Raw genomic sequence first — 72,089 nt, 5'->3', positions numbered from 1 at the left:
TGATTGCGGTCGCCGGGTTTCTAATTATTTATAATGTTTTCTTACAGGAACATGCATTAAATAACTTACTGGCGAACTACTGATGTTCATTAATTTTATATAAATGTATCTTTAAAAAGCAGGAATCTCACGCGATGTGACAGTACAAAACAGTAAAGCTGCTTCAGGATATTTCAGACATATGGATACATATTGGATAAATAGAGCAAAGCCAAACCACACGCAACTTGATCTTCCATTGTTAAATGAATTTGATAAGAAGTGCACAACATTTTCACGCTAGAAACATGTTTTATGCAGGAATGTAACTGATATGCTGCAACGGCTCCTTTAAATACAAGATCAATGTAGCAAGTTTTGACGCTTTCGCCGCCAGAGCTGAAGGCAAACAGCGTTGTCGCCAGGGCGGTCAGAGCGACCTTGGACGTTCTCGCCGCTTTCGGTGTGAACGTATGATAACGCCCTATTCACACAGGGCATCAGCGCCAGCGCTTCCCATTCACTTTGAAGTCGGGACTTGCTCAACTTTTCAAGCGGCGAGGGAAGCATCAGCCAATCAGATTGCTGTATGCAAATACACCAGCTCAGACTGTAGCCTATTGCTGATTAATTTCATTGGCTTACGCTGCTATGACGATCGCGTCAGCCCCAACTTCAGACAGGCCCTCTGTCAAGCTTTGACGTTGAAGCCCCGTGTGAATGGAGCGTAAGGTGACAATATATCTATGTTATATTATTTGAGAAATATGTTGTATAACGCATCATTTTTTATTGTTTTTTTCCATTAAGTGTTTTTTTTCCCTCTCAATGCTCAATTAATGATGATTGTTGACCTGACCTTGTGTTCAATATATTATTTTTGTATTGTTTAGATATTCTAATGAGACCATGGCATTCAAAAGAAACCCCAGACTCACCTGATCACTGTTACCATGATGAAGGCAGTTGTTTTCCAAAACACACAATTTTAAGGAATAGCCATGTCAATAAAGACTTTTCAATATTTTTTCCTCATTTTTCAAGTGCCTTGGACTGGTTTTTGCTATCCCTTTAAATCTCATGGTGACTTTTAGAAGTTAGGCTGTCCAAAATAAATGAATAAACATTTGTCAACCCCTGCTCTAGGGCAATTATACCTGAATTGTTCTGCAAGTTGCTTTGAGCAAAAACATCTGTCAAATGGCCTTACTTTTCAGGGCGATCTGGGTGGCACACGGACCCTGCAGAAGAAGTGGACCACCTTCCAGAAAGCTCGGCTGATGTGCTCTTTCCCAGAGCGCCACATCACCTTTAATAACCTGCGGGCCGTCTTCACCCTGCCTGGGGCTGACTGGAGGACTACTAGTTTCTACGGCATATTCCATGCACAGTGGTGAGTTCCTCCTTTATGCCCTAAATACACAGATGAGTCATAACATTTTGACCACTTTACCTAATAACAAGTAGAATATACTTTGGCTTCAACACTGCCACCAGAAAGTAAGGCATTGGTTTACTGAGATAAGTCTACTGTTTCAGCATCAGGACCTTCAATTCCCATTTATTGTGGAGTTTTTCCAAGTTGAACCATAAAGGTGTAATTGAGTTCATGCCAGCTGAATTCTTAACCCTCAACACAATCTTAACCCTGGAGGGGGACTGTATTGAAATAGTAAACAGTTATAAATATTTGACGAACAAAGGTTTTAAGGGATTGGAACGATATGAGGGTAAATAATTTATGATTGGATTTTCCTTTTTGGGTGAACTAACCCTTCAACAAAAATTCTTCTTGCATGTTCCTTGAACCATTCTTGAGGATTCTGGCAGTCTGAAATGGTAAATTGTCCAGTTGTCATGAATGCGTGCACTTGGTCCGCGACAATATTCAGATTGACAGATGTCAGGGATTGTGCTGTTGGGATAACAACGCTTAATGTGTCCCAAGTAAACATTGCCCACGGCACAAAACTGCTGCTGCAAGCTTGTGTCACCCAACAGTTTATCCAGGTTATCGCCATATCAGCCTTCTGCTGTTGACATGATGCACCATGAATCTTGATCCTTCAGACCAATAGTTATTTAATAGTCCAACTTTAAACATCTTTGGCAATTTCATGCATTGTTGACAATGGTGTACAGTTATCATGTGGACATGGCTAGGTCATTGGCAGCACATTTTTTTACACAGTAAAAGTCTGTATGCTGTGACACCTTGGCCTGGTCACCGGTGTTGTAACTGCTGGGGATTTGTGGCACTGTGGCTCTGCAGTCGCTGTGAACAATCCAGTTTCCTCTTCCCTTCGGCATCAGTGACACATGACAGGATGATGGGTCATTGTCCTAACCATCTGTGCTCCACTTTTTAAGACCATGTGCTTATGATTGATCACAGCTGGTCCTGCATTAACTAACAAATTCTGATTCACCAATCAGATGATTTCTAACTTGCTATAAAAAACCAGAGTTTCTTACCTTGGTTATCTTCGCCTTGAAGAATTCCCCCTTCCACCCCTACTCCTCCACCTTTCCCTTTATAGGGTGGCACGGTGGTCCAGTGGTTAGCACTGTTGCCTCACAGCAAGAACGTCACTGATTCAAATTCTTAAGAGGCCACTTGTCATTTCTGTGCAGAGTTTACATGTTTTCCCTGTGGCTTTTTTTTAGACAGTAAGTCTCGTGTTTCTTTACACAGTAAAAGTCTGTTAGCTGTCACACCTTGGCCTGGTCACCACTGTTGTAACTGCTGGTGACTTGTTGCACTGTGGCCTTGCAGTCATTGTAAATAATCCACTATCCTCTTCCCTTTAGCATCAGTGACACATGACAGGATGATTGGTTATTGTCCTAACCATCTGTGCTCCACTTTTTAAGAGCATGTGCTTATGATTGATCACAGCTGGTCCTGCATTAACTAAATAATGATTCACCAATCAGATGATTTCTAACTCACTATTAATAACCAGAGTTTCTTACCTTAGTTATCTTCACCTTGAAGAATCCCCTCTTTCATCCCTACTCCTCCACCTTTCCCTTTTTAGGGCGGCATGGTGGCCCAATGGTTATCACTGTTGCCTTACAGCAAGAACGTCACCATTTCTAACAGGCCACTTGTCCTTTCTGTTTAGAGTTTACATGTTCTTCCTGGGCTTTTTTTTCACAGTAAGCCCCTTGTTCTTTACACCATAAAAGTCTGTTAGCTGTGACACCTTGGCCTGGTCACCACTGTTGTAACTGCTGGTGACTTGTTGCACTGTGGCCCTGCAGTCACTGTAAATAATCCACTATCCTCTTCCCTTTGGCATCAGTGACACATGACAAGATGATGGGTTATTCTACTTACCATCTGTGCTCCACTTTTTAAGAGCATGTGCTTATGATTGATCACAGCTGGTCCTGCATTAACTAAATAATGATTCACCAATCAGATGATTTCTAACTCACTATTAATAACCATAGTTTCTTACCTTAGTTATCTTCACCTTGAAGAATCCCCTCTTTCATCCCTACTCCTCCACCTTTCCCTTTTTAGGGCGGCATGGTGGCCCAATGGTTATCACTGTTGCCTTACAGCAAGAACGTCACCATTTCTAACAGGCCACTTGTCCTTTCTGTTTAGAGTTTACATGTTCTTCCTGGGCTTTTTTGTACACAGTAAGCCCCTTGTTTTTTGTACACCGTAAAAGTCTGTATGCTGTGACACCTTGGCCTGGTCACCACTGTTGTAACTGCTGGTGACTTGTTGCACTGTGGCCCTGCAGTCGCTGTGAACAATCCAGTATCCTCTTCCCTTTGGCATCAGTGACACATGGCAGGATGATGGGTCATTGTCCTGACCATCTGTGCTCCACTTTTCAAACATACTCACTTACAGCAGCCAATGGAAAACCTAGAATGTTTGCCGTTAATGAGATTGAAGTTTCGAGGTGCTGTGCATGCATCAGTTAGTCCATTCATCAAACTATATATATACTGGACCAGCGACGCTGTTTGGTTGCCAGACACACTCATTGCTCTAGACTGGGGGTGGTCATAGAGTTATTCTCGATCCGTTTATTTCTCTCTCTTCCTTTTCCCACATAGTTGTGAAAGTCGCTCTGTCCTCTGCTTATATTCAAGAGTCGCCGTGCCAAACATCCAGCCGTGTTCCTCAAGTGTAGAAAATGCTGCACTGTCATTATGTTGACAGTAAAGGCTATTACTGTAATAAACCAGCCAATGTAGTGCAGTCATTTAGTTCAGACTGACAAACTGCTTTCTCCACTTTCTCTCCCATTTTGTTTCTTCATCCTTTATTGTCTCTCAGGGGGGACGTGGATGTGTCTGCTGTGTGTCAGTACCAGATCGGGGAGGTGAAAAATGTGTTCGACGGGCCGTATAAAGAATACAGGGAGTCGTCTCAGCGATGGGGCCGTTACACTGGCACTGTGCCCAGTCCACGACCTGGAGCGGTGAGCAGAGCGGCCGTTCAGATGGGAGGCCAGCCGAGAGGGCAGCCGTGACTAAGCAGAAGGCTAAAAATAGCTCAAGATTTTTGTATATACAGTAATATTTCACTTCTAAAGCAGAACTTTAGAAGAGTATGATTAATAAGTGTCCTGTTAGATTACAGTGTTCTGAATTAAGGATACAAGTAAGATTATATCTAAGATGTTTTCAGTAAATGTTTTGAAATATATTTTAAAAATATTTATTTTTGTGTCATTTTGCACTCAAAAAATAACTTTTGCTGCTTGTTTAAAGTACTTATTTAAAATTTGAGTCAAAACAACACAGTTCTTAAAGCTTTTTGGGAAAATTTAATTTGTTTATGTTAAGTCCGCATAAATTAGCAAAAAATGATTGAGTTAACTTTGTGTTGAGGGAATTTTCACATTTTCTACAGTGTGGGAAATTATTTTAGTAATTACTTTGTGATGAAGAATGTATTGGGCAACTCAGAAGTGAATATAAAATGCATATCATTTTTTTATACTGTTAAAACATTTAGGGTTAGATTTACTTTTGAAGAAATTATTACTTATAATCATAAAGTATGCCTTAAAGGGTTAGTTTACCCAAAATAATCAATTCTGCTAATGATTACTGACCTGTTGCCATTCCGAGACTTTCGTTTATCTTCAGAACACATTCAAATATTTAAGATGACTTCTGAGTTCTGAGAGCTGACATAGGAGAGAAGACATAGGCAAATAAAGGCATTCGTTCATTTTTTTTTTTGGCTTAGTCCCTTTGTTGATCTTCAACTTATCCAGCATATGTTTTACGCAGCGGATGCCCTACCAGCCGCAACCCAGCACTGAGAAACGCCCATACACTCTTGCATTCACACACATACACAATTTAGCTAACCCAATTCACCTATACGCATGTCTTTGGACTGCGGGGGAAACCGGAGCACCCGGAGGAAACCCACGCATACACGGGGAGAACATGCAAACTCCACACAGAAATGCCAACTAGCCTAGCCTGGGCTTGAACCAGTGTCCTTCTTGCTGTGAGGCGATTATGCTACCCACTGCGCCAGAAAAAATTTTTTTGAAGCTTCGTACAATGACGAATTTGAACGTATGATTTTGACTTTGAACGTCTCGGGACTATTGCTATCTATGGAGGATGAGAGAGCTCTCAGACTGCATCTAAAATATCTTCATTAGTGTTTCGGAAGATAAACAAACGGTTATGTGATCGGACATCTCAGTTTTTACTAATTTCCAATTTAAATAATTGTCAAAATACATTTCAGTAAACATGTTTAGTTAATTAAAATTGAACAAAATTGTGTAATTATTCCCTTAAAGGTCCTGTAAAGTGCTTTGAAATGTCTATTTTTATTCAGTGTCATTATTTAGGGCCCACTACCCGCACCCTACACCCCTCCCCGCCTTTTCGCCTTTATCTACAATGCCCCCCACCCCCCTGACTCTTCGCTTTTATCTGCGACATAAGTTGAAGTAATGAGGTATTTAATTAACTCATTGCCTTCAACATTGAGTTTGAAAACTCTTTTCAAATGAGTAGAAATAACTTTCAGTACATTCTGAGTTAACTACACTCATTTCATTTGATAAACTTGACTGTTTTTACAGTGTAATAATACTGATACTAATATCTTAAAAACATTTTCATTTCATGGAACCTTTAAAGTTATTGATGTTAATCATTTATTAAATGAATTCTATTGTACAATAATAATAATAATATTTATTGTTAAAAATTCCTAAAGTTAAAGCTAACTTTTATTTTTTATTTTGACAGGCTGTCACGAAGACACTTATGTTCTTGATATTATAAATTTTCATATATTTGTCATATATTTGTTTCATATATTTGTCTAAAAAATGCCTATTTACTATTACCAGTACTATTTGATAAAATATCTCTTTTCTTCTGTAAATTAAAATTCACTCTTCATCCTAATATCCCAATTTTTTGATGATTATATATATATATATATATATATATATATATATATATATATATATATATATATATATATATATATATATATATATATATTTTTTTTTTTTTTTTTTTTTTTTTTTTTTTTTTTTTCAAATACAAGTCAGAATCCCCAATCAAACTTTCTGTTCTCGCTTTTTCCCCAGTGCATCACCAATTTTGACAGGGAAAATGGCTACAACAGTTCTCTCCAGCTGCCTGATGCCACGCTCAACTTTGCCAAGAAGCACCCGCTGATGGAACTCAGGGCTGAAGCTCGCCCTCTGCTGCTGACTAAAGGCATCAACTTCACCCGATTGGCTGTGGACCGAGTGAGCTCACTGGACCAGAGATCCTACAACATGCTCTTCATAGGCACAGGTATGTCAAACTCATAAGTAGACAACCATGCAAAGTGTTACATAGCTGATAAAAGCAGTGTTTCTTTGTCAAGTGGGTTATTTGACAGTTTCTCGCGTCATTCTTTTGGCTTCCGTGTCCTTTTGTGCGTAAATATGAGTAGAGCTGCCAAAGTAACCATTTTTATTAGCTATAATGTTATATCTAAGTGGGAATGTCACCTTCTCGAATTGATTCCCATCATGCAGGAAGGTTAGTCCTTGAAATAAAAATTGAAAAGATGTATTTGGCCTTGGCACTTTCACAAAAACACACTCACGCTCAAGGCTCAACTGTGATTGCCACTGCAATGTGTCTCTACAAAGCAAAGACTGCGACTTTGGAATTGTGACAGTTGCACTCAAAACACAACTATAAAAGTTGCCATTAAAAAATACAAAATATATCATTATTTTTCAGTTTAAGCATAATAAAGCACTATATTAAATACATTTTTGATGCAGACTACATTGATATATATATTATTTGTGATTTTTTTACAAGTTTTAACAAAACATTTTATACGCTCAAGGTTTTATTTTTTCCATAATAATCCTTGCCGCTGAAATAAATTAATTAAAAAAACATTTAGAGTAGTATACATTTGCAGTTAGACAATATCAATTGTAAAAATAATTCAAATAAATGAATACCTACATGGTAATACAAATCAATATTCTGACATGTTTATAGTGGTCTTCATACATTTGGAGTCAAACTATATTAGTGATCACATTTAAACATGTTTACACACATTTCTTTATATAGATCAGTTAAAGGAGAGAGTCTACATTTTTTCAAAGTATGTTATCATAGGTTACCATGTCTTGTAAAGTTTTTGGAGAAATCTTTATGGATCTAATTATTAATATAATTTTACTACAGGAAAAGGTTTACTTTAAAATATTTTGTACTTAAAAATGTGTTTTTTTAACATCATATAAACATTTAAATAGTCCAATGTTGTATATTTAGCACAACATTTAACTATTTAAAGTTACTACATAAAGCAAAGGCAAATTGAGCGTATTAATTAAGACTAGACTATGTGAGTATTATTATAAAACACATATTATAAAACAGGGTTTAATGACATACTGTTGTTGAAACACTACATAAGAAATAATATTCAAATTATTTATCTAAATTATTATATTAAAATACAAAAAAACTGTACTCAATTTATCATAATATAATATAATATAATATAATATAATATAATATAATATAATATAATATAAAACAATACCATATAAAATAATTTGATATAATATAATATAATAAAAACATAATATAATATAAATAACATAATATAATATGATTTCTGTTGTTGAAACACTACATAAGAATTAATATTCAAATTATTTATCTAAATTATTATATTAAGATACAAAAAACTACATAATTTATCATAATATAATATAAAACATAATGTAATATAATATATTAAAATATAATATAATAATATAAAATAAAATAATATAATATAATATAATAAAAAACATAATATAATATAATATAATATAATATAATATAATATAATATAATATAATATAATATAATAAAAACGTAACAAAATATCATAACAGAACAGAACATAACAAAACATATAACAGAATATAACAGAACATGATATAACGTAATATAATATAATATAATATAATATAATATAATATAATATAATATAATATAATATAATATAATATAATATAATATAATATAATATAATATTTAACCAGAATTTGTCATATATTCAGTTATAGTTGAACCATAGTTAAAGTGTTCTGAGTGCAGGCAGCACCTAAGGCAGGTTTGTGTGCACGTGTGTGTGTGTGCGGCAGACAGAATCAAGAGTCTTGGATTGTGGATTAAGAGTGTTCAGATACTCTGACATGAGCAAAAGTGTCAGGCTGGATTTGTAAAGCACACACCCTGTAGCTCTCCCACTGTCCTCCGTTATCCCTTTTCCGCACTCTCCCTTTTTTTTCCTGTGAGAGAGGGTTCGGTGGCACATTATCTGTGACAAGCACTGTGTGAGAGGACGGGATAAAGTACACACATAGAGTTATGATAGGTCACGACACCACCTGGGCTCTATTCAATTTTTGCCGCCGGTAATCGGCGTAACCTTGTTCCTAAAATCCAATGACGAAAAAATACGCCACGGCTTGATGATGCATTAATGGACTGTTTGTCTCTTCTCTCTTGCCTTTTCCCCCTCTCTCCGTCCTCATCCTATTATTTCTCCCCCTCTGAACACAATCCCGGTCTCCTTTGTTTGCCGTTCAGCGGACGGATGGCTCCAGCGTGTGGTGATTTTGGGTTCAGAGGCTCATGTGATAGAAGAGATCCAGCTGTTTGATCGACAGCAACCGGTGGACAGCCTCACCATCTCCCACAGCAAAGTAATTTCTGATCTGTTCTCTCGCTGAGCCAATCTCTTTGAACTTAGCTCTCCTGCATGCCTAGCATGAGCCGCTTTTGTTAGGAAAACAGATAACCGAAAATAACGTGTTTGTTTCCTCATTTATTCTCGATAGAAGTATTTGTACATTGGCTCCAGGTCTGAAGTTCTTCAGCTGCCCTTGGCAAACTGCAGCCGGTACCATTCACAGCCAGACTGCCTGCTGTCCAGAGACCCGTACTGTGCCTGGGACAGCGAGGGACGAGCTTGTGTCCGCATCGACCTCCATCGCGGGTAAATTCATCTATCTTTTCCGTGGTTCCATCCATGCTCTCCTCTTTTCGTTTTCCTCCTTTCGCATGGGCTTTCCACCCCCTCTGCTCTCCTCCACAGGTCCCTCTTTGTACTTTTAAGCTACATCCCCATAGCAGTGTGTCTAACAGCCTTCTGACACATCGTCAATATTTGTGCTCCCCCCTACAGCTCCACATCCACACTCTCGCAGGACCTCATGCTGGAGAGGTTCAACCGAGGAAAAGCCAAGTTTGATAAGCCTTTCTCCATCCCCAGTCCTGGTACGTCAGACTCGCGCTGCCCCCTGCAGGCACCCTTTTCACTTTAGGGGTCACACACACACACGCACTTTAAAAGCTTTATAAACTCTGTCTGGGCAAAAATATATATACAATTTGCAGTTGAAGCCAGAATTATTATCCACCCTGAATTATTATCCCCCCAGTATATTTTTCACCCAATTTCTGTTTAACCGAGACAAGATTTTGTTTCTAAACATAATAGTTTCAATAACTTTAAATAACTGATTTCTTTTATTTTTGCCTGGATGACTGTACTTTTATTTTACTAGATATTTTTTAAGACACTAGTTTTGAGTGCAATTTAAAGACTCAACTAGGTTAATTATTTCAATTAGGCAAGTTGGGGTAATTAAGCAAATCAGTGATAATAATTCTGACTTTAACTGTATATGTATGGTTGAATTTTTATTGTAGTGATTAATATGCTTCTGGCTTGTTGTATATATTGGCGACTATGTAGCATGTAGGTTTTTATTGCTTAAGCTGTGAGAAATAATGTTGAAACAAATGTTATAATGACTGCACCCTGTAATCAAAATACAGTCAAAGTAAATTCACTGTCTGATTCTGAGAAGAACCACTCTGTAAAGTCTACACTAGCATATTTCAAAAATGTTCAATCTGTCACTGGATTAGTATCCCTTAGCAATACGAAGAAATTAGCATTTACATTTTAAATAATATGATTAATGTGATGCACAATATTTATGATGCAAATGACCAAGAAAAATTGTAATCGAGATAAAATTTCAATAATATACACACACACACACACACACACACACACACAGGCCACTTTATTATGGACACCTGTCCATCTGCTCGTTAACGCAAAATTTTTAATCAGCCAATCTCATGGAAGCAGATCAATGCATTTAGACATGTAGACATGGTCAAGGCGTAGTTTAAACCAAGCATCATAATGGGGAAGAAAGGTGCTTTAAGTGACTTTGAAGGTGGCATGGTTGTTGGTGCCTGACAGGCTGGTCTGAGTATTTTAGAAACTGCTGATCTACTGGGATTTTTTTGGAACCATGTCCATGTCTTTTTGACAACGGTGTACCCATCTTCTGATGCAGGATAATGCGCCATGTCATGAAGTGTGAATCATCTGAGACTGGTTTCTTTAACATGACAATGAGTACACTGTACTCAAATAAAAATCCACAGTCACCGGATCTTAATCAAATATAGAGCACCTTTGGGATGTTGTGGAACGAGAGATTTGCATCATGGATCTGCAGCAACTGTGTGATGCTATCATGTCAATATGAACCAAAATCTCTGAGGAATATTTCCAGCACCTTGTTGAATCTATTCCACGAAAGATTAAGGCAGTTAGTTCTGAAGGTAAAAGAAGGTTCAACCTGGTACTGGGAAGGTGTACCTAATAAAGTGGCCGGTTAGTGTAGAAGTCAATAACGTCACTAAATTGAACAAATTGAGCTGTCTGTAAAAGTCTGTAAAAAAAAAACTAAATCTGACTATAGCCAAAAGGTTTACTATTATTATTTTAGTGATTTTTTTTATTTCATGATACTTTTTTATTTAATTATTTTGAAATCTGTACTTGCAAATGTATTAGAAATAATTTATTATGCAGCATTTTCAGTCCCACACTTTCATCAAGGATGTACAAAAACTGTTCAGAAATGTTCCAATATACATCCAATAATTGTTATTAAAAAAACAATAGCAAAGGATTTTAGAGAGAGACTTTTGACTTAACAATCTCTTTATTTACAACCACTTTTTTTAACACGTTAATGAATTAACACTGTTAATTCAGACAGGAAAGCATTGGAAGCAGAGAGAGGGAAAGGATTGGCAAAGAACCTCGAGCCAGGAATCAAACTCGGGTCGACGTGAGCACGTTGGTGCTATATGTCAGCATGCAGTACAAATAGGCATAATATGCATATTTTATTTTAATATAGGATTTAATAAGTTCCCTAAAAAACCAAAAACCATTAGTCATCCCCAGACCAGTCAGTTTCCTTTTCCGTGACAACCAAAAAGCAAATTTTGCTTGTCCATAAATAAAATTGAATAAAACATAGACTTGCATCTTGTTCCTGTTGTATTTAGGCCCATAAATAAAAAGACTGGGCGTAAAAACCTCTCCCAACATTTGACTGTATTCATTCAGCTGATAAAGGAACATTTGTAATCTAGAGCAATTTAAAAATAAGTAAAACACTGTTTCCCCCACCTTGCAGAAAGAAAGAAAGAGAGCGACACATACACACACACACAACTAGATGATTAGAAATGAATCATTGTAAATATACTGATTATTATTGTTTTTATTACTGTTTTATCCTAAAAAAGTACAGTTTATTCTAATCTATTTTTGTATTGATTTGTATAAACAATTAATGTAGAATAATAATATAATATATTTAATATAAATGTGATATATTGAATAATATGATGTATTGTTGATATTTTATTTAATTATTATATATAAATATCATCTTTTTTGCTACTACTACTACTACTACTACTATTTACTGTGTGTACTGTTTTTTTTTTATTATATATGTATATTACTATTTATGCAAACTGTATTACTGCTTTGGCAATACATTTGTAACAATTGTCATGCCAATAAAGCAATTATTGAATTGAATTGAGAGAGAGAGAGAGAGAGAGAGAGAGAGAGAAAGAGAGAGAGGGAGAGAGCAAAAATAAGTAAAAACATTCTGTATAAACCCTCTACAGCAAAACCTGTTTTGTTTTGTACTGTGTGCTGTAACTGATTTTTTTATATGCCTGATGAAAGTTCTGGAACTGAATCATACAAAAAAATGTACTGGTTTTAAAATAGTGACAGTAATCAGGATCTATTCAGTTTTGTCAAAATAGTTATGCTGCACACCTCTTGATTACCTGCAGGTGTGTGAAGTCAATTGAAAAAAGAAAAATGAATAATAATTTATCATTTGTTTTCTCCCCAGATCATTCAAGGTTAAGAAATGTGACAGTAGTCGTTGGCTCAGATCTGGTATTGCCCTGCAATCTTGTTTCTAACTTGGCCCAGCCTTTCTGGGAGCTCAACGAGCGAGAGCTTGCTCTGGTGGAAGGAGAAGCCATTGGGCCGCGATTCGACCGGGCGCTCCGTGCCCTCGTCATCCCTCAAGCCGGATCTCTTCAAGCAGGCCGTTACATCTGCTACTCGGAGGAGCAGGGCGTGAAGTTCCAGACTGAAAGATACCAGGTCGCAGTGGTAGCCAGCGCACCTGTCTTCATGGAGGCTCGAGCTCCAGACGGCAGCATGGGTTTATTCTGGGTGCTGGTGATCACCTTAGGTGCTGCTTGTCTGTTGCTGCTAATTGCATCTTTGTACCTTCGAAGAAGATTGAAGTTGGCATTGGGCAAGGGGGCGGAAATGAAGCCACTGGAGAGCACTCTGGTATACCCCATTACCTTGCCCAAAGAGCCTCCCAGCAGGCCATCCTTTGTGCCAAGCAGGATGGCAAACGATGAGGATCGCTTCTGGGAAACGGGAGCTAATTACTACTGCTCAGACGGCTCCCTAAAAATCGTTCCTGGCCACGCAATGTGCACCACTGGAAGTTCAGCATCTCCAAGTGCCATTCCGGGTCAGCCAATTCACTCGCCGAGCAGGCTGAGCCTCACCAACATTCGAAACTCAAGCACTAATGGATACATTCGCTTGAATCTGAGCACGGCCGGAGAGGAGAGAGCGAGTACGGGAGCAGGAATGGGCATGGGAAGCGGACTCGGATTGGGCAGCCGAGAGAACGATTACTCCAGTCCGTTCAAAGAGGAGCTCCGGAGAACTCTGCAACAGAGGAGTGTGCTTCCTGATGCCAATCCCGAGGAGTCTTCTGTGTAGATCTCACAGGAACCACAGGAAACCTCACCTACCTCCCTCCTGCTTGGGGAACTCTCTTCATTTTACTCAACAAACCCGCTTCTACTCTGTCAACTCTTGGCGAACATCTCCCGTGCCATAAGGCCACCGTGCTTCAAAACATTCCCTTTGGATTATTCCGGTTTTCTTGTGTACTCAACCGAGACTGAACACAACTCGCGAAGCTTTTGTAAATGTCTGTATTTAAAAGGACCAGACCGACAGGGCCTTGTGTTGATCTTGGCTAACAGGCGAACACAGGTACATCTCTGAGAGGAACCCAAATAGCCGAATGTAGCTGTCAGTTTGATCTGCGTAAGGCGGACATCTGGCAACCGATACTTATCATTTGGCAAGCTGGAGGATACAGAACCTATTTTTGACGTCCAGAGGTTGCTTGCCTCGGTTAAAGCAGGTGTTTGGACATTTTTTTTGTATGGGTAAAACGCATGAGAGGAGATGAAGAGGACATGAACTTAAAATCGCAAGATGACAATCACGCTCTACTCTCATGAGGATCCCAGAGGGAAATTATTCAAGAGGCGAGAGAGGGGAAAAACAATTGTGAGCTGTAAAACCGAAACAGGACTTGAATAATGAACAAATGCTTTGCCTTTCTTTCTTTACAACTCAATAACGTTTTTTTAAATGTTGTCTTTTTTTTCCTGAGAATGTGTCTTTGGGACTTGCAGCACTAATATATTGTGAGGTTTTTCATGTCTGTTTATTGCATCTGTCAAAGAAGGATTTCTTTTTGTTTTTCTTTTTTTTATGATTAATAGTTTCATCTTAAATGTGAAAGGGTTACCAGTGGTAGTAGCATGACGAAGGACAGAATGTTGTACTAAGACTGTGTTGGATGTGACAGCAAGTGCATTATTGTATATGTTTGGCTTGAACTGCCAAACGAAGTACAACCCCAGTGTTTGCCTACCTGTTGATGGAATGAAACATTTCTTCTGGAATGGTGTAGAAGACTCTGCTCATGTGTCGAAGCCGGATTCTTCTCCGTGAAGGAGATCCTTCAAAGATCATAAGAAGCTGGACCTGGTAATAAGTCCAGAAAGAGTGGAAGAGGCTACGGTGAATCAAACACATGTAAGACTACATCAGTTCATGCATAATAATCTTATTTAGGATGCTGACTTATTTTTTCAATGTATATGAAGATGCGAGATGTGTACACACTAGGGTTGTAACGGTATGAATTTTTTACGGTATGATAATCGTCTAAAACAATACCACGGTTTGACGGTTTCGCGGTATACGGTATTAAATAGTAATTCTCATAGCAAAGACCCTGAAAAGAATAAGAACATGTTTTCTGACTGAACAAAGGTTTTATTTCAACAAACTTTTGAAAGAACCATTTTAATAGAACTATAGAAGTCTTTTATAAAAATAAACTGAAAAATTTACCATTTTAATAAATTAAATTAGAAGAAATAAACAAGCAGGGTCTTTTAAGATTAGACAAAAATAAACTTAAACTGTCCTTCCTTATAAGCAGGATAAATGGGAGACCAAAAGTGCAATACCAAGTTTATGGCTGTAAACATGTATTTAAAGCGTTGTTTTTTTTTTTCAGTCTAGGTTGTGATGAAGAAATGTAAGCATGTTGAGATTTTCAGGACTTAATCTTGACCGCTGAGGTGAGAGAATGTGTCCACTTGTACAATGAACAAATAAAAAAATAAGAAAATAATAAATAATGTGTCAAAGTCCAAATAAACATGGTGCAAATCCTCAGTAAAAAATAGATATAAATATTTACTATACTATAAATAGTTACATAACGAAACTAGATTCAATATGGAACATCCTTAGGTTTTATGTGCCAGCATGGATATGGTTGTCTGTGGATATGGATATGGATATGGTTGTCTGCAATGCAGACAAACAGCTGCACCTTCATTTGCGTCTTTTGAAAACAGCAAGAGCAGCAGTTCGTCTTTGCTGTGTCACTGTTTTGTCATGTTTCTGTGCTGCTGTGCATGCAAAAGTACTTAGTATGAGAATTATTTCATGCAAAACTTTTTTTTTTTTTTTTTGCGTTTTATTTAGCCGCGCATAAATGTATGCCTATCTCTCATTCCGTGTTGTTCAAAAAGCTCATTGCTCCACAAACAAAAGCGAAACCTATGCTTATTGGTTGTGATATAGCGAGTTTGAACCAATCTGGGCATGGAGGAGGGACAATGCATCAATGGATCATGTCTGGTTTGTCCGGAGACACAGTGACGAGCGTTTCTTTGTCAAATCAGCATTGTCAAATTTTGATGACAAAACCGCACTGATTCCGGAGCCTCTGAAAGTCACGTTCAAATCGTGGTAGACCGTCATACCGGTATATTGTTACAACCCTAGTACACACACACAAAATTGGTATTTCAGAGGTTCTTTGTGGTAGTTGAGGTGCTATCTAGCACTGCTGAATATTATTTGGCTTAAAATTATATATGGGAAACAATTTCAGTGTTATGTTGCACCAGAAGTGGCTCTTTGTGGTAGTTACTCTGCAAAAAAAAATCCTTTTCTTACTTCTTACAACAATTTTTTGTCTTGTTTCTGGTCCAGGGGTGGGTCACACTTTATTTTGATGGTCTGTTTGTTGAATTTAAGTTGCATTGAATCTACATGTCAACTAATTTTCATTATATTAAGTAGACTGTTAGGTTGGGGTTAGGATTAGTGTAAGTTGACATGTACTTGCAAAGTTTCTTGTAGTCAGTTGAATGTCTGTTGAAAGAAAAGTATCGGCAGATATTAAGCAGAAAGTCTACTAATACTCAAGTGGACCATCAAAATAAAGTGTCCAAACTCCTGGAGGTCTGGTGTCCTGCAGATTTTAGCTCCGACTTGCCTCAACACACCTACAAGGATGTTTCTAGAAAGCCTAGTAAAAGCTTTGATTAGCTAGCCCAGGTGTGTCTGATTGGGATTGGAGCTAAACTTTGCAGGACACCGGCCCTCCAGGACCGAGTTTGCGCACCCCTGTTCTAGTCCAAAATGTCCAAAAATTCCTAAATCAAGATGCATTTTCTAGACAACCAAAACTTGTTGTCTTGTTTTAAGAATTGATATGTCCAAAATTAAGTGAGTTTGTCCTTAAAACAAGCTAAATAATCTGCCTTTTGTCAAAAAGGAAAAACTAGATCAGTGTTTCTTAACCACGTTTCAACACTGCATGCTTTGAACTGCATGCTTGTCTCCTTAAGGCTGGCTCACACTGTGCGAATTTTTATAATCCTGAACGATTGTAGCATGTTAGATTGCGCGAACATGATTCCATGTCACACTGTAAGATCTCAGCTGTCATAAAGTCAGACTGAACGACAATGAAAACAAACACGAAAGAAAACTCCTCCGGAGTTTGACGTCATCCACCCATGACACTTTCACTATCTTGTGTTCTGAAATGATTCCTCACAGCAAACGTCAATGATCTGTAGCAGCAATTTTGCACACGGCGTGTCTCAGTAATAAACCTCGTGGCCATTTGAATTATCGCATGGATTGTGTCATCAAGTTCAGAGCTCCTATTGGTTCTTGGTTTGATGCTCATCGCAGCTGTTGTCACTCTGCAGGAAAGTATCTGAAATCTTCTGACAGTGGCAGAATTTTATCGGAGGAAAAATCTGATCGCAAGGGACGCAAAGGGCTGTCAGTGAAGATGTCAAACCAACGATTAAAGATCCCCAATTTTAGCCTAGGATTTCAAAAATCTTTTAGGATTTCCCAAATTTGTCTCAGATGACAAAATCATGGTTGAAACCTCACAGTGCTTTAGTCTGTCACACCCATTACAGGTCTTTCAGTCTCTGCGACGAGCTGACGATCTGAATCAGGTGTGTTTGGTTAAGGAGACATGGAAAATGTGCAGAGCTGGTGGTCCTCCTGGAACGTGGTTGAGAAATACTGATCTAGATTATTTTGCTTACCCCATTGCCAAATTATTTTGTTTGTTTTGAGGAGAAACTCACTTCATTTTGGCAAATTATTTCCTAAAACATTACAGTATTTTTGCTTGCTTCTTGATTTAATTGTTTTTTGATATTTGGAATGGAAACAACAAAAAATCCAAGTAAAAAAGCTTTTTTTTTTGGAGTATGGGTGCTTCATATCACCATCTTTATATATATATATATATATATATATATATATATATATATATATATATATATATATATATATATATATATATATATATATATATATATATATATATATATAAAGTGGTTGCCCTATGATTATGAACCAAATACCCACTTATTAAATCATTTTTGTATATTTTGTTTGAAATTATCCATTATCCAAATTATCCGTCACTGCTGTCTCACAACAAGAAGGTCACTGGTTCGAGCCTTGGCTGGGTCAGTTGGCATTTCTGTGTGAAGTTTGCATGTTCTCCCCGTGGGTTTCCTCCGGGTGCTCCGGTTTCCTCCACAAGTCCAAAGACGTGTGTTTTAGGTAGATTGGGTAAGCTAAATTGTCTGTAGTGGATGCGTATGAATGAGAGTGTATGGGTGTTTCCCAGTGATGGGTTGCAGCTGGAAGGGCATCCTCTGTGTAAAACATATGCTAGATAAGATGGCGGTTCATTGCGCTATGGCGACCCCTGATTAATAAAGGGACTAAGCTGAAAAGAAAATGAATGAATGTTCAAAGGTTTGGAGAGTTATCTGCATATTAGTAGAGCCAGACAGAATCTGCGGACATTTTTTGCCACTTATGAGCAGAATTTTGTTAAAAATCTGCGGATTTATGTGGAATAATTTTGGGAGGGTCATAACTAAAACATTAATATATGAAGTAAAAAGTAATACCTTTTTAACTTTTACTTAATGTTTACAGTGCAAATCCAATTAGATCAACTTCATTTGGTAAACAAAGCAAATCTCTCGGATAATATATCCACTTAAAGACAGAAAATATTACTTTACAAACTGCATTGTGAATAAATCATTTAAATATTTTCATATTAGTTAATTGCATTACTTAAATACATTTTAAAACTAAATAAATTTAAGTCTACACACATTTACACAAGCAAAATAAACAGAATCAATGATGGGCTAAAAATCTGCAGAATTCTGCACGCGCAGATTCCGTGTGGGCCTACATATTACCAATAGCATTATACTATTTATTTTTCTTCGAATATTAATTTATTTGCTTTGTTTTTATTGATTGCTTTATTTATTATATGATTTTTTACTTGATTTTTTTTTTTCATTTAATAACGATAAACTAACCAGTTGTGTGTTTTTCTCTCTTTCAGTGTGGGCTTTGCATCTATTAAACAGAGACTCAATGTAAAACAGGGTGAAAACATTCAGAAGAGGACATTTCATTCCGTTGACCTTGATTGTGAAGACAAATGAAGGAGTTTTTGATTATTCGTGACCCTGTGGGTGGAGAGGCACTACAACGCTCATCACTAGTCCATTTTTTTTCTTTTCTTTTTTTTTTTTTGCATGGTGTTCTGCAAAGTATATCGTATAAGTCTCAACAACAAAAAGTCAGATACTTCACACACAAAAAAACAGTTTTAATACCTGTGCCTCTTCACCTTGGGTGAAGCCAAAGCAGACTGCAGATATGTTTCTTCTCTGTCTCCTTTTTTTTTAATCTCTATTTTATGTTCTGTAATTTGTCCATTGCACAGAACTCGAGTGTTGTCTAAAATCTTTCTTACTACTACTCTTGTTTTGGTGGAATGCTATTCTTTGTGGCATGAGAGCTTTACAATTTTCTCAAGCGGCTTTCCATTCTGTCATTCGCTCTTTTCTAGTTCTCAATCTAGTGCGTGACATGCAGCATAAGAGAGAGGTTTACACTTGTTAGAAAATATCTTTGTGCTAAAAAGTACACTGAGAAATGTCAGATTAACAAGGACTGAATCCTTTCTGCCGGGACTTCTCAGGGTGGGCTTCTGACTCTCTTGAAATAGTGAAATTTCACTGTTCTTAATTTCATTAATTGCTTTGATAACTACTGACTTGAAGTCAGACTTTAGTCAAAGACGTAATTTCACTGAGCGACCGCAAGTGTTGCATATGCTTGTTTGCATCATGCATGGCTTTTTTTGTACTGACCAGTATTCCCTGCTTGATTAAAAAATAAATATACGGTCATCTCAGTTCATTTTGATCACACATGGCTTTAAATCTGCTGTTTCTTTGTGAGTTTTTGTATTTCAGATTTTCTCTTTTCTTGCATTTAAAGATCTTTAAAATGTGGCTGTTGTTATTTTTTTCTCTCTCTCTTTTTTGGGGGGGTAATTATGTTAAGTAACTTATTTTGCTTGTACAAAAGTTGATATTTATTACCATTGTACATACGCCCTTATTTTTTATATATGTATATATCTACAGAAAATAAAAGTAGACATCAGTTCACTGTGGGTCTTGTGATTATATGAAGAACTGTTTGTTTGACTTTAAAATGCCACTGAAATGTCAGGTGCTATGTCTGTTTTAAAGGCAAAATATAGTGGTTTTCTTATTGCTTCTGCTAAAAATATTTCCAGACTGTTGTCCTTTTCACACTTTGCTTGTAAATTAAGCTACTATACCTAAAGATCATTCTTAGAGAAAATGACCTATTCAAACATATTAGTAAATAATTTGAGGCTTTTTTAGTATTGTAAAATTTGAATTATTACCGGTATGATGCCATAAAACTAATGGGATTACAGTTGAGCAAGCAGAAGGGCAGAACATTATGTCAATCAAGTCAGACTATTCATTTTCCCACTTTAAAGTGTATAGGTTTTCCCACTTTAAAGTTTTGCTCAGGTCATTGAACACTAACAAAAGGAAATTATAGTTCTCATTCTAGTTGGGAAGGAATATACTCGTTCAGCAAATAATATTTAATAGGAATCTAGGAGGTGTCTAAGGCTATTTCATGGATTCTGATTTCTTTTTACACTGCTAAAGCGTTTATTCTCTACACTGTAAAAAAAAAAAAAAATTGTAAATGTAAGATAACGGCCGCTAAATTACAGAAATTTACTGTAAAATAACAGAGGTTGAATTACAGAAATTTACCAGAAATTTCAACTTCAGGAAATTTCTGTAATTTAATGTCTGTTATTTTACAGTATACATTTCTGTAATTTAACAGCTGTTGTTTAACTTTTTTTCGGGCACCTCAGCTGCCGGTAATAAACCGTACAATTAAAACAATTTTTACAGTGTAAGTTGGATGTATGATGAGTAAATATGTACAAAACACTCCTTCAGGATTGTAGATTTTTGTGTTATATAGGAACTTCCATGCACTGAACTTGCTTGTGAAGGATTTTAGATTTAGTTTTTGACCATCAACAGTATTATTAAAAAAGTGTGGTTTATCTTCTTCCCAAAGAACCCAGGTTTTGGGAAGTGTGTGAATGCAGTTTGTTGTGGAAGTGCACACAAAAAAGATTACTGCTGCTTGTTCAAACTACCTGTTTAAAATGAACTGAAACAACACAATTCTTGTAATTTCTTTAGCCAACTTATTTGTTTTATGTTCAGTCTATTTACATTTGTAAACCATTAAGTTAGCATTTTGTTTTGGGACAACATAACAGAATTGTGTTGGAAACTTCCAACGACTGTAGTGTATGAGTGTGTGTGTGGATGTTTCCCAGTGATGGGTTGTGGCTGGAAGTAAAACATATGCTGGATAAGTTGGTGGTTCATTCCTCTGTGGCGACCCCAAATTAATAAAGGGACTAAGCAGAAAATAAAATCAATAAATGAATAAAAAATCTAAATAAAAAAAAAAAAAATTTTTTTTTCTCAATTTATTTTTGCTTTGTGATTTTTGGAGATGTGCATTTATTTGTTTTTGCTCAATACTTTTTGTTTGCAAAACTTTCTTTTATTTTGCAAGTATATATGACCATAGATTGACTCTATATTGATAAACAAGGCACATTTTGAGCTGGATTTGCAGATCGATTAAAATTGAAAGAGCAGAGATGTCCAAGCGATACAAAATGCCCTGTCATCAGACGGAACTGCATCTCTGGAATTGTAGGCTACGTCACTTCCCACAATGATTAAACTGAGGAAACACAGGTGATATGTCACGCCATACACACACACCGGTTTTTTTTTTTTTTAATGCACACACACACACACACACACACACACACACACACACACACACACACACACACACACACACACACATACCGTTCAATGTAGCGTTTTTTTCTCACTTACGTCATCATGATTTACACATCGTGACGGTTATAATATGTGTTTTGTGCTGTGTTAAACGTGTGGAAGCTGCTAAATCACCTAGAGAAAGACTTATTAAACTGTAACAGGTTAAATATTTTGACAAACGAACTTCAATAGTCTATTCTGCTTGATTTGTTTTGCTTAGTCTTTAGTGTTTTTTTTCCTGGTCTGACCGATTAGTACAGGCCAAAACATGACAACTATTAATCATTTTTAGACTTCATTTATGAACTATTACTGTATATTTGTGTTGTAATTTAGTATACTCCGTTGATAAACTCATCAATTACATGATATAGTTCTGATTCCAGCCAAATAAAAATTACAACATAGCCTACAGACTTTTCACAGAAAACGTATAAATCAGACTAAAATCCAGACCAATATATGCATTTCTGAAGGATAAATCTAGCAAAGACAGTGGAAATATAATGAAACAATTCTCAAAAAAGGCTGAAGTGAGTAACATACTTGTTTTGAATATGATGTTAGCCTGTGAAGCACATTCAAACGAAATTTTCCAAGCTGGTAGATGCACTGCATGCCTGATTGAAGCACTTGAACACGGACAAAGGTAAGATTTTAATGCTATATCAGCTTTAAAAACATCAGTAGGCTCCATCGTACCCTATGCTCTTTCACAATAAACTAATATTTTGTGCTGGCATTTACATTCTGTAAACTGTCATTCCTGACTACCTGATTGGTCACCATTTTGACAATGACATTTAGACAAAAACAAAATATCACTTTTAAACAGTTTTGTGTATTATAACATACAGAGCACTGTAAAACAGAAGAGCGCAAATTTATTATTAATTTTTTTTTGGAGACAATTTGTCAATGTCTATCCATTTTGAGGACTTTTCCCTCTAAATATTTATTGTAGTCGCAGCTGTGGATTTGCTTACCTCAATGCTAACCTCATCACCACTTGCATAGTCTCTACGGCTCAGCATCTATATTTTCCCCCTTCATGTTGTGCATCTAAACAAACCCTCACATGCACAGGTTACGGAGCAGCCACGTGCCGCACCGCAGACACAGCTGTGTGTGGATCAGCAGTCTAGATTGAGTGCATCATCAGTGTCTACACAGCTGGGTTTCTACTTCTGGAAGCATCTCTGAAGCATTATAGGTCACCAGTCAGAGCCGACTAGCAGAGGAGAGAGACCTGGAGGTAATCCTGTGTTAAACACAATTACTGACTTTCCAAACTTTTAATACATGAGCATAAATGGATTGGGAGTGGTGAAAAATTACCATTACTTATGTAACCCTGTTCAGTCCATTTATTCTGTGGAAAAAATAAATATTGCATATATGGTCTGGATATCTGGAAATGGTCAAATAGTTGGAAAATATCTGGTTTCAATTTCGTTGACTGTCTGTTCACCATTAGAGAAGTGTTACTGTTAGATGTATGGTGTTTTCAGTAGTGTTTAGAATAATATTAATAATATTTGATATTTACTTTTAACCAAATAATAACTGAAAAAGTGGAAAGAAAGTTTTACAAAAATACTATAACTCTTCAACATTGATAAGAAATTTTCATTCATTCATTCGTTCATTTATTTCCTTTGGCTTAGTCCCTTCATTAGGGGTCACCACAGTGGAATCAACCGGCATCTTTTCCAGCATATGTAGTACTGGGTTTGGACCACCTTTTGCCTTCAGAACTGCTTTAATCCTTCATGGCATAGATTCAACAAGGTAATGGAAATATTCCTCAGAGGTCCATATTGGCATGATAGCCTCACACCATTGCTTTCGATTTGTCGACTGCACATTCATAATGCAAATCTCCCGATCCACCACATCCCCAAGCTGCTCTATTGGATTGAGTTCTTGTGACTGTGGAGGCTATTTGAGTACAGTGATTGGCTGATTAGATGCGATTGATTATACTACTGCATCGACATGACCCATGGTGCATGCAATTCGTGTAGTCGTTCAGCATACGTGCTGTTTGTGTTGCTCTGCAATAACACTTCTGAAACGCTAGCTGGCAGTAGGTGTTTATGTTCCTCTATGTCGAGTTTCTTCGCTGTTGTTTTGTTTTTTCCGAACGTACTACCTTAATGTACAAGAAGTTCAAACTCGCTCATTTTGAGGTGGGAATCGGCGGATATACAACAACTTTACTCATAAGGTAAACACAAAACAGCAATTTCCATATAGAGCTACTTCACGGGACTTGTAAACACTCGCTCCAACGGGCTCGCGCAGCTCACACCTCCGCCCACGCTCGTCAGCGCTACCAAGCCAACCAATCACAGAGCTTGCACTACGTGTGGTTGGGACGTGTAGTTAAATTTTTTGAGAGGTGCGCGTCAGCGTCGATGACGACCGCGGTAGGCTTCACCGGTAGGCTCTGGCCACAGAGAAGTATAAATCAGCCTTTAGGACTAGACCTTTAAGAATGAATGATGCTGAAAGTTCATCTTTACTCTCACAGGAAAAAAATTACATTTGTAAATTTAATTAGAACATTTGTTTTAAAAGGGTAATGGTTTTGCCATATTTTTGATTGGATTAATCCAGCAGTTGTGATTAAATATGCAGTTGACGTCAAAATTATTAGCCCTCCTGTGAATTTGTTTATATATATATATATATATATATATATATATATATATATATATATATATATATATATATATATATATATCCCAAATTATGTTTAACAGAGCAAAAAAAGTATTTCCTAAAATATGTTTTCTTTTGGAGAGAGTCGTATTTGTTTTATTTCAGATAAAATAAAAGCAGTTTTTAATTTTTACGTTTAATATACAGTATATATATTATATTGTCTAAATAACAAACTATCATTATACAATGATTTGTCTAATTAACTTGTCTAATTAACCTACAAGCCTTTAAATTTCTCAATTGTTCTAAAAGAAGAGAGGACAGAGGTTTTTTTTGGTGGGTCCGTGGTTATAGAACACTGCCTCATGAGATTAAAATTCGTACGTTCGTAAAAAACAAAACTCCATCACTATCTATTTTTAAATCCCTCCTAAACTTAGCTTGGCTTTTAATATTATTTTAACAGTCTTTTCTATTGCTTCATTTTTTTAGATTATGCAGTTGTTTGTCTTGGTTTATTTTTATGTTTGTATAATCTGTCTCTGTATACTCTGTCTTATGTACAGCACTTTGGTCAGTCTTGTGGCTGCTTTTAAATATGCTTTATAAATAAATGAACTTGAAATGGGGCGAAGCAGTGGCGCAGTAGGTAGTGCTGTCGCCTCACAGCAAAAAGGTCACTGGGTTGCTGGTTCGAGCCTCGGCTCAGTTGGCGTTTCTGTGTGGAGTTTGCATGTTCTCTCTGCGTTCGCGTGGGTTTCCTCTGGGTGCTCCGGTTTCCCCCACAGTCCAAAGACATGTGGTATAGGTGAATTGGGTAGGCTAAATTGTCCGTAGTGTATGTGTGTGAATGTGTGTGTGGATGTTTTCCAGAGATGGGTTGCGGCGGGAAGGGCATCCGCTTCGTAAAAAAAAAAAAATCTAGCAAAATATTATGTACAATCATGGCAAAGATAACTAAGAAATTAGTTATTATAAATTACTTATTAAAACTATTATGTTTATAAATCTTCTTTCCATTAAACAAAATTGGGGAAAAAATATACAGAGGGCTAATAATTCAGTAGGTCTTCAACTCTGTTTCGACTGATCATTTTTATAGGACCGTTTTTTTTCAGTCAAACTGCTGTCCCCAAAAATGTATAATAAAAGGAAAGAATGTTCACCGAGTGACCCTGTAAAGTCATCTAACAAGCTCCCTGGACTGTTCTGGCTCTGCTACCTTGAATCATTTGATAGATTTCCATGGTGTGTGTCTGCAGAAAGTTCAGCCAAACACTTCTGGCTCGGACAGACTGACCTCACACCAAACCTGTGCCAAGCTCTCTGCAGACATGCATCGCTCCATAGGGAACAGAGCACTGAAATTTCCTCCAGGCCTGTTTCCTGAATGCACACTCTCTCACTGTTCCTCATTCAGAGCGCGTGCGGTACAGTAGCATCCGTCGGCTGCCAGGGTTGTTTTATAGGACTGACATTACAGCTTTCTATTGATGGGGCTAGCTAAAAATGATGATGATTGGTATTAACGTTTGCAGCTTTTTTTATGTGGTACAAACTACTCCAGCTTAAGCTGTCTTGCCAGCTTCAGATTCACCTGCGCTACTTTTATTTACCATGACTGTTGGTTGATGCAGCAGATACAGCATTAATCCACCTTCAAAATGTCTTCTGTTTTCAAGGACTGTCACAGCTTGCAAAGGCTTTTGCAGGCGAGATGCGTGGCGCTTTAAAAATAACACTGCTTGCTAGACTTTTTTTTTTTTTGAACACTTTCCATAAAAATAATTGCATTAACTTGCATTCTGGCTCTCTTTTTGTGTATGTGTGCGTGCATAGCAGAGGCGAGACCAACAGACTTCATTTGTGCATCTAATAAGTCTATCACAGCATGGATTTTATTTGAGCTTGAAACATTTGCATAGTGTACATTCAGATGAAGAAATATATTAACTTATTTTTTCATCACTCGGAATGGGTGCGAGAGCGTATTCACATATTCGCTCTTTATACTGACTTCAAGGCTTCCTGAATGTCGAGACTTTATTTCTGCAGTGCCCTGCTGGCATGAAGAATGCATACTGGATTCTTTTCTGTTCGTGCTCCGTTCATTTATTAATCAAAGAACAAGCTTCATAGGATATGCACAAAGTGGCATTAATTATAAAGAAATGGTCCATTCAGAAATGAAAATGCTGTCAGCTTTAACCAGCACTCGTGTTTGCAAATTCCTAGATGAAATGAGGGTAAAAACAAAAAAAAAAAGGGCTCTGAATGACAACATTTTGATTTTCAATTCGGAAGTCATCAGTACTAGTTTGCAGAATGAAGCAAAAAAATGATGAGCATAACATTCTTTTTGGCTTAGTTCCTTTATTAATCAGGGGTCGCCATAGTGGAATGAACTAACAACTTGTCCAGCATATGTTTTACTAGGGTTGCACGGTTTACTAGTGATAATATGGCTCCAAAATACTGGCGGTGCCAATGTAGTTTGTAAACAGTAGTATCATCATTAATGGTTTATCTACAATAGATAATATTGCATGTGGAAAAGTAACTTAACTGCTCGCACGTTTGTGCAAAAATAGACCATTTAATTCAATAGCCTGTGGAGCCCTTTAAGGTTGCAAAACTGTGTAGAATTTGCTCCTTATAAGCCTATTGCATGTTTTCTGACACTTCAGTTTGAACACACATCTGATTCGGTTCATTTGTGTTCCTGTTAGTATGATTTAGCAGCTACAACAACCGGAACAATCTCTTTAAAAGAACGACTCGCAGAGTAAAATTTTGAATTAATTTGGATTGCTACCTGATAAGTCTGAAAAAAAAAAACAATAGATGAAAAACCCAAAATAGCAACATTAAAACAATTTTTGAGCACTTCATATAGCCTAATTTTGTTGGGAAAATGTTCCTTTGTAACAAATTTCTTTTGATATAATTTGTATCTTTATTTTTATGTATTTTTGTTGGTCAGTTATCTACAAAATAAACAAAAAGAATGAATACATTTTAGGTGAAGTGAGGTGCAAATATTACTTTTTGGCCTTAAGGGAGTTATGAATTAAATTCAAGTAGGCTTATTATAACATAAAATATAGTATTTCTGACCATTTTCTTTCTGGGTTCATACGGTCATGGAAAACCTGGAAAAGTCATGGAATTTTGACATGGCATTTTCCAGGCCTGGAAAAGTTTTGGAAAAACAGAAAAACCCACAAGGTTTTGGAAAAGTCATGGAAATTACATTTATATTTAGTCATTTAGCAGACATTTTTCTCCAAAGCGACTTAAGCTGCGGTCACACTAGAGCTTGTGCTTGTAAAATTCTGTAGTAAAAGAAAAAATTTCAAACAAAGCTGATCCATGGGAAAAACAAATAATGGAGGCAGCCAGCTTTCTTAAAGATATGTTTGTACACTACCTGATAAAAGTCCTGTCATTGATGAAGTTGTAAGAGCAACAAATTATAACTTCTAGTTGATTGTTTAGAAAAGTGGCAGAAGGTAGATTTTCATACACAATATTAATTCTTTTTCAACTGCAGCATGACTTTATATTCTATACTGTACATTATTTCTGTTTAGTGAACTAAGCAAAGTCAGACCTTACTGCCCTAATGAAATAATTAAAAATCAAGGCATGATCATATTTTATTTTAGTAAAATAAGCGTAATCTAGGGGTATTTGCCTTTCATATAATCCACTACTTATATCAAATGATTAAATAGACATTTACATTTAGTCATTTAGCAGACGCTTTTATCCAAAGCGACTTACAAATGAGGACAAGGAAGCAATTTACACAACTATAAGAGCAACAATGAATAAGTGCTGTAGGCAAGTTTCAGGTCTGTAAAGTCTGGAAAGTATTAGTAATTTTTTGTTTGTTTTTTTAGTACAGTTAGTGGTATATCCAGAGAGGCAATTGCAGATTAGGAAGTGAAGTGTAGACTAAATAGTAGAATAATAAGACTTTTTGTCGGGTGTGTGTGTGTGTGTATATGGATGGATGGATGGATATATATATATATATATATATATATATATATATATATATATATATATATATATATATATATATATATATACACACACACATCCATCCATCCATCCATGTCTGTCTTTCCGTCTATCTATCTATCTATCTATCTATCTATCTATCTATCTATCTATCTATCTATCTATCTATCTATCTATCTATCTATCTATCTATCTATCTATCTATCTATCTATCTATCTCTCTCTCTCTCTCTCTCTCTCTCTCTCTCTCTCTATATATATATATATATATATATATATATATATATATATATATATATATATATATATATATTTGTGACCAACAAATGAGATTTTAAAGAAGAAAAGCTTTTAATTTTCAACAAAAATCGCAAAATACTGTTCAATCCTTTTATATTATCAGAAGAAATGGTTTGTCTGGTGTGTTTTCTGAAGGTGTTTCACTGTTTTAATGTCAAGGCAATGACTCATAGAGGAGTCTTTTGTCATTCTGTATTTTCTTGTTTTTGTTTTTTGGCCATGTGTTACAGCACATCTCCTGCCATCATTTGATAGACCGTGATTTTTCATCTGGCAGTTGCTTCTCCTGCTAGATTACTCATTGCTGCAAAATTTCCTCATATTGTAGGCACATTTACATTCATCCTTGTGTCCAAAAGCTTGCAGTGCACACAAGCAGTACATTCTAATCACTTAAAAAAAAAAATAAACTTTGACATTGAATTTGCTACGATTTAAAACCACATATAGTCATACTTTATTTTGATGGTGCGTTTGTTGAATTTAAGTTGCATTGCATCTACATGCCAACTAATTCTCATTAGATCATAAGTAGACTGTTAGGTTGGAGTTAGTGTGTTGACATGTACTTGCAAAGTTTCTTATAGTCAGTTAAATGTCTGTTGAAGGAGCAGTATCAGCAGAGAGTCGACTAATACTCAAATAGACCATCAAAATAAAGTGTTACCGCACATCCAAACCTCCCATGTCTGCCTACCTGCAAAACTGCTTAATGTACACTAGTCAATTAGCTTACTTAAATCTGTCAAAGTAAGGCAAGGTGGCAGTCAATCGTAGGCAGCAAACATGCGCATTCAAAGACACCAGACACTTTCTTCAGACATCCATCCTGTCTCTCATAAAGAACACCTCCAGTCAAACAGAGCGAGGGTTTTTTTCAAGATCACACGATTTATTTCCTTCGAGATTGAGGCTGTTTGCACTGCCTGCCGGAATATCTTAAGGAATAAATTATGACTGATCAGTTTCGTTTAAAGGAGCTTTTGATCTTGCACTCTGCAACTTCTAAACGGTGTCATTCTCTTGCACATAAACAGATAGCAAATGCAAATCTACTGTTTGGTGGAAGACTATAATTATGAAGTGTCTAAATAACAGAAAGGGGAAATAATGTGATTATCTGCTTAGCTTTAAAAACCCTGCTAACAAGACAAAATGTAGCTGCGCGTGTGTGCTAAAGTTAGAGGCAAACTGCTAATAAGAAATCAAAGAGTCGTTCTGCAGCCCAGATTAATGCACAGACATCAAAGAATCGATGTGGGGAGGAAAAAAAAACATACAAGTTTTCAACAATATTTGACAGAATTGGGCTGCGCGGCAAGAATGCGTCAAAGAGACGGTGAGTCAGCCATAGCTGTCACTGGAGCCAAATTAGTAGATATCAGCGACGCTTATGGTGAAAGTCGATGCTAAATCAATTCTCTAATTTCGCATGATGTGTGTCAAGCCTTCCTGCACCGCCTTCTGTCACATCAGTAACTCTTAGACAAGTCGTGTCAATAAGATGCGCTTTGGAAGTTTGCGTTTTAAATGGCAAGCTGTCATTATATCAGCTTGGCTGTCAGATACTGTAGAGTTGGAGGACAACAAACCCCAACTGACAGTGCAGAGTACAAGGAAAATAAGAAAAATACAGCAATCGAGTATCATTTAATTGGATACTTTTCTCTTACTTTATATTATTTTAAATTTTAAAAGTCAAAGCATTCATATTTTAATTTTCAAAAGTGCAATTTGATTTTAATATTTAAAGGGCCATGACACCCCCCACTTTCGGTTTAGGTCTACCTCAGAATTTTTTCAAAAGATGCATGATAATGGGCGTGGAGCTCCGCGAGCAAAGGGCAGGAGTGGGCATGGCCAGCAGAGCAGGGGAGAAAGAGAGGAGCAAGCTGTTGTCAGTCGGCTCACAAAATGAGACACAAACAGTGAGGAGACCCCTGATTTGATAGTTATGAAGTTAAAATGCAAAGAAATAAACAGTAATTTAATGTCCTGCTACATTTGTAGTAATTTCATTCACACAACCACAATTTTTTATATCATTATAAAGATAATCGTGTTCATATAAACACTATAAACAAGGGCTTTTCCTTCGATTACCGGGTCTGAATGCAGACTCAGTGCAGCGGGTCTCTTGCCCTGTCTATTTCAACCATTAGCCTTGCTGGTAATCTAGAAAATTTAGGCAAACACAGCAGCACGGCGATGTGTCTAAATGTGATCGAACTTCTGATAAAAGACAACATCCACCATTCTCCAATTCTCATACTGCTCTCTTGACAAAAATGCTTGCTGTACACACACAGCTTTGCTGTATCGACCCTGACAGCATCGCAGGGAAAACATGCAACAAACCCCCTGGATAATGGAAACAAACACATACGACCCTTCATGAACAGCTAAATGCTGTGTGCCGTGGGTCCGTGGATGCGGTCTCACCCAATCATCAACGTAGGATCTCACAGCTTGTCACAGGCAGGTCTGCCTTGCCTTCGGAATGCACGTGCAGTCATGAATAATTAAGAAGCCGGCTCTTCTCATAGGATAAGAAAACTAATGAAAAATTATGAGAAACCGACGCGTCATCTTTGCACTTGCAGTTCTGCAATACGTCGCCGATTTTGATCTGCCTCAAAAATCATTTTAAACACAGAAGCTGAAGTTAGCTGACAGAAGCTCCAAATTATCCAGTTTCCCCCACAATTTCAGCTAACAGGTGCTAACTTTGTCTTAACTGATGCTCAACACACACAAATCTGTTAAAATCTCAACAACAAGAAAAAGTACTCGAGTGTTTCTTGAACCTTTAAATGTGACCCTGGACCACAAATATTATGGACCCTTTTCACATTTCCGTTTTCCTCAGTAGCAGTAGGCATACTTAGAATTGGAGAGTACAACAGATAACTTTTTACAACTCTATTTGCTGAAATAATAAAAGAAAAACTCCACAATGGTGTTATCAGGACTTTCAGAAAAAGGAAAAAATTGTGTGAGACTGATAACCGCAGCCGGGGGAAAGAATAAAATCATATTTACTCTCAGCCCCATAGACGCTGCATTAGAAACACCTCACATAAGCGGTAAATCATTTTTCGAAATGTGACACAAAGATGATACAATACATTCATGAATGCATTTCAATGATCATACATTTAACAAAAATAAATAAATGTAAAAAACTTTCGAGGTTATCCGCTGCGTAAAAACTTGCTGGATAAGTTGGCGGTTCATTCCGTTGTGGCGACTTAGGATTAAAAAAGGGACTAAGCCGACAAGAAAATAAATGAATGAATGAATGAATGATCGAATGAATGAACTTTCAAGGATTTAAGAACATGATGAACATTAAACACGTCAAAACAGTTTTATGAAAAGGGTCCATTTTGTGGAGGTATATTTTTGGTAATTGAAATTAACTTATCCAAAAATACATTACTGGGAAAAAAGATCATGTGCCATGTTTTTTAAATTTCCTAAATTAAATTAAATTTCTTTGCTTTTTGTATTTTTGCTTTATGTTTAATCCACTCAAACTTTTAAAAATGAATAAGTTAACTTAATTCCTTCAAGTTGCCTCAACACAATCAATTGTGTGGAACCCAGCATTTTTACGTTGTAAATATTCCTGCTGCTTGTTCAAACTACTTATTTAAAGTTAGCTGAAACACAATTCTTGAAGTGATTATTGGGACAATTTATGTTTCATCCACTTGTATTTGAAAAACGTTTTACCTTAATAAGTTTTAACTTGTTTGTGTTGGGGCAACATCGATTGATTTTGCGTAACCCAAAATGTTTTACAGTGTACAGCAAATATATCAAAATTACTTTTTTTATTAGTAATGTGCATTGCTACTTCATTTCGAAGGCAATTTTTTTTTTTTCAGTATAGATTTTTTGCGGGATTTTCCAGTTATTCAAATAGCCCTAATTAAAATTTGCCCTATCCTAACAACACATACATCAATAGAAAGCTTATTTGTTCAGCTTTCATGAATGGATTATGTATGAATGAATGTCAGTTTAAAACAAATGTGACTGGTCACAAATATCTATTTGTCTGTGTAAAATATATAAATACAAATAAATCCTCTAGATTTGTTCATTTGAAAATGATTTTTATTTTGATTTTTACTGAAGTTCTATAATTTAATTTTTTTTTATTCAGTTTCATGTCTAAATTCAGGTTAAATAAATAAAAACCATTCAGTATATCTATCTGAAAGTAATCATGGTTTTATTTTTGATATACTCATTTGTAGAAGTCATTTCATGCTGATTAGTGCAGTTTAATTAAATGAATCTATTTACGTTCATGTTTATTTGTACATGCAGTTGCAGACAAAATGATTAGCTGTACTGTGAATACAATACTTTGTATTTTTTATATATTTCCCAAGTGCTGTTTTAACGATGAGAAAATGTTCAACACGTTAACAAAACAAAACACCATTGCTATAATAACTCATTTTAAATAACAAATTACTTATGTCTTTGCCATGACAACCTATTTAATTACTCGACTTGCTTAAGCTATACTGGTTAAGCTCTTGAAAATGCACTTAAAGCTAAATTCCATATCTTTGTAAAATATGGTAAAATGTCAAAATAATATTGTGTATTGTTAAAAGTCATTGGATAAAAGAGGTTTGTTCTGTAGCCAATTGAGAAAAATAGTTTCTTAATGGGGCTAATAATATCAAACTTTTTCAAAATTATTATATTTATTCCAGACAAACTGAAAAAAAATAACTTTCTGCAGAAGAAAAATGTAATAAATATTAAAAAATAAAAGTAACAATTTTAATTAACAAAAACATTACAATAAAAAATCATTATAAGTGACTCTCTAGTCTTGCAGTACAAAAGAAATCCAAATATTACACTTAATCTGTTTGCTTAAAAAATGTCTTGTGAAACCATGGACCACGAACCAAATATGAACCATAACAGTTTCCCAAAAGTACTTCAAAGAAGGCTTGTTTCTGCAATGATATGGACAAAGATATACAAGTATAGCTCAGCCCACTTTTTACCATTCCTTTATATAAATTACATTCAGAAATAAACTTTGAAATATAAGGATATTAATGAATTTCAACGACCATAAGAGGCCTCTTTATTTTGTTTACCTATTCCTAAATCTGTTTCATCTCTGCTATTCACTTTAAAGTCTCCTTTGACCTTTGCCTGTATTTGTTTATGCCACTTATTTTTAGCAGCAAAGAATTAGCTTTGATTTTTCATGGCAAAGATAATGACGTCGGGGATGCACAGCAAACAATGGTGCTGTTAAGTCAAAAAAAGGTCAAATGAATATGAAACAAAAAAAAGCTCTTATTAATTTTATATTTATGTCTGTAATAGCTCCTCGTTAGGAAATGTCAGTTCTCTAGAAAGCGTTTAAACTGACAGTGGTTTTGCCTGAAGCTGCCTCCTCCATGTCCTGAAACACCTGGACCCTGTTTGTGGCTTTCAGCTCTCCATTCGACACAATCACACCAGAATGTCAGTCCATCCACCTGTCAGAGCTCATATCCGTGAGTCCTGACAGACCCTCGGGGGGGTTTTCTGCTCCGCGATCACTAAATGCTCCACATCTGGTAAGAGCCTCCGGCAGCTGCTGAAATATGCAGATCACATCATATGAATTGGCATCATTGCTATCAATCATGTGTCCATATTAAGGCTGGGCGATATAACAGAAATCTTATATCACGATTTTAGTTGTAACATAACAATATATATCACAGTATAGCATTTTTTCTGTAAATTCAGTCAATTAATAGTTTGTATACAGTACTCGAAATGAGCTCGACCCATCATCACAGATCTCTCTTTAAATTAATATTGTCTATATGAACAATATTAGATGAGTAGCAGTGTGATATGGCTGTATATCAGCACTGGTGAGGGCCGTGCGTTAACACAAGGCCACAGGCCGAGGGCCTTAGTGTCCAACCAGTGATGATATTCAGCCATAACGCACTGCTACGAGTGTGATATTGTGTTTATACAACAGTTTATACAACTGAGCCTGGTATCTCTTGAGTTTTCCCCCTTCATGCTTACGTCATCAATGATGTGCTGTTCAGTTTAATAAGCGCTTAGCACAGTTAAGATTTCTTGATTATATTGTTTTGATCGTTTGGGATGCAGTGACACACAGTCAAATATTTCCCAAAAAGATCAGCCACTTTTGACGCTCATAAACAATCATCAATCAAAGTCCTCGTGCTGCAGGAATTAGGAGGTTTGCTGAAGGTGGAACTGTCGTGCAGTGAGGGGTTTGCGTCTTAAATAATCTACGACAGTTTGCTTTTATTGAACAAGCATGGCGTGTTTTGCTCTTGTTACGGGTCTCGGCCGCGGAACTCGTAGGCAGATTAAAGTGCCTGAATTATCAGGAGAAACAAAATCACAATGAAACTTTAGTGTCTTTCCCCAGGCGCAGCTTGGTAGCATCTGAAGTAAACACAACAAGTATCGCCATGGTAACCCAATCGCATGCTTTCTCAACTGTTGATGTTATTTTTCAAACCCAGTCATTAGTAGTGATAATACATAGATATATACACTAGATATCGCATAGGGACCCTGAGCATGCGTCAATAGTACCGCCACATTGGTACAGTTCTCTCAGGACAAATGTCCTTCAACCGCACTAGTCAAAACAGTGTTATTACGTGAAAATGCGGGACTTTAGCGCTGTCTACGGGTGTAGTAACAAAAAAACAAAAAGCACAAAGGCAGAACATTCCATAGGTAATAATAAGTTTTTTTTCTGTTTTTGTATGTTCTGAACTTTTGTGCTAATCAGGTAACGTTATTGATGATAACAGTCACTTACTGCATTCACCATACGGCAAAGTTTTGTTGAATAAAATTAGCAAGCAATGCAAAAGAAATATGACAACGAGAAGCTGCGCTGCTAGAAACTTGTATTATTGTCTAACGTTAGTGAAAGAATCGTTCGGGGAATTCATTCACAAACGAATCACTCCCTCCGTCAGTATGAGAAGTGAAAGCAGGAGAGAAAGTGTGTTTCAGGACACGGATTAGATTTAATTTAACAGGGAGGGTGAATAGTACATTTCTGTACACTCAAACACAAGCTTTTTGCCAGAAATGCCAGTGCGGTCACTGATCCATCAATGTAGAAAAGTGATGTAAAATTATAATTTTCGTAATTAGAAAAAAAAAATTACATAATAACATCCAGGAAAACTCCCGATCATAGATATATGTGTATATGTGTATATCTCTGGCTTTGGATGGCCACAGTCCGCCACTGTACCTTGGTCCCGCATTCCTTTTCAAAGGAGCGCTCCCCTGTAGCAAGATGGCGGCGCTATTGACGCATTACGTCCAATAGACAACAATAGGCCAGGAGACATCTAATGTATATATCTATGGTGATAATAAAGGACTTTTAACAGTATATACATAAATAAATAGATACATTAATGACAAAACAAAAATTACTACTGTGGATACTCACTCACACTACAAGCGTACGGTGCATGAGCCCAAGTGAACCGCACTATGGCACAACTCTTCCAACCATGCCATGGCCGGCCAAGTGAACCGTGCCTTAGCCCGATTCAGAGCACTCACACTTCTCAAATGAACCGGGAAAGGGCCTGTGCACGGCTCGCATAGCATAGTGTAAGTACACACTTAGTATCCCACGAGTAAAAATATTCAGCCATATTGCACTGCTATGAGTGTGATATTGCGTTTATGCAACAGTTCGATGTAGGGCTGCACGGTTTTGGCTAAAATGAGAATCGCAATTTTTATAATTTTTTTTTTTGATATCATGATTACAATTTTCTCATGATTCTGTAAATGTAAAATAAAGGTTAATATTAGTAAGCTTTTATTATTGTTATTTCTCAAAGATATGGTAAAACAACAGTAATAATATTAGGCCTATATGTGTGGGTCTACTGTTGGTTAAAATGCTAAATTTTTTATAGACTTGGATTGGTTGACTTGAACAGACTTTATATATGTCCTGTTTGTTAATTCACGGTAATGTGATGAGATCAGAATACAACTATTCATAATTCTGAGGTTGAATTATTTTGTTTGAGACAGATGCTTGTCATTTGTCATTGACAATATTATTAGACCCTTATTTCACTGGGAAACTTTGACATTTGGCATACTTCCCGCGCGGCTCTCAAACGATCACTCTGTGCAACAAACTGAACGTTATTTGCAACTTTATTACCTGTTATTCACAGCCTATGCTGGTTCTGTTCACTAAAGTAGGCATCATTGGCGTGCACATGTGCGTCCCCTCTGTAGTAAACAAAAAGGTTGTGGTTATTATATGTGATTCTGTGACTGCGTATATATCATTACATGAAGACAAAAATTATATTTTTAGGTAAATTATACTTTATAAATACAGCATGTGACACTTTTAATGCCATTTAGAGGTGTCCATGTTGCTGTGAAGACTTTTGTGTCTGCCTTCTTTCCTGACCTTGAAAATATAATTGGCTAAATCATAGAAAAGCAGTATTAAGAGATCTCCCAGTATTTCTTGGGAAAAAATTTTAACCCCGAAAAAGCCAAAGCAAAGAAACACTACTAGATTATATGGCATACATATTTTTAATTCAGCATTAAGCTAAACTTAATATTGCATTTAAATCTATTTTCTCTGGAGTAAATAATAGATGACTGTGACCAAAATTTAGATATAGCCTAATCAAATGACAGTAATTTGACAGTAGACTAAAATAAAGCCACTCACTATACTGTTGAGTTAAAAGCCATTAGAGGAGTCCTCAGTTTCCCCCACAGTCCAAAGACATGAGCTAGCTGAATTGGATAAGCAAAATTAGCCATAGTGTATCAGTATGAATGTGAGTGTAAGTGTTTTTCTCAGTACTGGTTGGCAGCTGGAAGAGCATCCACCGAGTAAAACGTATGAATAGTTGGTGATTCGTTCCCTTGTGGTGACCCCTGATAAATAAGAAACTAAGCTGGAAAAAAAATGAATAAATGAAATAGAGCATAATGAAATTATAGTCTATTCCGCTGTGGTGACCCTTGTTAAATAAGGGACTAAGCCGAAGGAAAATGTATAAATGAATGAAAGTTATAATTTTAGGGAACAGAATACTAATATTTTAACTTCATGTTTTAAATTGATTGTGATGTGATTTTCTAAATATGTTTTCCTAGTGGTCTTCTAATTTTACCCCATTAATATATCTCACATGGCGAGGCAGTGGCGCAGTAGGTAGTGCTGTTGCCTCATTGTAAGAAGGTCGCTGGGTCGCTGGTTCGAACCTCGGCTCAGTTGCCGTCTGTTTGGAGTTTGTATGTTCTCCCTGCCTTCGCGTGGATTTCCTCCGGGTGCCCCCACAGTCCAAAGACATGCGGTACAGGTGAATTGGGTAGAATAAATTGCCCTGTGCGTGTGCGTGTGCGTGTGCGTGTGCGTGTGTGTGTGTTACACCCAGAAATGGGTTTGTGGCTGGAAGGGCATCTGCTGCGTAAAAAAAAAAAAAAAAAAAGAAAAAACTTGCTGGATAAGTTGCCGGTTCATTCCGCTTTGGCGACCCCGGATTAATAAAGGGACTAAGCTGACAAGAAAATGAATGAATATGTCTCACATATATTTACATCTTACATATATTAGGGATGTAATTAAAATTAAATATTCAAACAATAATAAGTAAATTAGAAAAACAAGATGGCATGAGCTCCTTTAGTAATCTGAAGGCACAATGTAGTCTTCCAGAGACGTCTTTTTCCTTTTATTTACGTCTGAGATCTGAGACCGTGAGGAATAAATATTCCCACCATTAGAATTCACAGTACTTTGACATTACAAGTAAATACGAAAGGTCTAGTATCTGCTTTTTATCTATTATTTATTCATACAAACAACTACCAATTATAAACATTTGGCATAAAGATATGTGACACAAACTCTTCTACAAATACTGATGATCTATGTTGAGACTATGGACTAACTTTAAACTTACCTCAAATAATCCTATCATCAGCTAATTCATTACAAAATGATTCATATAGAATTGACCTCACTCCGAGCAAATGTCACTTAATGAAACTAACATCATCTCCCAATTGTAATTTCTGCTTAGGGGATGTCATAGGTACATACAAACATGTTTTGGGATTGCCTTGAAGTAATTCACTTTTGGCATAATGTGTTACTGACCCTAAAGGACATACTGGAATCATACATGTTGCCCTAAGCTTTTGCTTTTAAATGATGGTTCATCCTTTGACTTTTATTTCAGAAAAAAAGGATAATTTTCTGCTTTAACAGCAGCTAAAAAAATGTTAGCTTTACGTTGGCAGTCTCCACACTCCCGGGACCGGAAACATTGAATGTTCTTGGACATTACAAGTATGAAACTGTCTGTGGCAAGGATGCATGGCGCTTCTACAAAAACTATTACTTCATGAATATGTCCAATAACTAAAATATAAGATATGCTATAGTGATTTTTTTTCTTTGTATTTTATTTACCCTATGTGTAAAAGTCCAATGTATATAAAAGTGTTCTTAAGAATTAAAATGCAGGGGTTAATTTATTTATTTACGTATTTCTTAATTTAGGCATTCTACCCCTTTTTTATTTAATTTTATATATTATTTGTATTTTATTTTATTTACTTTCTCTTTTTGTTTTTTGCTCTGATTTTCTTTTTTGTTAATTATTATTTTCGCCAGCGGTGGGGTGGGTGGGGTGGGCAAAAAATAGAAAATGCTGTTGGTTGGTATTTTTGTCTGTAACTATGTATGCAAGATTATTTTCAGCTTTTCAATAAAAATTTCATCACAAAAAAGTAAATTAGAAAAACAAATATAGTTTAAAAGGTGTAAAAAAAATTAAACTGATTTTAAACAATTAATATTTTTTTAAACAGTTACCAAAAAACACGATTTAAATTCGTCTGAAAAATATATAAATCTGATTAAACACTGAGAAATATGCAAATTAGTTTAAAATTAATAATATAAAATTTCCTTAAATGTGTCAATAAATACTGATAATAAACCCAACACTATGCTTTCATAAAAGGGGGGAATAATTATAACTTTTAAAAGACTTTTTGGATGGTTGCTTGCACACGGATCATAATTGAAGGTCCATCCATGGCATCTAAAAACAACTGAAAACAACTGCTCCGCAAAATCATGCCGAACAGTACTAATTTGCTGTTATATTGCAAGAATGATGCTTGCCGTAAATGAAATATTTTCAGGACATCTGGTTACTTTTGAATGTGGATCAATGGGTAAACATGTTTTGGCCTGCATACTGATGTAATTATGGCATCTACCAGCAGGGGCTGAAGCACACCAGCCAAACCAATGTGCGATGTGCCACCAGCGTGCAATGTGCCAGCAGAAAACCCATTGAGTTTTTAATGAAAGCAGAAAAGAGAGATGTCTACTCTCTACTCTTTGACTGCTACAATAAGGCAGTATGCAGAGAAAATTGTTGCCTTCCATAATAAGACACTACAGCCAGAAAGACTGTTTATTATGCATTTTGGAGATTTTCCAACATTTGGCTTTTCATAAAGTGTTATTTCTTGTCTAATGTAAGGAAAACATCCACAATATACAATTAAGTTATGCTGTTTATTACTATATTATTATTTTGTCACTTTTTGTCACACTCAATTTGTTTTGAGTTTTTTTAAGTGTTCAGGTTAGGACTGCACAATATTGGAAAAATATTACATTGCGATATTTTGTTTTGCTGCGATATACATTCGCCTACAAATAATATCCTTATATTTTAATATTTCATAAATATCATCCAGCGATGTGACTATTGCAGATATACACATTGTAATAACGATGCTCATATGATATAATGTGCAGCCCTATTACAGGTACCTTTGTGTTGGTAGATTTATTATATATTTATATTCTAAAGGATTTGCTGATAGATTTGTTCATACAAAATTAGCATAATTAAGTATAGAAAATATATATTAAAAAAATTAATCTTTCTCGCTCTCTCTGGTGTATTTTCTGAATTACTGAGCAATACAAAAATAATAACTTTAAAAATTACTTTGCCTCATGTTCAGATTTTTATGCTATAGAAATATAGTTGAAATCAAAATTATTAAACGTTTGAATTTTTTTTTCCTTTTAAAATTTAAAAAAAGGAATTTTTCACAGTATGTCATGTTTTTTTTATACAGGAGAAAGTCTTATTTGTTTTACTTTGGCTTGAATAAAAGAAGTTTTGAATTTTTTAAAAACCATTTTAAGGTCAATATTATTAGCCCCATTAAGCAATTTTTTTCGATAGTCTACTGAACAAACTATAGTTATACAATAACTTGCCTAATTACCCTGCCTGGTTAACCTAATTAACCCAGTTTAGCCTTTAAAAGTCACTTGAAAAGTGTCTTGACAAATAGCTAGTGAAATATAATTTACTGTCATCATGGCAAAGATAAAATAAATCAGTTATTAGAGATGAGTTATTAAAACTGTTATGTTTAGAAATATGCCGAAAAAAATCTTCTCTCCAGAAATTGGGGAAAAATTAACTGACTTAACTGTATATTAGTGTATTGGAATAATGAGACATTTGCAGATATAAACAAAACATTTTAGAAAACCTGTTGCAAAAGCAATGTTTCCAATTTCTAAAGTAATCATTCAACCGTGGTGATAACCTTTTTCTTATCTTACTCTATACTTCATCTGGAAAAATTATATAAAATTTTTTTCAATGCATAAACATTTTTTCATGTTTATTGTTTTTTATTATTATTATTATTATTATTATTATTATTATTATTATTATTATTGCACAAACCTTCAGAAACAAACATACAACAACACAATATAAAAAGTGAACATAAAAAACTAATATAATAATAGTAAAAAATAAAATCCATCCACAAAGCATAATGTACAGCAGCATTTCTACATCCAATGATTTTAAGAATTAACAGGGGAATCAAAAAAACTATTTAAGTAATTGATACATATCTCAGATCAAATCAAAATGGATAAAAAAATAGTTAATGTGGGAGATTGTAGCAAATTTCTGTTTGTGTATGTGAAACAACAATATATTCAAGACTTTCGTTGGATTTGTTTTCATAATAAGAATAATATATTTTAATGTAAAATAAAAAGTTTTGTCATTTTATAAGTATATTTTGCTAGATCCTTCCAGAAACTGTTTACAACATTGCATTCCAAAAATAAATGACAAAGGCTGTCTTTATCTGCTTTACAGATGTCCTCCATTTCAATGTTCTTTGATGATAAAGATTTTACTAGGTAGGCCTAAATTGTATGTAGTATTTTAAAATGAGTTTCTTTAATTTTATAGTTAATAGATTATTTGAAGGGAGTTAGTTAGCCAGCCTCTTTTGCGAGCAATATTAACTATAATAGAGTTCCAGAAAAAATTGTCTTTAGGAGTAGGCCTACCTACATTTTGTATCTAAAATATTTTACGAATGTTTGTTATTATATATTTTTTATCAGTTAACTACTTCTATATGCAATTTTAGGTTTACAATAGACAGATAATTATAGCAAATATGATTTTTAACAAGTAGAAAAATTTAAACAGGGATAAATTTAATAACTAAATTAATTTCTCTAGACAGGGAAATTGTTGATAGACATGAACTGTTCTTATGATAGAATGTTCTGAAAAGTTTTAAAAGATGATTAATGTCTCTATTAAACCAATTAACGAAGGATAAAGGATTATTTGAAGAGGTTATGTTTCCATTATTTCAAGGGCTCCTTGTTGCACTTTATAACATCTCCATTGAAGTACACGTACGTGACAGTTTCCGTAAACTTAAATGTGATTGGCCGTTTTGAAGCACGTGACGCCTTTTCTTAAACCTCATTGGCTGATTCATATGTCCAAGGATATTTGCCAGATGGACTGGCAGATGCGTTAGAACTTGTAGTGCTATCTCGCGTCCTAGAAATATATAAACAAAACACACTTAAAATGCTGTAAAATATAGCTGTAAATGGCTTCAAGGTTAACAACTGTAAAAATAAGTCGTTTATTTTAAGTTACCAAGGTGTTGTCTGGTTCCTTCAAGGCGGAAGGATATTTGCGCCGTTTTAACGTGCGGTAAGGAGCGAAGTTTGAACATTTTAGCACAATACAAGCAAACGTTTATTTTTCACTCGTTAAATGAAACATAGCGCAGAGTTGTAGTTATGCTATCCCTTATACTGCTTTGTAAACCCGTTAGTTATTATTCGCTACTCTGCTTTGTAAACTAATAAACTAAGATTTCTTACTTGCATGTGGTACACATCGCTGGCCTGATGTTAGCAGATGTACATAACGTGTTACAGTAAAACTCTACTTTGCAGGATTGTAATATCTTGTGGTTTTTCTGCAGTGTATCATGCTCAATCTATTTGTTTTATTCAGATTTCATATGCACTGGAGTCGAGCATGAATGTTACTGAAGCCATGGACAGCAGACCAGCACTTGCAGACTTGTCTCCCTCTCAGCAGAACACTGAAGCTGCGGATGTGGATTTCTCCAAACTCACCCCTTTACAGTTTGGCATATCAACAGACAGTTTCTTGCCGTCCTCTAAAAGTAAAGGTTAGCAACATTAAAGTAGATATGATGTCTTGCCTCATGAACTATATCAAAAAAGGCTATATTCTAAACAAATGGCAAACAGAATGGGATCAGTGCTCGGAAAAAAAAACTTGAAATTCAGCCAGAAATAGGAAGAAAATCCTATAAATTTTTTTAAACTCAAGACATGATGAGTTTGTGTACAGAAGATGGCGCGTTGGACACAAGCCTCGCACATGAACATTTACTCTAAGGAGCAAAAAACCCAAAATGTCTATACTGCAACTGAAGCGAAACTGTTAAACATATTCTTGTGGAAAGCCCTATTTCTTATGTAATCAGACAATAATTTTTATCTGGAGAAACTATAAATTAAATATTTTTAAAATGTAAATCCTTCTAAAATTGTACAGATTTTATCAAAAGGAAACCCTACAAAACAGTTTTAGATTTGTATTATATATATTATCATTATTATTATATTTATGTATTTTACCTTGTTTATTATTTATTGCTGTAGATGACTTTTAATTGTTAGAATATTTTTATAATTATAGAAAAGTGGTATTTATAAAATGTGCTAAAGTTGATCTGTTTTTTTGTTTTGTTTTGTTTTTTAGCTATGACATAGCCATATAAGCTGAAATGGCAATAAAATTACAATTCTCTTTCTCTGAGCTAAATTAAAATGGCATATAGAGTTGGGCTGCATTATATTGGAAACATATAACATTGCAATATTTTGTTATTCTGTGATATGAATACAAATCCACCTGATTTGGGATGATTCTGCAATGGGAGTGCATCTGCATAGTATCAAATAAACAGTCTATGAATACATAAAGAAAAAATATACAATTGAAATGAACAATGTTTTTTGTTTTTGAAGTCTAACAGTATTCAAGTACAGTAATCAAATAATAAAGTTAATTAATTCGATAAATTTAATCATTAAAGTTACAATTTCTTATGTCTGGGTGCTTTTAAAATCATTATACAGTCACAGGCCGCAAAAACACATGCAACTGAAGAATTAAATCCCAAACTCAACATTACACATCCTGCGATGTATGTAACTATTGCTATTGATCACATTCACGATTCTTAAATGATAAATTGTGCAGCCCTAATATAGAGTTTTTACAGTGTAAATATTAAGGTTTTCATTTAGTCGTGGCATTTTATTATTGCTGTATAATTGCATTTTCTTTGCACTTTGTTATTCTGCATAATTTTAACGGTTTGCTTTTTTTGTCAGTGAAGCACATTAAATTAATTTAACAAAGCCTTGTTCATCTACTGTTTTATCTCCTCAGATAAGTCCAGAGTGGCTCAGCTGAAGGCTAGGAGGAGATCTACGATTGGGCTCCGGGGATCTCCAGAAACGAACTCGCTCATCTGCTTCAGAGCCAGACAAGCTGCAAAAACACCTCCCCGAACACCACAGGTAAATCCATAGGGTAGCACAGCTGCTTTTGCTTCAGGATCAGTGTTTTACATTATACATCAAATAGTGACTAAACACAGACATGTTAAATAAATGTAAAACAAAACACATTTAATAAAAATTGTCTTCTCGTGAATTTTGTAATCAATAAGAAGAGTAAGTCATATTACCAACTCTCGGATGTTTGTGAGAAAGTAAAACAGATTTGATTGGATGCATAGGCTTTAACATCATATAACGGATTAGGGTTGCACAATATATCGTTTCATCATCGATAACACAAGGTGGGCGTCCAAAATAGTCACATCGCAGGATCTGCAATGTAGTTGGGATTATAATTGACCAGACATAGTTAACAACATTGGAGTCATTTCAACTTTTAACCTTAGAATGAAAGTTTATTATTTGCATATGTTTTATTAAGGCATGAAACTGTGTAAGCATTTTAGGCTATTTTAAGCCATTTGGGCACTGCAAATTAAACATTTATAGATTGTAACTGTAGATTTATACAATTATTTTTTTGAAAGTGATACAATTTTGTTGTTATTATTATTAATATTATTCTTATTATTATTATACAGTGGTTATTTAATTTGTGTTGCTAAATATAGTTTGACTCTCCAGAAAATCATAAATTTTACATCTGTTGAATTTAGCATTGCTTGTAATTTTTTTTAATTATATTTACATTTTTAGCATTTAGCATTGCTTGTAATTTTTTTTTAAATTATATTTACATTTTTATTATATTTAATAATATTTTGCAGATATGTTCCCAGAATCATCTAAATTGGTCTAAGTTATGAATTAATTTTAAGATATTCAAGTCATCTGGTAAATTGCATTTATATCGCATTATTAATCGCTGTAAATGGAAAATATTGCAATGTCCGTTTTTTCCAAAATCGTCCAGCTCAAAATGCCTCAATTATATAATCATATACATATTTAGTTCATCTCTGAAAACAAAAAAAAGTTGATCACAAAAAAAACCTTAAACTCAATTATCTACATTTCAAATTGTGTATTGTAGGCCTCTTAAAATGAGTTTATAGCTTTTGCTTTCTTGGTATGCTTTGCAGCATCAGCTCTTTTCTCTTGTCCTACAGTCTCTAAACACCTTGTAAGAGTCAGACAGAAATAACAGCTGTAATCATTTTAGTTCCTGGGGAGTTTCTTAGCATTTGTTTATGCAGTGGTACAAACAGCACTGTTAATGTTGGTTTTATAGTGTTAATTGCCATGTCCTTGTCATTTGGAAGTGCGCAAAGTAGATTTGTTTATTCAGGATAGAAAATGTCGTAAATTCGACTTCTCATCATTTAGAAATTATCCGACAGGAGGTTTTGAATATCAGAAAATAGACTTTATTCTCCATAATAAAGCCGAGAAAGAGCAGAGCAGACCCCAGAGCATTCTGAAGTCTCTCCTGGACGATTCCTATCTCTGGTTCTCTCTTTCCAAAGTCTCTCCTGCTCCTTCTGAAGTCTGTGTTTTTTACAATCTTTTTACAGGTTATTTGACACACCCCTAGGTGTCTCATTTTAACTTTTAACCATTTTAGGATAGGTTTTTACTATAGGTGGCCCTGTTATTCTTGGCTCTCAATCTCAGCCCACTAGCTCATGTCAACAGAGATGTTACAGGTCTGTGTCAGCAACTGTTTTGACACCAGAGCATAGATGCAAAATAACAAAGTGTTTACATACATTGTCATGATAGGATAATAACTTGATAATATGTTACTCATTCTAACTTCTGACACATATAGCTTCATACAAGTATTTAACATATATAATTAGTGCTTTACATATTCAGTTATTCTACACAATCATTCTTCAGCTTCATAGCCTTCTCCTACTGTTGCTCCTGTGCAAGCATACTCATCTTACACAGACATATCACTGTATTTTTAACACAGGCTGGCATGTTTGCTGCAAACACTACATACATTTTGAGAAGAGAAAATTAACTGCTTTACACTTAAATACTTCATACTGAGAGAATAAAATCCTCTTCAAAAACAACATATTTTAGCAACAACACAATGGCATAATAGCACAAACCAAACATACAGTGCCTGTGTCCAAAATTGCCCACTAGTTGACTAGGTACTACGTTTGAATTTTAATCTATTAGAAAAGTGCATTCTATATTTTATGAATACGAGGAGCATGAATGGAATTTAAAGTTTACAACCACAAGTTGTCATGATCAACTGACCTAACTGCATCAGTTGCATACTGCTTTTAACATACTATAAAGTAGGCAAATATGTGATTTTGGACTCAGCCAATTTTTTTTGTGGGTGGGTCACAATAGACATTGGTTGCATACAGCCAACAAAAGCAAATTTGCCATTAATCTTATGTTTAAGTATTTGGACTGGGGTGGATAGTGACTTATTTTATTGTGCATCTCTGACACACCTGTTCACAAACAGCATTACAAACTCAATAAAAGGTGACATCTGAAAAAGTACTTTATTTAAACAAATTTACTTTGATTCTTCAGAATGCAGGGGTGATAGCGTTCCGGCACCACGCCGGATTTCCGGCGTACTGTGGCTGCGGGGAAAAAAAAATCAGGTTCACGGTTATTGATCTGTCATTTCTCTAGATTCGCAGAATTCACTCACTCCTGAAAGCGCTGGATTGGTTTTTATTAAGTGCCATTTTGTGTGCTCGTGAATCATCTTTTGAGTGTAGACGCCATGTAAATGAAAGATTAATTGTGTAATTTAGAGAGCTTTATAAATTATAACAGATCTTTGTGAGATCTCTATGAACTAAGATTAGTGACGCTTTTTAGTGATAATAAGAGAAGCGTGCTTTGCACTTTCCAGGCTATAATCCATTCAGAATTTGTATGAAACTTTCGTTTTCGGCACATATACGCTGATATGTTTTGGGAATGACATCTGCATATTTACGCTGGGTTTATTCTCGAAATAACGGTGAAGCAATAGACGGGACAAAAATATATTTCCCCCTTCTCCTTAAACAACTTAGTGTTTCAGCTATGAAATAGTTCAGTTTTGTATGTAGCCTAATGGCAAAGTGTTTATATTTAGTTTCGTTTTTTATTCAGCTTATTTAGAAATACGTTTGGAGCATTTTTTATTCGTTAAAAATAAGTTTTTTTTTAACGAACAGCGCCCAGCGGAAGACCATCATTGTCTGTTTGATCAGTTTGCCTTCTCAGATCATCACGACTTGCCTAAAATAAAAGATATAAAACAGTTCAAGTATAAAACAATGGTAGCTTAAACGTTAAAGAATGTGTGCTATTAGGCGCATAGTTTGCTTATAAAAAGCTTGCAGGACATCGAGGCGCCAGAGCAATCACTTGCATTTTTTCAGTGGGAGCAATTTAAAGTTATCCGTCATTTTTGCTCACAAAGTACGAGTAATACATCAAAAAACGTTACAGCGTTTTTATAAAATAGAGAAAACCAAAATTATGCGCTTTCTGTCGTCTGGTTTTTGAACAGGAGCGCTTAACAAAATGAAGCAAAATGTATATGCCTCACAGACATAATAAATATATTTATAGAAAGCTTTAAATTATTACTTAACGAAATAAAACAAATCGAAAACAAAAAAACTCCTTCATGTAGCCTAATCCGTAAAGATGAATTTCTAAAGGCGAGTCCAAGAGGAGATTGCCAGTCAGGATCTTTGCGACACTGACTCAGAATAAGTTTATTAATAAATAATTAAGATATGTCTTTGTTTTTGCCGGTGCTTGGGGCGAGTTTTAGCTTATTGTGTGCGCTTGAATGCGGATTCACAGTAGCAGTTTTAACATAGTGACACGACATCTGACGTACAGATGACACTGGCACATGCCACTGAGTGTAGTGACACTTCCGGTGGCACGTCCGGTTTTCCACTGTCATGTGTCACTCGCTAGTGGCATGTGTAGTGACCAATGTCATCGACACCCGGCGAAGCTTATGACATTAATTAACACGAGCAAAACCATATTTAATCATTACGCGACTTTTAACCTAATTTATCGCGTCGCAAGTTAGTTTATTTGCTGAGCTACTCCACGATGTTTTAATTTAAACGGATTTATTTTATGTATTCGTAGTCATACTTCCGTACGTAATATAGTCATTTGGCAGTACATGTCAGTCAAATTTATTGTGGCATGCTTATGTATGGGAGGGGTTACACTTATCTGTTGTACTGTATATTATTGCATCCTGGCAGTTCATTTGTTCCCTACAATATGGACTTCTCTATGTTTTTAATTCATTCATTTATTTTATTATTTAACTTAATTTCATTTTAAGGTATTTTAAATAATATCCTTTAAAAAGTTATAATAAAATGCATGTTGAAAACTCATAACATATATGCATGTAAGATAACAGGTGTCATTTGCCTAATGATTTTTAAATATTAAAGAGCCCATATTATACATGAAATAAGGTCATATCTTGGTTGTAAGGGTCTCCAACAACAGTCTAATATGCATGCAAGGTCAAAAAACACTTTCATGGTCTTATAATCTGCATTTATTTTTATCTAATTATCCCAGCGACTCCTGTATGAATCGTCCAGTGATTCATTTGTTCCCAAACCCCTCCTTAGCGCGGAGCTAATCTGCGCTGATTGGACCGATGACAGTCTGTCGCGATTGGTCGACTGCCTTCAGTCAGAGAGGGAAATGGCCAATAGCTAATCAGCAATTTAAAAAGTAATCACAGTTCATACACGCTCGATAGTGTAGGCGTGGACTTTAGCTGCCACACTATGGCGAGTGGATAGTGCCACGGATAACCGAACGAAGGAGACAGTCGTGTACTCGCCATACCACACACACACAAAAACACACACACACCTCCGGATGACAACGCTCCCGCTTCAGCCCGCACCCGCCAGGTTTTAGCCTGAGAACCCGCTCCGTTTTCTGCCCGCCGCGCCCGGTCCCGCTAGAGCGGAGAACACAACCAAATATCACCCAGTATACAGTCCAGACAGCCAAGCTGTCTGTACACACACAGCACAAAGTACACAGAGCTCGTTCGTTCGTTCGCTCTCTCTCTCGCTCTCTCTCTCTCTCTCTCTCTCTCTCTCTCTCTCTCTCTCTCTCTCTCTCCCCGCGCCAGATTTCTGCGGCGCGGGAATACATTTCCGAATAAATCGCGGGAGCAGAACTCTAGCACAGAGCTCCATAAACAAACAGCACGCGTCGCGTTTTTAACGTGACTTTGCACGCGATAAGATAATATATCCAGTTAACCTGATACAGTACACGCGGTTACAAGTAACAAATCACAACTAAATACATTTGCAAGCTAGAGTAAACGAGGCAACAACTTTAACCGCACGTACTTACACTTGAGAAATGTAGGAAGAAACCCATCCTGACGTCCATCAGTTACTCTTTACTGATCCTTCCTTTAACAAACTCAGATGAAGTATTCTTTGTAGCATGTAGCTTCCAGAAGTTTCCAACTGCTTGGTTATAATGCTGATGTTTCATCTTTGGGTAGAGACTCAATATATCCATCTGCAGTGTGACTTCAATCGACCGGCATGTTTGTGTGCGTGTGTTTGTGGGTGTGCGTGTGTTTGTGGGTGTGTGTGTGTGTGTGTGTCTGGGTTACTGCGTCAGAGGGCGGGGCCTCAGGTTTGAAATCTCCCGGGTTTGCGCGTGCACGTGAAAAACTTTGTTTCGTTCGTACGTCATGGCGAAACACCTAATGAGTCGGTATCAAGGCGACTCGTTTGAAGCACTATGATTCGACTCTTTTATAGATGAATCAACAGTTTTAAACACTGTATTCTTACAGATTTAAGCCTTAGCTGGATACTTCACTTCACTTAGAGCTGTGTTACACACTACATGGAGGGGAATTTTCAAAAACCCATAATATGGGCTCTTTAAAGCAAAGAGACTTATAAGATTAATGTGCTTATACTGACACCTACTGGCACATGTCACAAGATCACTGACACTGGCATGTGTCACTGACATTACTGGCATGTGTCTAAAAAGAGCCACTTGACAATAATGATGATCAGGGTTACACATAGGCTGTTAATATATTTGGGCCCAGGGGCCCACAAGTTATGTATTAAAAGTGCGTTGCATACATAGTACCCCCACCCCTACTCACCTCAGGGGCAAGGAAAAAAAGTTCAGGCTCAGGAATTTTTTCCACTATCAGCCCTGAGAATGCATGATTCTAAAATTAATTGCATTTTCATCACTCTTTTGACCCACCACATATTTTTAAGTGTGTACCGCATTGTTAATTCTCATTAATATCATGATGAAAGTTGTTGTTTGTGCTTTTCTGTCTTTATACACTGTAACCATGTGTTCTGTCCTCATGAAGCTTTTACAGGGGAGTCCTTTTCTTTCACGCTGTGACTCTCTGAAGAAAAAGATGGCTGCTTTCCAGTGTCTGATGGAGGACGATGAGGAGAAGGATGAATGGAAGAAAAATGAGGAGAATGAGAGTGCAAAAAGCACTTTGGCTAAGGATTCCCAGAACGGTCAGTCTCTCCTCAAGCTGCTGATTGTTGGCAACATAAAAACCGAATTCTTTAGGATGCATGCTTCTAGGACCAGATGGAATTATGAAGTAAATTAAAAGAACATTGCACTGTCATTGCTTGCCATTTCCAGCTAATAGAACCTATTCAGAATAGAAAGGCGCCGTAATAAATTTAATGCAATTTGATTTCTTCCATTGATCCCTGTTAGAGCGCAGCAGGATGATTTGCAGAATAAATCAAATTATGCTTATGAGCTTTTGAATAAATATGTTTACATTTCAAAAGGCTTTCAGTGTTAATAAAAATATTGGAAAAGATCATCCAGTCATCCAATCTTCCAGTCAAAATAATCTGTGATCCTTTCAGTTTTTGACGTTTTGACTATTTAAGTTTTTTAAAATGTAAACAAGACAATTAAAGCAAAGCATCAGGCTGTTTCATGCAAACTGCTAAATGCGATAGACTCAAGTGGACTACATGCGTGACAGGTGGGGAAGAGATACATTTACTGTAACCGTTTGTAAAAAAATAACATTTTGTCATTTTGATTCTCTCCGCCGCTTCACAACTTTACGAGTTGTGCGTGCGTGAGTCTGTGTTGCAAGCTATGTATGTGTGCTTAGCGTGAGCCTCCACTGAGTGTGTGCGCACAACCGAGAACTGTGAAGGCTTTTATACTTGACGCACTCTCCGTTGCACCATTATGCGAAAACATGAGCATTTCTCATGTGAGATTGCCAACTGTGCAGACGAATACCAAATATCGCAAATTAGAAAATGTTAGTCAGTTAAATTATGCTATTGTAAGTAATATTTATTCAGCAATGATTCTCCAGTACCGATAGCAGAACCCTTATTGTCGGAGCTTATCACTAATTCTGTGTTTTATAATGTATCACCGATACTGATAAAGTACCAAGTTTCGGTACCCATCCCTACACACAAATCTTGTTACAATGTTTTTGGGCTCCTCTAACACACTGTGCTGTTTTTGCTAATCTACTTGCAGCAAATGCGACAGGGTGCCCACTAAATCAGTAAATATGTTGCTGTATAAGGATTTTGAGTTACTGTACAAAATAAACCTGTCTACAAACTGGCACTTATGAAGCATCTTCGTTTATAGTTGTGTATACTATAGAGCTAAGGTAAAACCTGCAGAACATGAATTACGTAGTTCAAAAAAATAGTTTAAAATGAAAATACAAAGTGTACAACTTAATGCTTTTTGATGTGCAGTTGGATCACAGAGAGTTGGAACAGATCTTTTAATCCCAGTTTCTTTGCCAATCCTGTCTTGAGGACATGGTTACATGTGCCTGTCGATCAGTATCGGTGGGTGGGAAAAACCACAATGCTACATTATGTATCGGTGGGCCTCAAAATTGCTGGAATTTGGATCATATTTTAATATCACATTTATAAAAGGAGACTTGTTGTGTTCAAATATAATGTGTTCACAGTCATATTGGAGTAATATAAACACGTTTCTCTCCAAACAGCTTCCTAATGTTGATTTTTGAATGAAAGGTGGTTTTTAAATCACCAATGAGCTTGTTATTTGTGACTGGCACTAAACTTTCTCAGGTTCATTTTATGTGAAAGCACAATGAGTCTTTGCTTTTTCCACTCGGTGTATACATCCAGTTCCAGACAGCGTTTGAAGTCCTTTCTAAACATCACCTCTAATTATTGCAATTCATAATGTCAGTGTGGAAGGCTGGATGCTGGGCAATTTTATATATGAACTGGCATATTTCAAAGTTCATGAGCAGCTGTTTTTCTTTCGCTGTCTGTGTTAGAAGCAGGATTTAGTCTTTCATGCTGTGGGATCAATAACATGACTCAAATAATCAGTTCTGCTGAATTTCTCTCTTTTGCATTTTTATTCAGCTACCTTGAGAGCAGTTGCCAGTTTAAAATGAATATAGTAATTATTTTGCAAGTTGGGACGTGTGCCATTACTAATTTAATTACCATTTAAAGGGATAGTATGAGCCATAATTTGATATAATATCATTTATTATTAATGCTTAAATTAATGTATAGTTTACACATGTTGATCTATTTAGTTGTGTACATTTGTTGATTTCACGCCCACTCTTTTGTTTGTAATGGTTTGCTCCGCTTTTATTGTACTGTTTTAAGTTATATTACAAGATAGGAAAGTGAAAGAAAGATGGCAACACAGTTTTTTTTTTTTTTGACCGGACTTTATTGTTATGCTGCTTGAGAATTCAGTAAACATCATGAATTGAAAAGAAACCAGAGTCAATTTATTGCCAGATAGTTCACCTAAAAATCTAAATCTACTCGCTGTTTATTCATAGTCAAGTGACTCCAAACCTTTGAGTTTTTTCTTCTATTGAACACAAAATAAGATATTTTGAAGAAACCTGTAACCTTTTACTTCCATAATAGGAAAATTGCTACTGTGCTAGTCAATAGTTACAGGTTTCCAACATTTTTTAAAAGTATCTTCCTTTGTGTTTAACAGAAGAAATAACCTCATAAAGGTTTAAACCAAATAAATGATGAGAGATTAAAATGTTTTGGTGTGAACTATCCATTTTAAATAGAAATTTTGTAATTGATTAGTTTAGGCCTGTCACAATAATCAATATATTGACTTATTGTTCAATACTTAGGGATGACCTCATATAAAATAATGACATCAATATAAAAAAAAAACACTGAAAATAGTTTAAGTTTTAAACGTGCAAGTAATTTATTCTTGCTTTTTTTATAAGAAACAAAGTGACTGTTAGATTAACACAATGTGTGTTTTAAGTTCAGTTGTTCAACGTTGATGTTAAATGAATAATCATAGATAGTATATAGTGTGTGTTTCCTTTCATTGGAAAATCTCTCATGTAATACGTGCACATATTATACAAAACCTCTCAGTAAATGATGAGGGCAAAAAAGATTCATTAAATTGTTCATTAATAGTAATTGAGTTAATGTTCATTTAATCGAGATTTAGATTTTAGGCCAAATCGGCCAGCCATACTCATTATACCATTATATGCTGAGATTATGCAACCGTGTACTTGTCCATGTTACAAGTGCATAACATAAGGCAATATTTGATAAGAACCTGGACATGAACTGGCATTCACTTAAAGGAATTATATTCGTTAGTGTATTGATATAACTCATTGTCAAGTATTTGTTCAAAAGGTTACTTCTTGAATTCAGTATAAAATTTCTACTACTCTCCCTCTTACCTGCTAATGTAATAAGCTTACAGGCAATTACAGCTACACGATATTGGAAAAATCTAGCATTGCGATATTTTTTAATTTATTTCTGCAATATATATTGTGACATGCTTTAGGGCTGCTCGATTATTGGTAAAATCATAATCACAATTATTTTGGTCATAATTGTAATCACGATTGTTCAAAACAATAAACAGTGGAAGACAATTTTTCACCTTCTTGTACATTTTTTTTATATAAGTATTTCCCAAATGATGTTTAACAGAGCAAGGAATTTTTCACAGCATTTCCTATAATATTTTATCTTGAGAAAGTCTTATTTGTTTTATTTTGGCTAAAACAAAAGCAGGTTTAAATATTTATTATTATTTAAATATTTTTATGTTCAATATTATTAGCCCCCTTAAGCAATATTTGTTTTTGATTGCCTGCAGAACAAACCACTGTTATACAATGACTTGCCTAATTACCCTAATTAAGCCTTCAAATATCACATTAAGCTAAATGCTTGTATCTTGAAAAATAACTAGTCAAATATTATGTACTGTCATCAAAGCAAAGATAAATAAAACTATTATTAGAGATGAGTTATTAAGACTATAATGTTTAGAAAAATAAACTTTAATTTATCGCTACAAAAGTCCTTCAGTCAAGAGCAGTGATTGATTTTTCTCCTTTTGTAGTTTGATTAATAGTAAAAACAGGCTGCAGCGTATTGTGTGCTGTCACTTTAAGAGCAGTAAGGTTCTGATTATGGTTTCACTTTCACGTGTCTTTTGATTCTCAACTTGTTTATTACATAAATGAGGGTTAATATGAATAATCACTAAACGGCACAGTTTGACACAAATTTGTCAAACAAAAAATTAAAGATGACTTTAGATGTGTGTGCTCTGCTCGTCTCTGAGGCTGAGCGCATGCACACAACACCATGAGATCTCTTTCGCGCTTTTAAAAACATGAATGATTTGAATGTACATCAATGAAGGATGGAGATCCTGTGCTGCAAAGCTTACATTACAGTACATGCTTTTAGTCATTTTCACGTGAAACTGCTTTGCAGTGAAACAAATGTGCACAACTGGAAAAGGGCGGTATATGATGCAATAATCGTTTTTATCTTGATTAATTTTTTTTTTTTTTTCTTTAGAAGCCAAAATCAAAATTGAAACTGAATTTCGATTTATTGCACAGCCCTAATATGCATACAATTTCACCAGATAACTTGAATATCTCTATTTGGAAAGAATTTCTATCTCCATAAAATCATATAAACAATCTCTAATCTTTTTGGGGTGCCCTGACACATTTTTGTTGTGGTCTGTGCTATTTGCAGTGCGTTTCTGTATTTGCATGTGTTTAGTCAATGATTGATTAATTAATGTTAACTATTTTTATCTCCATAATGTCTAATAAACACTCCATAAACTTTTTGAGGTCCCCTGACACACATTAGTTGTAGTCTATGCTGTTTGCAGTGCATTTTCTATATTTGTGAGTATTTTCATGCATAGCAATCAATAAATACAATCAAGAAAAAGATACAATTTAAAAATGTGTTATTGTTTTCAAAGTCTAACCGTATTCAAGTGTGATAAAAGTAAAATTAATGTGAGTAAATTCGTTGTTGTTAAAGTTACAACTAACTCAATGTCTTATGCCTAAATGCTTTTACAGTCATTATACAATCACAGGCATCAGAAATACATGAAATGATGAATTAAATTATTAGCCCTACAAGCAATGGTTGATTTTTATATCCAGTTTAACAAAGCCTGCACAACTCTTTTTAAAAATAAATATACTACCTCATCTTGTCGTTTTTCAAATTTCTCTGAAACCACTTTGACTGGTGGAACAGACACTAAGGTAAAATATTGTGTTTTGCTCCATTCCTCACACTTTTAAAAAATATTAAATACAAAATTAACAATTTAATATGTAACATTCATGTGTTAATAATTAGATTGTATCGAAAATATCTTCCAAAAAAAGCAATTAACAAACTAGTATTTTTAGTGTTGACTAGCAGCAGTGATATTATTTAGTCAAGTGCTCTGCCACATCGCCAGCCCTACCAGCTTGACACATTTTCAAAGTATCATCTTGTGTAATTATGTAGTTAAGGTCGTGTCTTTCTGCTACTGCTGTTCTGCAGGGAAGGAAAACACACCGACAACACCTAGCCCACCCACTTCAATGACGCCTCCTGCCTCTAAGAAACGCTGCTGGGCCCCACCAGGGGAGTGTGAGGACAAGATTACCAAGACGCCACTCCCCAACCCCACCGCTACAACACAGCAGGACCAAGGGGTAATCCTCAGCATTTATTCTTCCATATTTGATATTCGATCCAGTTTATGATCTGTTAAATGGCCATTAGCAGACAATCAGGCACAGGTAAAAGTGCTTAGAAGGCAACTAATGGATGCTATGTTAACTCAAGCAGACTTTGCGGTCCACATTATTAGTCTGGTGGTGTATTTGCTGTCAGCACTGTGTTGTTTTGTTTTTCTGTGCATGAAGGTTAAATGTACCGGGTCTCAAAGCCACAGGCCTCTATCAGATGTGGATTCGGATGCAAAGAATGAGCTTCTTTCTTTACCCATGCTGTCAAAACCAGATATAAAGCCAGCAGGTAAGACAAATGTTTGAGTGCTTGAAAATATTTTAAAATGCTGTGTTTTTAGCATTATATCTTTAGTGTCTTTCAGGAATCATTGTAAGAGGCTGATTTGTCACTCAAGAAGTGTTTCTTGTTTTCAAAGCGGAAAACAAGATGTGCTGCTTGCTTTTTATGATTCCAGAGTAGCTCAAAGATGAACCGTTCATAAAACAGTGTTTGTTTGACAGTGTGTGTGTTTGTGTGTGTTTGTGTGTGTTTGTGTGTGTGTGTGTGTGTGTGTGTGTGTGTGTGTGTGTGTGTGTGTGTGTGTGTGTGTGTGTGTGTGTGTGTGTGTGTGTGTGTGTGTGTGTGTGTGTGTGTGTGTGCGTGTGTGTGTGCGTGTGTGTGTGTTCAAATTCCGCTCTGATAATTGATAATTTCCTCTCATGTTAAAGGAATTGTTCACCCAACCATGAAATTTTACTTTGTATTACTCACCCTAAAGTGGTTATAAACCTTTGAGTTTCTTTATTCTATTGAACACAAAAGATATTTTGAAGAAAGCTGAAAAGCTGTAACCATTGACAATTGTTGTAGCTTTTTAGCTTTCTTCAAAACATCTCCTTTTATGTTCAACAGAAGAAAGAAACTTCAACTGGTTTGAAGCAAGTGAAGTAAACGATGACTGATCTTTTTCCCTTTTTTGGTTAAGTATCCCTTTACCCACGAAAAACCTTGTCAAAATTTAGCTTTTCATTACAATGGGACTTTCATAGAGAGCTGGAATAAATAATAGACTATTAAAATTTGAAAAAGACATTGCACCTTCACAATCATGAGGGTGAGAGGTCTCTCCACACCACCACCAGTGAGCAGCATCCACTTAGATGATGTGACTGCAGCCACAGGACAATGATGCAGTGCGCTCACCACACACCAGCTATTGGGGGAGTGGAGAGACAATGATAGAGCCAATTTAGTGGATAGGGAAGATGGCTTCCCACGTGATGGAGGGAATTTGTGCAGGACACCTACTCTTTACGGCAAGTACGAAAGGGTCTTTATTGACCACAGAGAGTGAGGACCTTGGTTTAATGTCCCATCTGAAAGACGGCGCTCACTGACAGTATAGTGAACCATTTACTTTACTGGGGCATTAGGACTCGGATTGCAGTGTCAATACCACTTGCAACAGCAACCTAGTTTTCCTATGTGTTCTCTCATCCAGGTACTGACCAGGTTCAGCCCTGCTTAGCTTCAGTATGTAACCTGTCTTGGGCTGCAGGGTGATAATATCAAATATGGTTTGACAAATCCCAATCACAAAAGACACATTGAGAGACTCATTGACATAAGACACACAAAGAGGCACATTCACACACAAAGAGACACATTGACATAATACATCACCAAACTTTGTTGCTTCCATGATTTACACCATGTCTTAATTACACGCGACATAGCACCACGACACATGATAAAAGGTATGTTAAAATGGATTTTTGTCCTAACCATCTGCAACGATGCCACGCAAAATTAATATTTTAGAAATGCTTTTTATTTCCACTAGGGCTGCACAATATATCATTTCAGCATGGATATCGCAATGCTCAACCGCAGTAGTCACATCGCAAAGATATGCAATGTCCAGTCTGAATTATAGTTGACCAGGAGCTACAGAATTATATTTAATCACTGCATTTATATGGACTTTATATGATTCATGCAAAACATGCAAAAAACATTTATTTCTTAGAATTTATGTCTTGTTTCTAGTCCAAATGTCTAGATTACATAGCGAATATAAGATGATTTCACTTACCCCGCTGGCACAAAATTTCCTTAAAACAAGCAAAATCTTAAAATTTTTACTGATTTCTTCTGATGGTGAAAACAAAACAATATTTTTACTTGGTCTAAGATTTTTTTTATATATTTTTAGACTAGAAACCAGACAAAACAAAGTAAGAAACGCATTATTTTTTGCATTGTGATTATTCAATTTCTGTGTCCGAATACTGTCAGACTCCCCAGAAAACCATCAAATAGAGCTATTCAACCCATCTTCTGAAATTGTTTTCATACCACAATATTTATCGCAGAAGAATAAAACATCTAAACATGCAGCCCCAATATCCACAGAACAACAACGTATACTACTATGACAGATCACCTCAGGTAGATTATGTGATTTATTCAGTATTAAATGCTATCGCTGTGAGTTTAAATACCATTTTATATGACATTTATTACACACAGTTCCAGATAGTTCACCTCAGAGCTTGAAAATAAAGTAACTAACTGCAGACGGTTTGAAAATGAAAGTCTGAACTGAGATTCAATGCAAACCAACAACATCAGTCACTCCGTAGTCTATTTATAATGATAATGGTTTAATATGTATTAAATAAATTAAAAGCCTTTACTGTTTTGTTGGGAGTGCAGTAGCTGTTATGTAAATGTTTCTGTCATGTTGATATGATCTTTTAAACCATTTATGTATTGTTCATTTTCTTACATATTCTGAAGTCATACTTTTTATTTATATATATTTATTTTTAATAGATGAAAATGTGGTCTCCTCTGTATGCAAGAAGAAGCGTGTGCGTTTTGGGGCTCCACTATCTCCAGAGTTTTTTGACAAAGCTCTCCCTCCCAGTACACCACTGCAGAAAGGAGGCACCCCGAGGTGTCCTCCATCATCTACTGGTCCTAAACGCTCTCTGCTGAAGACACCTCAAAGATGTGAGCCCTCTCTTCCCCAACCTGACTTCAACAGCCCGCAAAGCAATGGAGCCTCTCCTGTCTTGGTTATTGACAGACGCAGCACCGGCCTTCTGTACAGCGATGAAGTATTTGAAGAGATTGAAAAGGTTTGACACTCACCAGCTTCTCCAAATTAACTATTCTGTTGAATTGTACATCTTGCTCAGGGTGTTAGTGTTCCTTAAAACGTCTAAAATCCCATAGTATAAAAGTAAGCCCTTAATTAGTCTTAATGTCTTAAATTCGTGTTTCAGAGCTCTTAAAATGCAATCCCCAAAAAGGAAGATTTGGTTTCTTTTTTGAAGTCTGCATAAATCTCTTCGTCTATCACCACACAGAACAACATGGGTGGAACCGAATTCCATTTATAGTCTTTGGCGTAACCTAATAAAATACACGTTCACAGGATTCTGGTTACTTAATTAACGTTTGCTGGAATTTTGCATATATAAAAACAGAGTTTGTGGGGATTTCGCTCTATTATAGATTGTAACAGCTGCATCAACCCGTAAAATAACAAATGAAGAACTAGAGATGCATCAGTTGACCAGCCAAGGAATGGAATCCACCGATATTTCTCATTTATTTATTTTATTTTTATTTTTTTCTCGCATAACAAGCTTGACCGATTACCAGCGCGCAGAGACACCCACAGACACTCACAGCCACATATAATGTGTCATTGGTGCTAAACTTTTTCCACAATGTAATAGTGGCACTATGTTATTATTAATATGATCAGTTAAACAGCTTAATGTCACCTTAAGCCATATTAAAAGTTGTTGTTTTGTCTTTCAAGCTATATTTAAAATGTTTGCTACATGATTAAAAAAATTCTGGTTTACATTAGTCTTCATTGTGTAAGTTGAGAAAATATCATGTCGAAGTTTTCAGGTAATGCTTTACCAAAACAAGTATCTATACAGGGTGTCCGCTGGGTCTTAAAATCTTAATGTCTTAAATTTCAAAAACTACATTTTAGGCCTTAAAAAGTCTTACATTCAACACAATACTTTAGTGAATGTCTTAAATTCTTTTAAACCAGTCTTAATTTAGCTTTTTGTTAAAAAAAAGCTACTCAGTCAGGCCAACATCAGTGTTGAAAGATATAGCTGACTTTTCCCAGCCCAGAAGTAGTCTAAAACGTACAAAAGATGCCCAATAAATAATAATAATGAATAATGAATAATAATGAATAAATATTTAATTTAATTTTAATTTATTTAAATTCTAAATGAACTATGATTCCTCATGATAAAACCAGGACTTCAGAAAAAAAAAAATTACATTCTTAATGGCCTTCAAAAGTCTTAAATTTGACTTGATAAAACCTGCAGAAATCCTGAATAAAACAGTAATAAAAAGCTATACATAAATGTACATTTAATAATGGGCATAAGTTATTGCAAATATGTTTTGTTAGTGTTGTTAATGCAGTCTAGGGGGAACTTTTTATTATGTATTATTTTTTATTATTGTTGTTATTTTAATACTAATAATAATGTTTTGAGTTTTTTCACACTTTGTGTATATGTGTGAAGCATGTGTAATGTTTTTTAGCATTTTTTTAGCAATTCTGTGCTATAATGTGCTATTAAAAAGTCTTAAATATAACTCTTATAAACCTGTAGATGCCATGCTTGCTGTATTTCACTTTAGTTCACCACCACCTTTATTTTAAAACACTTCTTTTTTGTAGTTGATTGTGATTTTTCTGCCTTTTCCCCTTTGTCTGTATCTTTTTAGATCAGTTTTCCCATCATGGAAGAAGAGTCTCCCTCAAACCAGCTTCCAGGAAAATGGAAAGGTGAGATGTGAAACGATTTTGAGCAGAAGAAAGTTTTGGAGAAAGTTTCTCTTCTGTTTGAGTTCTAATCATGTATCTAAAACTGTAGATGCACTCTTTGCTGAGGACACATGGAAGCCCCAGGCTGAAGAAACTGAAGTTATGAACGCTGCTTTTCAAGAGGAAGAGGATGTACCAGCAAATGTACAGACAGGGGATGAGCTGCCATGTACCACTGATGATCAGCCACTGGCTCTCTCTGGTGAGTTGAACTTATTTTCTTCCCTCTTTTTTTCATGATTTTTCAGCTTTAGTAAATAGATGCAGTTTTATTTCTGTTTTCAGCTTATGTAAGTCTAAGCTGCTTTTAATACATTTGCAACACACATTTTTAAGCAAAATCTATAAAAATAAAACTGAGCATGATGATCAGCCAGATGTCTACTGATTGGATACCCGAAACATTATTATTATTTTTTTTTTTTTACAAAAATCAGCCAACTCCAAATATACAGTCCCAAATCAAAAAAGGTTAGGACAGTGTGGAAAACGCAAATAAATCAAAGTAGAGAATTCTAAATTTACTTTCTTGTATTTCAGTGCAGACAATACAACAAACATTAAATAATGTTTCTCATGATTTTTTTTTTTTTCCAAAAATAAAGACATATCAATTTTGTTTTTTCCAACACAAGAGAAGCAGTTTAGTTCTAGTAATCAGGTAAATTGGTTAAATAATGATGTGATTTAAAACACTGAATCAAGAATCATCATTCATGTATAAGCTATACATAGTTACATCCACAAATGCCAGTGAAAACTTACTGTGCCAAAAGGAAGCCCTATGTTAACAGTGTCTTTGTACTTACTTTTCTATTTACTTTGTACCAATGTGTACCTTTTTTTTCTGAGATTGTACTATAAATTTGTTGCACATAAACACTGTCTAGTGTAAATATAATATTTAAAGCACTCTGTCTGTTAGGGTTAAAGTCCCCAAGAAATCAAAACTAACCATGATTTTATTTGCTCACATTGATAGTTTTGTGGTGAACAATTATTCTGTGCATGTCTTTAAGAAAAAAAAAAAGTTTGCCCTTGTAATCTTTAATTGAAATCTGAAAATACACATCCTGTGTGTATTTGAATATAATAGATTTTTTATAATAGTTTTTTTGAGCACACTTTGTTGTTTGCAACAAGAATCCCTTACCCAAAGAGCACCGACCATACATTTGAACTTACCCCAGAGCGCTTTTTGTTTTGTTTTTTCTGAAGTACACTTTGTTGTTTATTTATTCGTTTGCTTGAAATCAGAAATCAATTTAGAAATAGATTTTAAACAAATCTTTGTGCTTGATAAAATTAATTATATAGACTAATGTCTGTTCGTACAACACATTCCCTTATCCACGAAAGAGAGTAAATTGTGTAAATTTGTAAAGTGAAAGTAAAGGCTGATTGGAGGAGGCTCATTCTTTATCCTTTCCCTGCAGATGCTGTTTAACTGTTTTCTCGCTAGTGAAGCATTCAGTTTTTAAACTTACAAAGTCCGCCATGTAAATTAAAAACGCAAATGACTATTTAAGGGAATGGGAGATGAGTCTCTTATTGGTTTATTTTCACAACACACCCATAACTCATTAAGAAAATAAGCACAACCCTGTCCGACTATGCGCTGTGCTGAGTGTATTTTTCCTTCCTTAAAATAGCAAAAGTGTATTCGGACACACCCTTAATGCTTCTGCGCCCTGCGCTTCAGACTTTGTGCCTAGATTGTCAAAATAGAGCTCTTGGTCTTGTTGTGTTCAAGTAAATCTATATTATGTTAAAAAAAATGCAATTTGTTCACAATTATAAATGTCTGATTCTGAAGATAATTTAAAATGTGATTGTTGAACTAATTTTATTACTTAGCTGTATGACTCTTAAATATTAATTAAAGGTGTATGGAAATAGAAGATCATGTCAGTTTGTTTAGCTATTCAATATATAATTGCTTTAGCTTGTAATGTATGACTCATGTTTCTTATTTAGCAGTAGAGGCTGCAATCTCAGAAAAGACACTTTCATCCAACTCCAGCACTGAAGCAACTCGCTCTCGCGGTAGAAAAAGAAAGGTGAGCTCTCATATCTGTACATCACTACTTTCAAACTCTTCCTTTTGATGGATTCAGTTATTACTGTTTTATACAATCCTACACAGACACGCGCGCACACACACATACAGGCAGATAGATAGATGGATGGATGGATGGATGGATGGATGGATGGATGGATGGATGGATGGATGGATGGATATTTTAAGAGAATTTACCATTAGAAGATCCTTAAAGTGCTAGCTAATCCGAAAATTTTAATTCTGTAATCATTTACTCTCAATTGTTCTAAACATTTGAGATTTTTATTTTGATCAAAACAAAAGAAGATAAAATGATGATAACCTGTACCATTAACTGTAGGTTGTGTGCAATCACATGGTTCTGGTGACACACAAAATTGATTTACACCATATTTTAAAGGAGATCTAGATAAAAAAAAATAACCACATATGTTGTGCATGATTCTTATATCATGAAGAGGTCTGAGTTTTCTTCTGAACTAAAATATATTTGCCTGTCATCGAGTTGGTAGATACTGTAAAAGCTGTCACATGAAAAAATACTATAGAAAATACTAAAGTGTTTGAAAGCATATACTATAGATAATTACTTGAATTAAACTGTCGTAGTTATTATATTGTTGCTGTGGTACAACACAACTGTAGTAATAAACAAATTATTTCGCAGGCTTCAGTTTTCTATGCTATAATGCTACACTAATGTGAGGCACAACAGTTTACACTAACATTACAGTATTTATTATTCATATATTTATACATTCATTAACAAAGAGTTGTACAGATTAATCACTGTTCTATGTGGTTCAAAAACATGTTTATTATAAATTACTTGTTTTTTTTTTACATGCGGATATCTTCCAGACATCACGAAATAACAGATAAAAACATTCAAGTGTGGATGCATAGTCTACATTATTATTTTTGTAATAACATTTCTTTTTTGTTCGGTCGATGAACTTATTATCAACAAACATTCACCGCTGCTGCACATCTCGATGTTAAGGTTGTTTATTCTTCCGAAACAACAATAAAGACTTTGATTATTGCGAAACGAGACAGAGCAGCGATTGCATGACAGGGTACGTTAAATTCTCCTGAATTTTGTATAAGTGTGGTGGTGTATGTATGATTTTTTTATATAACACATTAACATATGATTCACGTAGCTAGACCTGTATATATTCTTTATTAGTGCTGTCAAATGAATTATCGCGTTCAAAAAATTTTTGTACACATAAATGTATTGAATAAAGGTTTATTTATTATATGTCAGACAGATTTTTTCAACTCTTTATGAGCAAAAACTATTGAAAGTCTATAAAAGCTGTTCAGCATTTATTTTGGCTGATTTAAACAATTACAAACAACACAAAACAAACATTTTGATGTTCTGATAGTGATTTCTATGTTGAAGAATCTGCCCTCCATCTGAATTTCGAGCGTCATCGATGACAACATGTGAAAACCTATAGTATTTTTTTTTTTTTATGAGAGTCAATGGGAGTCTATCTTTTTGTGTGTGTTCAAAACCATAAACTTACTCTTAAAGTATTGGAAACACTTAAGGGAGAGTAAATAGTGAGTTTCCCAAGTTCATTTATGAGGGAAATATTCTTTAAGCCATGTATTTTTTATTTTCTTTTTTTTATCTGGCATTCAAACAATTTGTTGTAACATTGTTATTTCAAATAGTATCATCAAAATATTTTACCTTTATTTGACCAAACTTCCTTTTTAACATCCTAAAACTGTATCCATGTGTGAAATTGTAAGATTTTCAGTGTGCCTTCAAGGCTTGAAAAAAAAAGCATCGAAAGGATATAATTTCAGTCATCCAGCTCAATTCTGTTCTTCTGTTTCAGCAACCAGCCGAGAGTGAGCCTGAGAAAAGGAGAAGCTCACGTACAGCAGCAGTTTCTGCTTCAGGAAAGATGAAGGTATGAAGCTTAAGAAGTGGATTTATACTTTTTAAGTCAAGCTGACGTGTGATGAGTCTTGGTGAACGGGAGCTTTTTAAGCTCTGATTATTAACGCTCGAATCAAACTGACACTGAGCCTGAAATAAAAACACTAATGTGGCTTGGACTTAGCATTTAATATAAAAATAGCATCAGGCATGATTTCAGATGTCTGGAGCGTTTTTGTGTTCGTGTTCATCACTACAGCTTTTTGACTTTCAGAAAACGACAGGAGCAAAGAGAAAATTTGGAAATAAAGAGGTGGATCGTTCTCTCTATGGGAAAAGAGACTATGCCTCAAAAAACCCTCTGCTCAGCCCCATATTTGAGACAGCGTCTACCAGTTTCAACCTCACACCAACACAAAACCAATCAGGAAAAATAACAGGTATGCTTGTCTTGAAGGCCCAGTGAATTTTTTTGATGTTAGTTTTAAGGATATCTATTTGCTGGTGTGCTCCATAACTGTGGCAAATTCAATTCAATTCAGCTTTATTTGTATAGCGCTTTTACAATGGTGATTGTGTCAAAGCAGCTTCACATAAATGGTCATAGTAACTGGAACAGTGTGGTTCAGGTTTTAGTGTTTAAGTTCAGTTCAGTTCAGTTTAGCTCAGTTCAGTGTGATTTAATCATTACTGAGAGTTCAAACACTGAAGAGCAAATTCATCGATGCGTAGCTCTACCAGTCCTGAACCATGCGAGGCAGTGGCGACAGCGGAGAGGGAAAAAAAAACTTCACCTGATGGAAGTGAAGAAAAAAAACCTTGAGAGAACCAGACTCAGTTGGGCACGACCATTTTAATTTCTCCGCTGGCCAAAAGTCTTGTGCAGAGCTTCAGTCAAATCTGTGGTTATAAAATATAAAACTGATATAAACATCCAGAGCTTAGATTTTCACTGAGTGGATCAAAGATTATTTATTTATTTTTTAAGTCACCCTATGGCTGGGCAAAAAAAAAACGTATCGGTAATTATTAACAGTACACCACTGTCAATAATAATTTGTAAACAAAAGTTCGGTATGAAGGCTATAGTTTTATTAAAATGTGTCTGCTGAGCGCACACCTTGGAAGCAATGCCAATAAGTTTAGCGTGTAAGTTTGTCATTTCCAATGAAGGCACATGACTTCCACAGCGTGCACATGCCCATGTGACGCACACACATTTTCCAGGTAAACCTAGTTAAAAAACATCTAAACTTTTCGAATGCCTTGAGCATACCACAGTTCATGTAAGTAGAACTAATCAATCAGCTTCATATTTTGTTTGGAATATTCACATTTCAGTAATAACGGTAGACTAATTACCTCAGACAAACACACTGCATCCAAACACTGCAGTGCTTTTTACTTTTCTCCATAAACTTGTATTGAAACTGCAGCAGTGGGTTGTCTGTTTGCCATCTTCTGAGACAATGGTTTGCCTAGTAGAAAGAAGTCAGGGGAGCACAAGTGCAAAGCGTATTGAATATGAAAGAAGCCACATGCTTGCACTTTTCAAGTCTAAGTTTTGGGTTGCGCCATTTTTACTGTCAAAATAAAAACACATGTGAAAATGAGTGCCATATAGTAGCAGTTAAGAGATTTTTAATAAAAAAAGGATGTCGCCAGAGTGGCTTTTTGGTTTCTTTTCTTGTGCACATTAGCCACTAGCGCCCCATCTGAAAGATTTTTTAGCATAGTGGGTAATATAGTCATCCAACTTCACAATTTTTAATGTTGCAGTATGTATTTAAATAATCATGGCTGGTTCCTTTACTTGAAAGCTCAGATTTGATTATTATAATTTCTTTTGTTTACAGAGTTTGAGGTTTACTGTATCATTATTATTTACACCATACAGATGGTAATCTACCTTTACCATTGCACACACTTTGTAACATTTATTTATCAAGTTTAAGAGTCTCTTTAACACTTAGGGTTTTTTGTTATTTATTTTATAAATCATTTATTAAGAGATCAGATATTTTGTTTAAATATTTTGCCAGATAGATTGTTTAAAATATTCAAAAATTATGGATACCAAATGACATAAAACAAATCTTTGTTAAGAAATTTGCAATATCGCCCAGCCCTACGTCACCTCATACTTCAGTATCTCATCCAATCTTGACCAATTAAATACTAGATCTGACATGCCCTGTCCCCTTCAAGACTCTTCTCTTTTGCTTTTCATTTTTTTAGCTTGAGCTTGAGCTTAATCAGTCTCACTGGCAGAGTAGTGATAAAAACTAAACGCTATTGGCAGTGGGAGGAGCTGTCCCACCCTATCTTTCAGTTGAGAGTACACAAAACATTGAATAAAAGATGCACTTCATGGCACCTTTACATGAATAATTTATGTTCTTGATTTGATCTTAAAGAATTGGCCTGATGAAGATTGTATTTTCATTTTTCAATCCAGTGCAAAAGAATGCAGCTATTATAGCAAACAGCTGGATTATTTTAGTGGTCTAAACCACCGGATGTGAAAGTTTTCTTCTCTTTGCACAGATGGAGACCAAAATGGGATTCAGAAACCCAGTGTTCCCCAAAGTAAGACACTTCGTCCCGTGGTAGGTCTGGGAACTGCCAGTACATGGACCAATGAGTCACCAAGCTCCATTATGACAGACTCGGATATAAATGTGACTTGTTTGGAACACCAGGATCTTGCAGAAAGACAAAACTCTAGGTCAAAAACCTCTAAAACTAAACGAGACTCAGGGAGACCAGTCCGCCAGCGTCGTAGCTCAGGTGCAGCCAAGATAAAAAAGCTTGACAATCCAACCATTGACTCAACTACTGAATCAGATGCTGAAACTGTGGAGCAAGACACAGAGAGCCAAAAGTCCGCTGAATCAGCAGGTATGAGCTCAATGTACCATCATGAGTGCTCTGAGAAGAGGGAAACTGCGGAATTAATGAGCTGTGAGGAAGCAATTGAAGACTCTGTGAGCACTGAGAGGCTAGAACAGAAGACACCCAGCAATAAAAGACCTGGACAGGGTCAAAAGGTGCAGAAAAGTCCTCATGTAATGATCGATGTTGTAAAAGTAGACGAGATGGCTCTATCTGAGGGCATTGCATTAGAGAGCAACACTGGACCCGCAGAGTCTGATTTGGCACCCTGGCAGCAGGCCGACTTCAACATTGATGACATCCTTAAGCCTGTGGGGAAGAGTCGAGGTTCTGTGCGGCGCAGCTTGAGAAACCGAAGGAGCATGGACCTGCAGGCTGTGGGTCTGGCCTGGGTGGATCACACCTCACCAGAGCTGGTTAAAGCAAGTCGAAGGAGGACACGCGGAAGACTCAGTGGTGTTTCTGAACCATTCATCCCTCAACCCTCTGAAGAACTAACAACAAACTTGGGAGAGTAACTGGCTTTCATCCTCTGGTGTCAGTTTAAAGGAACACTTGATGGTTTTCTAGAAATAGGCTAATTTTACTAGTAGCCTAGAGTTAAGCAGTTGAGTATTACCATTTTTTAATCGATTTAGCTAATCTTTGGGTCTGGTTGTACCACTTTTAACCTAGATTAGCATAAATCATTGAATTGGATTAGACCATTTTCTTTAAAAAAAGCTATTGATAATTGTCCTATTTATTAGCCTGACTATTCATGCACTAAGACCACAGTGTAACTATGGAGTTTTATTGTACTACAAAGTTTCTTGATTATTTTGCTGGAATGAGAGCATAGTTACTAGTCATGTTGACCTAGAAAATAGCTCTTGGCTTTGGTACATAACATATCTACATAATAGTCAAGTTTTAAATAGGAGATTTGTTTTGCTAAATTTGTTTAATCCGATTCAATGATCTATGCTAAACTAAATGAAAAGTGCTCCTGCCAGATTGGATTTAAAAATGGTACAAATCAACTGTTTAACTCTAGGGAACTAAAATGAGCCACCTAAAAAAAAGTGCAGCTTTCTTTTAATGATCATATTATAAATGAACTTTTAATGCATCTTATTTTGCATATGAATTGTTTTAACTTTATATTGGTTCTTTACTGTTTTTAGTGTTTACAGATCACTCCTGACTCTTAAGAAGATTGCATAATTGTTAGATTACTTCTGCTCATTAAATCTTCTCTTGGATGAATGCTGCTGTTTGAAGGTGATTTCCCTGTGGCAATTATTTAGTTTTACATAAACACCAATCCGTTTGCTTGGGTTTTTTTTTTTTTTTTGCTATAAATGTACCTGCTTGACACATTTTAGTTATACAATACTATGTTTCAGGGCTGCACAATATTGGAAAAAATCTGACATTGCGATATTTAATTTTTCTGCAATTTATATATTGCAATATGAATACAGTTTCAACATATATGACTGGAATAGCTCTATTTGGAAAGACATCATTCATTTAGATTGACTGGGGTGATTTTTTTAAGGGTGTAAATCATGTAAAAATATATATATAATTACAATAGAGCAATGAAAAAGTTAAATAAACAGTGCTTTATGATTTTCTGCAAAGTCAAACAGTATTCAGGTACAGAAATTGTATAGCATGCATTGTATTGATTCAGTAAAAGTACAATTAAACTTACAAATACAAAAAAAACTCTGGCCAAATGCTTTAAACAGTCTTGAAGTACTTTTAAAACACATGCAAATAATAACGTTTCACTCTGTTATGCGTATACTTTGCTACATTTCCACAAATGTCATGTATTCTCAATCCCTACTCAACGTTGCATATTCTCCATTGTGACCATTGTGGATACACACATTACAAATCGATGCTGAAACTATTGTTAACTATTGTGCAGCCCTCCCATGTTTGCATCCACATGTTCAGGCAAGTTTTATGAGGCTTGCTTTAAATATTGCATGAATGAATGTTAGGAAAACATATCTGGATCATTTCAACACAGAAACATGGGGAAAACATTACTTTTTTGTTACCTGTTGTATTGTTTCAGTGTCATTTAGTTCTCTTTATTATTTTTTATTCCTATTTCTAACAAAACTTTCCCTGTTATGTTCTGAAAGGGATAGTTCACACAAAACTGGGAATTGTGACCCTTATGTGCTGTTGGGGATTTTTTCATACACTCTGGGGTGATTTTGAGTCGTAATTTAACCAAAACTTTTTCTGTGTTTCAGATAGCAGAATGATTGTTAGGGTGCACTCATTATACTATCCGAACTGTGCCCAGGTGCATTTCTCGGTTCGTTTGGGAAGTGTGAGTGCTCTGATTCGGGCTCAGGCACGGTTCTGTTGGCCGGCCCTGGCCCATTTGGAAGAGGTGTGCCAGAGCACAGTTCACTTGGGCTTTGGTGCGGTATGCTGGTAGTGTGAGTTTAAAGCGCACCTGAGCCCGAAACTAAAGACGAGACTTGACTTTTTAGGGACTGTTTTGTATGGATTTATTAATCATTCTGACTGTTCAATGAACCGGTACTGTTTTAGTTTATTAAGGATGCAAACACCTCGCTCCACGACAGCTGAACCTTCAGCAAACGTGTACATGCAGCACAAGGACTTTTATGATTATTTACTTCACTGTGCTGAGCAAGAGCGCTTCTCAACTGAACAGCGCATCATCGATGACATAAGCATGCTTAGGCTCGGATGCAGTGTGAGTGCAGGCCATCAGGAAGATGAGAGGGGGGGACAAGCATGCTTTGGCATGGTTCAAGTTAACTCTCATAGTGTGAGTACGCTCTCTCTTATTGACATCTTATTTTGACACGTTTTCAGAAAATGCTACACTCTGGGCGAATTTACTACTACCCTTTTGTTATGTTCAGGCTGAAAACATCTACTGATTTAAACTGCTGTAAAAATGCATCAGATGAATATGTTTTTCAATTTTTTCTGCATAAATCTGTTAATCAACCTCAGTTCTGATCAAAACTACTAAAGTGCTTGGAAAATGACATGACTTTAACTCTTTAATTGCCAATTTCACGAATTATGTCACTGCTTTTCTTTTAAAAAGCACACAAAATGACATTTTCAATATAAAGATAATTGATAAAAAAAAGTTTTCCCTGTTGGGAAGAGGTCAAATGTGTAATTTTTACTATTGTTCATCCGTTGCACCATTCTTTTTTTTTTTTTTTTTTTACCTGGAATATAACAGCATATTTAAAAGTGTGAGAGTGACCTTCACGCACTTATCTTGATGTGTCTGAGAACATCAAAATATGCAATCTCAGAACTACATG

General features: G+C 35.6%; 2 protein-coding genes across 38 annotated transcripts in view; both read left to right on the top strand.

The window, feature by feature from the left end:
• sema4c (sema domain, immunoglobulin domain (Ig), transmembrane domain (TM) and short cytoplasmic domain, (semaphorin) 4C) overlaps positions 1-20,100 on the top strand; it is a 656,757-nt gene extending 636,657 nt beyond the window's left edge. For 13 of the 18 annotated variants that reach the window (XM_073950580.1, XM_073950578.1, XM_073950581.1 and 10 more), the window contains 8 exons: positions 1,197-1,372; positions 4,286-4,430; positions 6,588-6,801; positions 9,109-9,224; positions 9,360-9,517; positions 9,707-9,798; positions 12,780-14,797; positions 18,981-20,100. In XM_073950580.1, the coding sequence (XP_073806681.1) occupies positions 1,197-1,372; positions 4,286-4,430; positions 6,588-6,801; positions 9,109-9,224; positions 9,360-9,517; positions 9,707-9,798; positions 12,780-13,681 (1,803 nt within the window). In that variant the 3' untranslated portion in view covers positions 13,682-14,797; positions 18,981-20,100. 18 annotated transcript variants of the gene reach the window in all.
• Positions 20,101-21,717: 1,617 nt separating this feature from the next.
• On the top strand, positions 21,718-70,068 carry si:ch211-244o22.2. 20 transcript variants are annotated; one of them, XM_073950567.1, is made up of 16 exons: positions 21,718-21,774; positions 22,435-22,516; positions 22,954-23,122; positions 23,535-23,658; positions 43,326-43,506; positions 44,802-44,932; positions 51,294-51,453; positions 56,839-56,993; positions 57,207-57,318; positions 59,851-60,158; positions 61,798-61,858; positions 61,947-62,099; positions 63,878-63,957; positions 65,822-65,896; positions 66,140-66,305; positions 68,413-70,008. In XM_073950567.1, exons 5-16 carry the CDS (start codon positions 43,350-43,352, stop codon positions 69,276-69,278), a joined length of 2,424 nt encoding a protein of 807 aa, XP_073806668.1. In that variant the 5' UTR covers positions 21,718-21,774; positions 22,435-22,516; positions 22,954-23,122; positions 23,535-23,658; positions 43,326-43,349; the 3' UTR covers positions 69,279-70,008.
• Positions 70,069-72,089: the final 2,021 nt, after the last annotated feature.

This window comes from Danio rerio, chromosome 5 (assembly GCF_049306965.1).
Source record: "Danio rerio strain Tuebingen ecotype United States chromosome 5, GRCz12tu, whole genome shotgun sequence".
Lineage (NCBI taxonomy): Eukaryota > Metazoa > Chordata > Actinopteri > Cypriniformes > Danionidae > Danio > Danio rerio.
The sequence above is the reverse complement of the archived record's forward strand: the minus strand, read 5'-3'. Positions and strand labels throughout refer to the sequence as shown.

Excerpts from the sequence above, each read along its gene's own strand:
- si:ch211-244o22.2 (XM_073950554.1), top strand. Across the intron at positions 51,454-56,838 it reads GGCTAAGGATTCCCAGAACG|GGAAGGAAAACACACCGACA; the intron begins GTCAGTCTCTCC and ends GCTGTTCTGCAG. Across the intron at positions 56,994-57,206 it reads CAACACAGCAGGACCAAGGG|GTTAAATGTACCGGGTCTCA; the intron begins GTAATCCTCAGC and ends CTGTGCATGAAG.